The sequence below is a fragment of the Arachis hypogaea genome, chromosome 18 (genome assembly GCF_003086295.3).
Source record: "Arachis hypogaea cultivar Tifrunner chromosome 18, arahy.Tifrunner.gnm2.J5K5, whole genome shotgun sequence".
Lineage (NCBI taxonomy): Eukaryota > Viridiplantae > Streptophyta > Magnoliopsida > Fabales > Fabaceae > Arachis > Arachis hypogaea.
In genome coordinates, this window is record NC_092053.1 from 127,046,024 (window position 1) to 127,118,112 (window position 72,089).

The 72,089-nt window shown below is 30.7% G+C and overlaps 4 protein-coding genes and 1 pseudogene across 10 annotated transcripts; 2 read left to right on the plus strand and 3 right to left on the minus strand.

Moving 5' to 3' along the window:
• The first annotated feature begins 9,861 nt into the window (after window positions 1–9,861).
• LOC112769090 (uncharacterized) lies at window positions 9,862–14,807 on the plus strand. 3 transcript variants are annotated; one of them, XM_025813503.3, is made up of 6 exons: window positions 9,862–10,136; window positions 11,475–12,674; window positions 12,757–12,807; window positions 12,882–12,980; window positions 13,361–13,531; window positions 14,394–14,807. In XM_025813503.3, exons 2-6 carry the CDS (start codon window positions 11,499–11,501, stop codon window positions 14,571–14,573), a joined length of 1,677 nt encoding a protein of 558 aa, XP_025669288.1. In that variant the 5' UTR covers window positions 9,862–10,136; window positions 11,475–11,498; the 3' UTR covers window positions 14,574–14,807. The 3 variants fall into 3 exon arrangements, with proteins under 3 accessions (XP_025669288.1, XP_025669289.1, XP_025669290.1); XM_025813504.3 differs by having other exon boundaries at window positions 9,874–10,236; XM_025813505.2 differs by having other exon boundaries at window positions 9,881–10,877.
• Window positions 14,808–30,961: 16,154 nt separating this feature from the next.
• On the minus strand, window positions 30,962–34,286 carry LOC112770846 (uncharacterized). Of its 5 annotated transcripts, none has more exons than XM_025815282.3 (4): window positions 34,098–34,286; window positions 33,944–34,012; window positions 33,081–33,295; window positions 30,962–31,273 (listed from the first exon to the last, which is right to left on the minus strand). In XM_025815282.3, exons 1-3 carry the CDS (start codon window positions 34,284–34,286, stop codon window positions 33,092–33,094), a joined length of 462 nt encoding a protein of 153 aa, XP_025671067.1. In that variant the 3' UTR covers window positions 30,962–31,273; window positions 33,081–33,091. The 5 variants fall into 5 exon arrangements, with proteins under 5 accessions (XP_025671067.1, XP_072080509.1, XP_025671066.1 ...); XM_072224408.1 differs by having other exon boundaries at window positions 30,962–31,286; XM_025815281.3 differs by lacking the exon at window positions 30,962–31,273 and adding an exon at window positions 31,751–32,125.
• Window positions 34,287–34,330: 44 nt separating this feature from the next.
• Window positions 34,331–42,712, plus strand: LOC112770845 (uncharacterized). Its single transcript, XM_025815278.3, has 12 exons — window positions 34,331–34,649; window positions 37,047–37,095; window positions 37,178–37,226; window positions 37,493–37,563; window positions 38,270–38,328; window positions 38,470–38,562; window positions 39,463–39,520; window positions 39,701–39,837; window positions 39,938–39,994; window positions 40,784–40,881; window positions 41,606–41,811; window positions 42,254–42,712. The coding sequence occupies exons 1-12, from the start codon at window positions 34,572–34,574 to the stop codon at window positions 42,322–42,324; spliced, it is 1,026 nt and encodes a 341-aa protein (XP_025671063.1). The 5' UTR covers window positions 34,331–34,571; the 3' UTR covers window positions 42,325–42,712.
• Window positions 42,713–45,974: 3,262 nt separating this feature from the next.
• LOC112768969 (plasma membrane ATPase 4) lies at window positions 45,975–52,893 on the minus strand. The gene is made up of 16 exons (XM_025813352.3): window positions 52,605–52,893; window positions 51,089–51,208; window positions 50,758–50,994; window positions 49,834–50,595; window positions 49,620–49,742; window positions 49,437–49,541; window positions 49,195–49,339; window positions 48,938–49,102; window positions 48,466–48,704; window positions 48,329–48,361; window positions 48,152–48,233; window positions 47,897–48,057; window positions 47,555–47,728; window positions 47,273–47,455; window positions 46,987–47,168; window positions 45,975–46,369 (listed from the first exon to the last, which is right to left on the minus strand). Exons 1-16 carry the CDS (start codon window positions 52,650–52,652, stop codon window positions 46,273–46,275), a joined length of 2,856 nt encoding a protein of 951 aa, XP_025669137.1. The 5' UTR covers window positions 52,653–52,893; the 3' UTR covers window positions 45,975–46,272.
• A 15,010-nt stretch (window positions 52,894–67,903) lies between these two features.
• The window catches only part of LOC112771936 (COP9 signalosome complex subunit 5a-like), a 4,340-nt pseudogene continuing 154 nt past the window's right edge, over window positions 67,904–72,089 (minus strand).

Here is a 72,089-nt window from a genome sequence, read left to right on the forward strand (position 1 = left end):
TATTCACCTACAAAATTATAAACTACTAACGAAAACATTAACTAGAATCAAACTACATCTCAGCCACTTGATTGGATTCAAAACAATAATAAACTTTGTTCTGGTTCAATTGACAATTTGAACTTGAATTATTCATTATCTTTAACGAGATAACTGTTTAAAACTGGTTTTAGAGCTTGATTTAAAAAACGTAGAAAACGAACGAAGAGAAAACGCAGAGAATGCAGAGATGAAAGAGAACATAGATCGAAAATGTTGAGAAAATTTAAAAATGAAAACGAAATTCTTTCAAAAAAGGTAGATATATATTCATGCGCATATTAAAAAGTTGGTTAGATAATAACGCGTGAAGTGAATTAAGTTAAAGAGATTTGTATGGACTTGTATGGAATAATGATTTGTAGTGGAGAATATTTGTACAAAATCATTATAACCAATTTAAAATAGGGGATGCTCCCATAAAGATGGAGAAAACGTCATTTTTTAAAGATATTTTTTAATAATTAAAATTTAACACATATAATCACTTAAATTATGTTATTTTTATTAAAATTAAGTCAGACAAATTAATTTGACCGAAAAATAGTGAATCAAATTTTGAATCCGTCTAGATTAATATTATTTTTATAAAAAATGACTACAATACCCCTATTATATAAAATGACTAAAATACTCTTATTATATATATTAATTTTGAGAATTCTAAATTCTAGCCATTTTCTTCCCTATCGTTATAGGATTAGAATTTAAAGTTTTCAATAAATATATATATATATATATATATATATATATATATATATATATATATATAATAGAGATATTTTAGTTGTGTTTTATAATAAGGATATTGTAGTAATTTTTTATAAAAAATATTAATTTATACCAATTTAAAATTTAATTTATTAATTTTTTTGCTAAAGTGATTTGTCCAGTCTAATTTTAATAAAAATAATTTAATTTAATTGATTATATATGTTAAATTTTAATTTTTAAACAATATTTTTAAAAAAAGACGTTTTTGACATCTTTATCTAAATGGCTCTCTTTAAAATATTGATTACATATGTATTTTCTCTGGTATCTTTTTTTTTTCTTCTTCTGCAAGATTTTATTTATTTATTTTTTTTATTTTTTTAACACATATTTTCTTTATTTTTTTATTTCCTGTTGTTTATAAAGAATTACGTGCTTTTATAGTTTTATAAAAGAAAGTTACGATAGAACCCAATAGGGTCGGTGTCATTCGAAATTATATTAACATATTTGATTACACATGTATTTGATTTTATTAAATCTGAAAAAAGAAAAGGTTCATGCATCAACAATAAAATGGTGGAGCTTGGAGCCAAATCCAAGTGTGTGTGGTCTCTATCGTATGCCAAAGTGAAACCAGTACATTTCTGTTGTCATTTTGGTCCACAATATTTTTTCCCTTGTTGTTATTAGAATTAAAATCTTTGAAAATAATAATAATAATCCAGCAGTGAGTAACAAACTTTAACATTTAGGGAAACAGAAAAAGATTGAAACTGAAACTGAGACTCATTGACTTACCCAGTTTCGAATGTGAATCCAATAATGTTATTATTGGCTTATTGCTTGTATGTGTTTGTTAAAGTTAAAAGTATAAGCAAAAGCATCTAATATTCCAAAGCTTGCATCAATAAAAATAGGTTCAAAGTAAATACAATAAGGTAGTATTTGTTTCTAAAAATTTAAACTGAAATTGAGAGATTTAGAATTAATATTGTGTTTAATAGTAAAAGATTAGAATTAAAATTTTAATTCTTTTACTATTTTCAAAAAAATAAGACATAAAGAACTAAAATTTTTACAAATAAAGACAAATTTTAACTTTGTTTTAATAATTAAAGATATTTTAATAAATATTCTCATTTCGTATTCATTAAGTTTAATAAATTTTATTTAATATAAAAATTTTAAAATTTTTATAGCGCCTTCACTTCAAAGTTCAAATCAATTTAATATTTTAGTTTAGTACAATTTATTATTATTGTTCATTTTAGGGATTTAAATTAAATCACTAAGCTAATTCAATCTAAATCAAAAACTGACTAAAAGCATATTAATTTGAATTTTATTGGATTCTATTTTTGACAAATTGCATGAATTGAATAGGATTTTGACTTCTCAAAATTGATCCAATTTAATCTAAATCGCATAAGGTATTATAATATTATTATTTTATTATTATATGTACAATTTTATTTATAATATGTTTATTTTGTTATATATTTTTATATTACTCATGAATTATTATTATTTAGTGAATATTTTATATTTAAAATAAGATTTATTTATTTATTTATTTTAACTAATTTATAATTTTATTTCTATTATTATGCTATTGTTAATTTTTAAATGAGTCACCGCTATACATTCAAGCAATTTTACATCCAAGTTCATCAAAGTCATTTAATTTTCGCTGCGGGACTTTGTATTCTTCTTTCTCCTCCTCCTGTTGCTTCTTCTTCTTCTCTTCTTTTTTCTTCATATTTTTTTCATTATCGTCATCGTCAGCACCACTATACTACCACATCTATCTCCCCTTCCCCCTTCTTCTCCTTTTTCTGTTTTTTTTTTATTTGAAATTTTTTATTACTTCCTTCTTTTTATTCTTCCTCCTCCATCATCATTTTCGTCATCATCAACAACACCAATATTTTGCTAGCATCTTTATTGATTTTGATTCTTTGTGGTGATCGAATGAACTGAAAATATTATCAAAACGAAACTATTGTATAATACCAAATGAACCGAAAATGGTCCATTATATAAATTCGAATTCAAAAACACTTGCGTCTCAAATGAACCGAAAATATTATCAAAACGAAATTATTGTATAATACCAAATGAACCGAAAATTGTCCATTATATAAATTCAAATTCAAAAACACTTGCATCTCGAATGAACCGAAAATTAGCTCAAAACGAAACTATGGTATAATACCAAATGAACCGAAAGTTGTCCATTATATAAATTCGAATTCGATGATAACGATAACGACAATACATATTAGAAGAAGACAATGACGTTAACGAAGATGATTATGATGATGGAGGAGAAGATAAAAAAGAAGGAGGAGACGAAATTTCAATAGGAGGAAGAGGAAGGAAGAAGTGTTGTTGGTGACGATAGTAACGAAATTGAAAAATAATAAAAAAAGAGGAGAAGAAGAAGAAGATGTAGCATCAGGAGAGACCAAGAAGAAGCGTGAATTTGAAACAAAAAGAAAAAGAAAAAACACAAGGAGAGAAAAAAAAAAGAAACGTGTAACTCAAATTATTTGGATGAACTTAAATATAAAATTACTTGAATATAGAGAATTAACTGTTGAAACTTTTATGTTATTGTTAGTTACTTAAAGTTTAATGTTAAAATTTATTATATATATTTAATTTATAAACAATTTCAAATTTGATCCAATTCAAATTATTTAAAATTGAATCGAATTTTTTAAAAAAATTATAATTTAAATTATACTATAAGTAAAATTAATATTTGATTCAAATAAATTTTTAACTCAAAATTAATTCAAATTGTATCGAATTCATTTTAACAGAGACGTAAGACGTTATTTCTTCTGAATTAAGAAGTCAATTTCTTCATATTAACTAAAAAATATTGATCGCCAAAAGTGAACAATTGTGACAAGAATAGTCAACTTATGGCCTCTTCATTTTTAAAGACGGGGTGATTGAAAATATTAATTTTTAACCAAAGCGACAATGAAATAAATTGTATAAACTAAAATATTAAATTGTCTTTTCTTGTTTTGGATAAAATATTAATCGTAGAAATGTTTAGTCAACGCAGTTAAAATTCCGCGTAGTCAGAGAAGACAACTATTTTATATAGTTCAGAGCTTAAGTATTTTGTTTGGAACTTCCACCAAAAAAGGTGTGTGTTTTTTTATTTAAAAAAAAAGGGACTTGAATATTAGATAATGTCCAATTTCAAGTGTTAGAATTACAATATAAAATGTTTAGGATATAAAAATATTATATATAATCTGAGATGCATCCGATGATACTGCTAATTAAATATTATTAATATATTAGGTTAATTGAGTAAAGATATTTTAAAATTCAGATTTCACTTCTTTAATTTGGTTAACAATAATGAAAGAAATTTCTATTTTTACTTTTATTAATTAAGTAGTATTGTTTTACCTTTTCAAGTGAAAATTTCATTCTTATCCAAATTTAAGATATTTTTTTTCTTAAATAAATTAAACAAAAAAATAAAATAAATAAAATAAATAATTATTTAAATAGAAGGACAATTCTATTTAAGACTACTCTTAAACTTCTCTCAAGGTGAAGAAAACTTCACATGAGAAAGTTGAACTTCATCGTCATCTTTGCCATAGTGTCTGCCATTGTGTTTGTATCTCTCATAATCAAACGAAAGTCAACACGTCAATTGCAATGTATGATATCTCATATGTTGAGCACCAATGGATCAATAAACCCAAAATCATATTGGTGATTAGTAACAAGACTAAACGCTTCCACACAATCCGTCTCACAAATAACATCTCGTTGACCCACATCACAGTCTAAAAGATATCCTCTCCAAATAGCAAACAATTCCCGTTGAAGTTGAAGAATATCATTACTCTCAATCATTCCTAAACACCCAATTTGCCAACTCCCATTACAATCTCTAATAACACAAGAAAAACCAACATTATGACCCGAATCAAGATAACTAGCATCACAATTAATCTTGAAACTACTAATGGATGAGGAATTCCAAAAACCATTTAGAGTAGAGGGAAGGGACATACGTTGTAATTAAAAAATATTCCTAAACTCCTTTTCTGAAGTTAATGCCAGACAAATCACTTTTTTCGGAGGCCAGGTTTCATGAGAGTTAAAGATGTCATTATTCCTTACTTACCATATCCACCAAAGTCCCGAAAAGAACTTGAACGGATGGTCTCTGTTATGATACATGAACCAGTTCTTCAAATCCAAAGGATGACAAGAAATATCTAACCTATGCCATACAAGCTGAGTTTTTGGACAATCCCGAATACAATGTAAAACTGATTCTTAGCTAGAAAGACATCTTGGGCACCTATCTGATGACGACATTCTTCTTCTGAAGCGAAAACTTGCAGTAGGAAGAGCCTCCTTAATTAAGACACAGCCAAGCAAAAAACTTGTGCTTTTCTGAAACAAGCTGACGCCAAAGCCAAAGTCAATTCTCCTGCTCCTCCCAACCAAACAGCTGCTTACACAATCACAAGTAACCATTGCGTGGGTCATAGACTTTGGCAGCAGAGTCAAACTAATACCAACCCACTTCCGAACCTGCTTGCACCTTTGGATTGTAAGAGAGAATATTACCTTTCAGATTTTGAGATAAAGAAGAATAAAGAGTATCCAAATACCACATACCAACCGACCAAATATCCTGTATCCAGAGATTCGAATAAAACATGTGAACATAATCCATCTCATTAGATAACCGTCCTTCTCTCCTCCAACTAAAAAACTAAAAATTCTGGTTCAAATCCCCAATACACCAAACAAACCCATCCTTCAACACTTCCCAAGTCTTGCAAAGACTCCTCCAAATGGGAGAGTCCTTGTTCTTAGGACAACTAGAACAGCCATATAGAGATGATCGGTACTTGGCATCCAACAATTGGACCCATAACTTGTTTGGCTGCTGGAAAAAAGTCCAAACTAGCTTCCTAAGAAGAGCAATATTCACACAATAAGGATCTCTAAACCCCAAACCTCCATATTTTTTGGAGTAACCAGTACCTTCCAACTAACAAGATTTAGTCCTCTTCCATCAACTTGTCATTTCCAAAGAAAATTTCTCATCATAGACTCCAATTTACTAATGATTCCTTTGGGAAAAATAGAGACCTGCATTTAGGACGTGGGAATAGCGGTTGCAACAGAATTAACCAAGCAGAGTCTACCAACCCGATTGAGTAAACTCCCTTTCTAGCTTGCTAGTCTACTCCGAATCTTATCCAGGACACCATTGAAAGTTGAATGGGTCACCTTAGAATGGCTAAGGGTAACTTCAAGAAATTTGCCCAAGTCCTAGACAAATCTGATAAAGGATACCCCAGTGAAAACCTCTTTTCTTATTGCAGAGACATTCTTGGAGTAAAGCACTTTAGACTTCTCCACATTAATCTTCATCCCAAATGTTTTGCAAAAAGTTTCTAAAACCAACATCACATTTTGCACTTGTCTCTTTGTAGCTTTACATAATAGAAGCAAGTTATCCACAAACATTAAACGAGATATTATTGGTCCTCCTCTAAAAAACAGCAACCGGCTCTCACAAACCCAAATTAACCTGATGACTAATAAAGCATGCTAATCTCTCCATACATAACACAAAAAGATAGGGTGACATATGGTTTCCTTGTCTAAGACCCCGGCTAGGAGCAAAGATATTCAGACGATTCTCATTCCAAAGAATAGATAAAGAAGAAGCAGTGACACAATTCATAATCAAATTAATTGTAGAGTTGGAAAAATCAAAGCTCTTAAGGGTATGAGTTAAAAATCTCTAGTCAACTCTGTCATAAGCTTTTTCCATATCAATCTTAAAGGCCAGTGTGCCTTTCTTTGATTTAGTCTTTTTCATAAAGTAAAGAACTTCTTGAGTAATAATGATGTTGTTAAAAATTTCTCATCCCAAAATAAATTCTCTTTAAAGCATAGCATATCTTCAAAGATCTAAAATAATAAAATAGTGTATAGTTTTATTTTTAATAAGAGGATATACTTATTATTATTTCTACTAAAACAAACACTATACACTACATAAAAAAAATAAAAATATAGTGGTCCATTAAGTTGTTATTTACAGAATCCGAATTTTAACATTTTGACTAAGAAATTTCAAATCACTTAAAATCAAATGTGGTTACTTTTTTTTAGTTTAATTATTCTATTAGTTTTTATAGTTTTATAAAATTTTTAATTATATTTCTATATCTTTTATTTTTAATTAAATCTTTACATAATTTTTAATTTTATCATTAAATTTTTTTAATGTAAAAAATATTAGAGTTAATTGAATATTTATTTATAAATTAAAAATATTTATAATTAAAAATTTAATTAAATTTTTAACTATATATAATTTAAAAAAATATTTTATTAATTTTAATATTTTTAATATAAAAAATATTTAATATAAAATTAAAATTAATATAAAAATATAATTAAAATTTTGATAACACTATAATTAACATTTTTTTTAAGATCGTTGATAATTTTGTAGTAAGGAAGATTAGTTTGTCTTTTTTGGTTTACCTTTGAAAAAATAAAGCAAGCAGAGGCAGGCCAGGGTATGAGTGATTGCCGTTTGCCATTCTTTTCTTTGTTTTATTTATTTATTTTATTATTTAGTAACAAGCTTCTTAATCCATTTTTTATTTATGGTACTGTTGATGTGTGAAATAACAAAGATTAATCAAAAAATAATTTTTTTTTTAATTTCATACTTAATAATATTCTATTTTTAAAGATCAAAAGCAAAATACTAAGAAAAATAGAAACATAAGTGAGGATTCAATCCAACTATATAAATCCTTTTTATATATAGAGGAGATAACCTATTGCTCATTATTTGATAAAATTGCAATGCCTTTCTTCCTTTTTAGTAAAAAAAAAAACCTAAAATAATAAATTTGTCTTATTTTTAACTATTTTAATTTAGTCGAGTAATTAACTCATTTTTTCTCTTATCAATAATTTAAATTTTGTGTTGTGTATACAGTAATGTATTAAATAACAACAAACAATTAAATAGAAGTCGAATATCAACTAATTAATTATTGATCTGTCAAATTATGGGATTCCATGAAAAATAAAAAAAAATGCATTTATTTTCCTCTAAAGTTTTTTTTTTTTTTTTGGACGTGATTTTCCTCTAAAGTTGAAATTCCTAACTTTGCAAATAAAATTGGTCTAGCCTTAAGCCACCTCAAAAAGCAACTGCTTTTGGGTCATTTGCCATAATGGCATTCTTTTCTTGTACCCACAAAATGAGCCTCACCTTATTATAAGGTTCCTAGAGTGTGACATAACAGTCAATCCTAGCCCTTAATCTTTTCTCGTCCCCACATACTCAAAAATCAACGGTCCATAAATCTCTTTCATCTCGCTTTTCTATTTGGACGGCACCACTATCGCCACCCTTTCTATTATTTCTTCTTGCCTTTTTTGTTAGGCTTTCCTACTTAATAATATAAACTTTTGCTAATCATTAAAAAAGCAAAATTAACAGGTCATCAATTATTTAATATATATTATATATATATTACGTAGTAATTGAATATGGTGATAATTATACTTTATTATCACCACTATTGATAATCATATCAAAAAGCTTCCTCAAATTAAAAAATAATTTCCACAAGCTTCCTAATCCGATTCTATATAAAAAAAAAATATCATATCATCAAGCTTTCGCTATATACTTTAATAGTTGCTTTTTTTTTTTATTTAAGTTTAAGATATCTACTCCTGAAATATTTTTCTAAAATTAATTCTTAACTTTAATAAATTGGTTAAAAATGTTTTTTTTTTGTCTTACAAAAATTCAATTCAAAATTAATAAAATTCTTTTTTTTTTAAAAACAAACTATCGAATCAAATATAAATCTTATTAATACAATATCGAAGAAATTTGTTGTTTTTTAGAAGATCTTATTATTAATTCGTTTAATATTTACCCTACAAAATACAAATACTTTCACGAATTTTCTTTTATCGAACACAAAAAAATATTCTACCATCGTAAAAGTTCAATTTTTTTCAAAAAATATTTATTTAATTATTATGTTAAAAAAATAATCTTATAAAAATAAAAGTTAATTTATGCATAGGAGCACATAAATATACAGTATAAATTTTGAAAAATAAAATAAAACATTTTATAACACATAATAAAGTTACTAGAAATAGCCAAATTATAAAAAGTTAGACATTGAATACGAATTTATAAGTTCAAATTTTATTAATATCAATAAAAAAAATAAATTCAGATATTTTTGGTCTATGATTACATTATATATATATATTGAGTTATTGACCATAATGGCTGATTTTTTTCTAACTTTCAAAGGGATGAGAACATTATTCAAATTCGTAGATATTTATCTCATTTTTATCTATTTAGATAATTATTTGTTATGGTGTGATGCGAATTTTTAGCAGAGTAAAATCGAATTTAAATAATATCCGTTTATATTCATCTCAATATATATAATATGTAATATATATAATTAATAAAATAATTAATAATATTATATTATATTTAAATTTTTATTTTAATTTATATTATATATATAATAATAATTATACAAATTTTAAAATTTAATTTTATTTATTAAATTTTAATAGTTATAAGAGCGGATACTACAATTACAAAAACGAATTAGAGTATAATTTTTTATTATTCACAAATAAAAACAAAACTTAATTTATGCGAATAATTATAAAGTAGGACAAATTCGCCCCTATCTATTTTATTGCTACTTCTAACTTTTATCTAAATATATACGACCAGACTTTAAAAATTGGAATTATGATAACATCTTAAAATAAAATAAATTAAAAACTAAATCAGTTATTATATATTATTTTACGTATGTTATAATTAAATAAATAATTAATAATATAATTACATTCATTATAAAAAATAGTTAAATTTATAGTAGACAAAAAATTAAATTTATTTACAGTAGTATAATAAATAAATATATAAAATACGAAATATATATTTTTACCAGTGATTACTTATTTTTTTACACATTTAATATAAATTATATAAAACAAATAAGAAAAGAAAAGAAGAAAGTAGGTTAATATATTATTGTAATATTGTTATATATCTCTCTGCTTCTCTACTTCTCTTTTCTTTCTCTCTATCTGTCAACTCTCCAAAAAGCTTCGTTCCCTTCTCAGCCCCTCTTTCTCTTTCTCTTTCTCTTCTCTCAAAACCTTTTTCTCTTTCTCTCTTAATATTACCAAAGCTTCAAAACGAAAACCAAAACGACGCCGCAGAACGAGAAGAAGAAAATTAAAAAAAAAAAAAAAAAACACGCACACATACATTAAAGGTAGCTACCAAACTTTCAAAATTCTCGTCTTCTCTCACGTTAATCGAATTCACTTCATGTTTTTCATCAACTACGCTTTATATTCGGAGCCGAATTGAGAGTAAGGAATTTTTTTTTTCGATCAAAAACTTGTGAATACGGTTTTCCTTAGCTTCGGCTCATACTAATAATAAAATATATTTAAATAATTTTACGGAAACTTATTACCGTGTTGAATTTTTAATTTGGATGATAATTAAGAATTTAATTAAATTTAGGGTGTGTTTGGTACTGGTTTGTTTGTGTTTTGCGGATTACATGTGATTATTATAATTATTTTTGTTTCTTTTTGCTATTTATTTTGTGATTGGTTTTTTGTGAATTTGTGTTGTTTCGTTTGTTTGAGTGATGAGTGCTGAAATTGCGGAGAACAAGTCTTTTGTGTGCGTGTTATGTGTTTTGTGTGGAGAGTATTTGAAGCAAAGTTGCGTCCTTTAATAACGAAGGAACCCCTCACTTTTTTTCTGGAACAAACCCTCCCTCTTATCATTCAACTCTTTTTTCCCCCTTAATCTAAAAAAATAAAAAAAAATAAAAAAGATTTGATATATATGTTTTTGGTTTCTGTTCTTCAGAATATAATTTGGTTTCTGAGGAATTAGGTTTTTATTTTCTCCCTCTGTTTAAGTCATAAGATGATGCTGGTTTGTGGTTTTGGTGGTCATTGCAGCTTTGGGATTGAATTGGTCATCACATAATCATGTATTGATTCTGCTGTTATTTCTTTCTTTTATCAATGTGTTGTATTTCCTTTTTTGATGTTATTGTTTTTTTGTGAAGATTTGTGGTCCTGGTTTGTTTGTTTAACATGGATAAATCCAGGCGGAATCATCCATATATATTATGTATATCATCTTGATGGTCCATATGAAGCTACAAAGAGTACTGTTTTGGTTCATCAAAATTCAAAATAGGTGCCTTTGTTATATGATATGTAAATATTGATAGATTATAGTAACTTGTCTTATATATGTGTAATTTTTGTTTTTATTTATTTTATTTTAAAAAGAAAGAAAAAAGGTGTTGTTATTTGGTAGCAAGGCATGTCTATGTATATCCATTTGTTTCATCTAACCTTAGAAGCTTTCTGCATGATTTCATCTAGCTATGGTTTGTGTTGACTGTTAACTGAACTCTTGTCTGTTTGCAGATTTTTGGAAAAAATATGATTTACCGATTGGAATTTCATGTTTATCGTGTGAATTAGATTGATTATTTGAAAATATGAGTGAATGTTTTATCCTAATCAGCATTATCATTTTTTTTCTTCATTTACTGATGCAAAATAACATGTTGCAGATTTTGAAGGGATTAAAAAAATTGATGGATGACTATTCTGGAAAAAGAGCAATTGATGGGGTGGTAGTCCCTAAAAAGGGGATGGGCCATTTGTTTAGAGATTCTGCTAATACTAGAGATAGAAATGGTCAAGTGTGCAGCCGTCTTGGTTGCAGTAGTAAAGTCAACTCTCCTAAAGGTTCTCAAATTGGTTCTTCTGAAAAGGGTAAATCTTTGAAAACTTCTTTTCGAACTACATCCAGTGGTAAGGAAGCAATTGGGAGTTCTTCTAGAACTTTCACAGGGAATAATAACTCAGGAAAATCCCTTATAAAACCTCGGAAGACATTATCCTCTCAATTAGAGGCTGATTCTTCAGAAACTAGTAGTGTACATGATGAGACAGATATTTCAAATCTTGTCCCTCCATCTGAAAACTTTCGGAGAGTACTTCAAGCTGAAGTAGAAAATGTAGGATCCAGTAGTGTTGTGCAGATGGAAGTAGGGAGCTCTAGTGTAGCATCATCTAATACAGGATCACGGAGGAATTTCCATCCAAAGCCTGGTTTGCGTGGTCAAGAAACTAAAAGCACTGGCGCAGCAACACGAGCCGGGACCAGTAGGTACGGATTAAGAAACCTCAGATGCAACTCCATATCTGATGTCGTCCCTGCTGGCATTCAACCACCAGACTCGGCCAATAATAGAAGAAAGGATACAGTAAAAAAGAGAAATTGTGAAGGGGAAAGTAGTTCAACAGCTAGAGGGAAGAAGATCAATGGTTCTTCATTAGAAGGACGGAATTCTGGTCCTAGAAATGGTATATCTATCTCTGATTCAAGAAGACCCAGAAATATGCCTTCTAATAATAGGGACAGGCCAGACAGCAATGTAATGTCAGTCAGAACGCGGAGGCCGACTAATGGTAATGCGAGGGGACGACTTTCTAACCAAAGTAATCCTAATCCCGTGGCATCGAATGAGCCTGTTGTCATGATACCTACTTTGCCTCATTCAGGTGATCATAATGCTCCTGGTGTATTGCATCTCACTTCTCTGGAGGCTCCTTTAAGCCGTCCTGTCTCTTACAATAGACCTGGTAGTAGCAGTGATGAACTGTATGGTATTATGCCTATGTCTCCCACAGAATATGGCATCACTCATTCTCTTATAAATCGGGACAACTTTCGACGACGCTATAACATGGATGGTATTGCAGAGGTAACTTCTATTCTAACCATGAGAATGCATTTTCCCCCCTTTTTAATCATGGTAGTTAATTATATTCTGTAATTATATGCAGGTATTGTTGGCACTTGAGAGAATTGAGCAAGATGTTGAGCTAACACACGAGGTAATTCTTCATCAATCTAAACATCTTTGACTTCAGCCATGGGTTATCTGACGCATTCATTTTGTGTATTTCAGCAAATTCTTTTACTCGAGTCGAACTTGCTCCTCACTGGACTAAACTTCTATGATCAACATAGAGACATGCGGTTGGACATTGATAACATGTCATATGAGGTTTGTTAATGTCATAAGGTGCCACAATTCAGTTTTTTAGTTACTTGCGTAGGTTATTGCCATATTTTTCGTAATGGTTTTGAGAGCATTTGTATTAGAACATATTCCGATGAATATATTCTTAATAATGCATATTAAAATTTAAAAGCGATGTTGAAGATTATATAACCTAGGTCTTATTGCTGCTTAATGACAGTATGTTTGATCTTCTGTTTCTAAGGGAGAGATTTGATTTTTTTTTTTTAAATTTTATTTTGTGAGATGTTTCACGATGGGATCATTATTATCCTTGATATTGCAAACAGTTATTTTGGAATTGCAAGGTTGTTCAGTTACTTTAGCTATTCTCACCTCCCCCTTTTTTTTTTTACATATAATAGGAACTATTAGCTTTGGAAGAGAGGATGGGTTCTGTGAGCACAGCTCTAACAGAGGAAGCATTATCAGAGTGCCTAAAGAGAAGTTTCTTCAAATCCTTACCTTCAGATGATGTAACTGAGACTTTCAATGGGAATAAGAATAAGGACGATACCAAATGTAGCATCTGTCAGGTTTTTCTTCTTTCCCCCTCATTTGATATTTGATAATTGCATCTTTTTATGTTTCTCATGGAGTTAGTGTGTGTTCGAGTTAGAAATGTTAATATGGATTTTAGTTTGTGGTGAATCATACGTGGGCCAATACATAAGCTGCAGTTTGTGTTATTAGAGAGTCCAATTTTAATGCACTGACGATTTAAAATAACTGACGTAATGCCAAAGCTTTTTAATTCCATGACAATTTAAGTACATTATTATTGTGGCACTACATTATCTGATTTATAATTATAGTGTAAAACTTCTACATGAGTATAGTAAAATCAAATTCACATCTAGACATTATTGGATACATTATTAATGTGACAATACATTATTTGATAATAGTGTCAACTTCTCTTACACTATGAGTGTATCAAAGTTAAATTCATATCTACATATTTATAAGGATTTACCGATTTAGGTTGCATGTAGTGTTAATATAGAGAAGTTTTATGCTGACCTAACTAACTATATGTTGCTAAATTGGCATAGATGTTGATTTACTCGTTCGCCATTTTAGAAGTTTTAAAATACACACACAAGCATCTAATTAGATGAGTGTGCAAACAATGTATAGCAATATCACTCTGAGAAATGTTAGGGGACCAACACTTTTAACATTTTATTTTTATACTATTGGGATTTAGGTTTTGTGATTTAGAATTTAGTATAAGCATATCTTTGTTGGCCAAGTGTTCTTATTAGTAATGATATCTTTGCTGAATGGTTATTTATGATGTTGCTATATATTATATATTATATATTATATAGGGTTTACAATTGAACTCTGAGATTACACTAACAAACAACATAACTGATTTACTTGGGAATGTAGGAGGAATATGTGGTTGGAGATGAGGTGGGGAATTTGCAATGTCAACATATGTTCCATGTGGTTTGCATCCAACAATGGCTGAGGCTCAAGAACTGGTGCCCTATTTGCAAAGCATCAGTGGCAAAGTCATCAACTCCGCCGTCACCGCCGCCGTCGTCATCATCACCTTCATCCTATTGATGATTCCATGGTGTTAGGTCACACAGATGGAGGAAGACTCATTTTCTCTTTATCCGCCGTCTCTTCATTTTTTCTCACTCCCCTTTTTCTTGTCACATTTGTACAAAATACAGTTTCTCCTCTCACCTCTTTCTTATTATTGGTCATTTTGTACATAGCCAATATTTTCGCACCAATTATATTACCTACTAATAATAATACAAGCTACTGGCTTGATAATAGACATTTGAACTACTGTGGAATAGTGCCATGCAAATGTGTTCTTCCTCTTATAGGCTTATGTTCTTTTGGATATGCTAGATCACAACAACAATCTCAACATTATGTTTGTGATGAGCGATTTTAGAAGGATCAAGTTCTTCGAACAAAAGAATGAATGATAGTTTATGTACTTATCATTAATAAGTAAGGTTGTCAAACTCGACTTGTATGAGTTTACCTAATTTTTTTAAATATATATACTCAAATCTAGGCTTTTAAAATTAACAATTTCAACTTCAACACATAATAAATTAAAATAGTACTACAATTATAACAAGTATTTTAGAACACACATTTAAATTCTTTACAAATATGTATCTAGTTCAACATATAACAAACAATCAAAGTTTCATATAACATAATACAAATTGAAATTCTCCAATATCTTCATCTTCACCATTTTCATCGGAAACATCATTTTCTTAAAGTTCAGGTTCGACATGACGAACAAGATCATCATCATTCACATTAATAAGGTTGTCCCTAAATCAAATAATCAACTACAAAATTTAGTCATTAATAATAGTAAGTTAAAATGTAGTTAAAAGAGGATGTGAGAAAACATCACAAGAAGGGAGCTCAAGCATAAATTCGCATGTACAAGAAGCAATAGAATTGAAAATGCAGGGGGAAGAGCAAGTGATTTGGCGATGGTAAAGGAAACATAAATTGAAGATAAAAGATTTTGGAAGCGAAGACGAACAATTTAGAATAATTTTTAATTTACGATGATGATGATGACGGGGCAACGTTGTATGGGAACGTGAGAATGGTGGGCACAAGTAGGACTCATCCTTTAAATTGCTAGTTATGGAATGCCTAGTCCTAATACAATTGAAAATTACAAATTATAAAAAGTTTAATTTATTTGTATTTTTTCTTTCACACAAAATCTAAAAAAAATTAAAATATTAAAAAATATAATTATAAAAAATTAATAATGACAATTAAAAAATTATATTTCTGTATTTTTTTGTCAAAAAAATATAAAATATACTAATTTAATATTTTTAAGATATAATATTTCTATTCATATCTCATTTTATCTGATAAATATAATTTTATCTCTATGTCTATGTTTCACTGTAAATACTAATTAAATTGTCTTAAAAGGATGAAAGAAAAGGAAAAAATGATATGGGCTTGGCAGGAAGATGAAAGCTATAACAAACACAGATAGGGTATGGAAAGATGCTGATGGAGAAGTCAACATGGGAAAGCTAATTCAGATGTTGGACATATGAAAATGCTACGGAAAAAACGGAGTAAGAAGTTGAGGAGTTAGATGGACGGCCTGAAAAAGTAGGAGGGAGGAAACTGAAGGTGGCCTTAGTATGAGAAGGGACTCGAATCCAACACGGACAATTTTTCTTATAACAAGTGAACTACTTAAAATGATCTTTGAAATTTCATCCGTAACTCAATTTAAATTTCAAACTTTTAATTGATTATAATTATATCTTAAAATTTTGACCTTCTCTCAATTTGACCCTTTCGTTATTTTTTATTACCGAAAAGTTCACTTGACAATTTAATTGACACCTAGTACGGTAACGATTAGATGATGCGACCAAATTTTTCGTGACATCAAATTAACCCCTCACAATTTGAACATAAAATTTAGTAGTTTCAATTCCTTCAAATCATAGTAGTTTCTTTAAGAGTTGGGAAGAATGTTGGGGAGCAACAACCAAGACTCCAGTAGTTTTAGTAGAGCTCGTTCGCATGGTGGTTGAGTGAAGAATGCACACCATGAAAGAGGTGGGAAGGTTTCACATTCGTGCGGTTGTGGGTTGCGACCTGTTCTTCGATGGTCTGTGATGGATTCCGATCCATAGAGATCATTTTATGGATACCCTAAATATAATGTAAGTTGGTTGAATTGTTGTAAATTGATTCTGTGTCTTATTTCTAAAATTCTTCTTGGTTTTGTAGTTGTTCTTCCTCCCAATTTTTTCTTGGTTTTTGGTGTTGTAGACTGTCAGTAAGAGATGGTGCGACTTTTTTAAATGGGTAAATATTGAAGAAGAAGAAGCCATAGTTAGGAGAAATGAAACTCCAGTTAGTGAAAATCATTGAAAAATATCTGTAGGATGAAAAATTAGTGTAGTTGAAACTGAAATTAGAATATCATGTTGTCTGTGTTTGTCATTATTTTGTGATTGTAGCTTATAGATTAGGTGGGATGAAATATATGTAAATGCGATATCAATTGTGTGAATGAAATATTATTATGTATTTGATTTTTTTTTCATAGAGCTAAAAGTTGATAACAAAATAGAAATAAAATTTTATGTTCTTTTGGATAATGATATATTCTGTGAAAGTTGTTTAAAACTGAGATTATATAAAAGAGGTATAAAATTTTACAAAATAAGTTATAAAAAAACAAAAGATAACCATTCATTTAGTAATTTATAGTGATTAATCATTGTCATCAGTGATAAACAACATTAGCAATAGCAGTATATGTAACATCCACAATATTCCATATAACACAGTTTCAAAATATCCTAGCTAAAACAGAATATTCTACAATAACAAAGTCTCAAAATATCAAAAAAGTATAATTTGAAAAGACTCTCTACAAAATATGTCCTACACAACTTCTTCCAGTCAACATTGCAAATCATATTTTATTTTATTGTTGGTGGTGTGAAGTTTGCGGTGAGAACGAATTTTATAAACTCTGCCAAGCGTGCAGCCAGAACTTGTTCTTTGCATTGGGTCCATCTTAAAAGTTGTTTTTCTCTTAGATTGTAGCTTCTCAGTGTCACTTATTGTGGAGGTGGAGGTGGGTCTGATGGAGAGACTTAGTAAAATTTTTATAAAAACCAATACAAACCAATAAAAACTAATCAATATATAATCAAATAGTATCAATCAATTGGATCCAACCAATTGGGTGTGGGCTTTGATGTATTAGTGTGTGTTTGGATTACAGTTTGCAAACTGTAGTTTGTATAAACTTGATTTTACAAACTTGATTTTGATGAAAAGTAAGTTTGTGTTAACGTGATTTATGTTTGACAATCTTTATATCAAAATGGATTATAGTAAAATAAATGTTGTTTGGATTATACTACTCAAAATCACTTTTAGATGAAAAATTATTAAAAGAGATATCAATTTAAATAATTTTTTATATTATTCTATTATTTTATTTTAGATGTTTGAATAGATCTTATTAAGAAACATGATAAAACACTAATAAAATACATAAAAAATAATAAGAAATATCATAAAAAAATTCATATGAACTAGAAAATAATAAAAAATAATAATATACATAAAAAAGCAGAACACTAAAAAAATAATATAAAAATATTTATTATATAAATAAAATAAATACAATAAAAAATAAAAATATAAAAGATAGTATTATACATTTTATAATGTCAAAGAAAAAGAAAATGTTCTATAATATTTTTAGTACCGTTAGTACTCTTTAATTTAGTATCATTTTGGACTATAAATTTTTATTATTTTATGACTCTTTTGTTACTTATAATTAGTATATAATAAAGACGAAAATAAAGTACAATCAGAAATACAATAAAAACGAAAAAAAAAAATCATGGAAACATAGTATATAATAATTACGATCAACAACATATATTATATAAAAAAAATTACAATAAGAAGTAAATAAAATTCATATGAATAAAACTAAATAAAAAAATAAAAAATTTATGCACAACATAAATATAGTACAATAAAAAATAAAAAAAAATTTATATAAACAAAAAATAATAAATTTTTTACCTGGGCCATGATTGAAATAAATTTGTATGAAAAAAATTGGAACGAAAAACATATACAAATAACTATTGTAAAAGTTATATGGTTACTTGCATCTTTTTTATAGAAGAAAATGAAAGGTAAGGTTGGTAGAAAAGGAAAAAAATTCTCATCTAATTTCTCAATGGTAACCAAACTTCCCAATGTGAACTTCAGGTAAACGTACGTTTAGAGGTGTAAGCATTTCTGGGTTGAGAGTTTCAAAAGGTTGCCAAACATAAAAATAGAACGTTCAAGACGCTCAAACGGGCTTCTCTCTTCCCTAACGTGAACCCTAAACACACCCTTAGATGTAGACTTGGACTTAGGTTCTGGTTTGGATGTGGACTTGTGTTTAGGTGCTGTTTTGGGTGTGGGCTTAGGTGTCTCCTTAGGCGCTGGTTTGGACTTAGGTGTGGGTTTAGGTGCTGGTTTTGGTTGGGCTATCTCCTTCAATGGGGGTTGAAAACAGATTGAGGTGGGGAATTGGATGCTGCATTAGAAATGCCTTTAGTTGTGGAGTTGACGGGGATTTCCCTGGCTAGGATGCTAAAGATTGGATGCTTCCTCTTTTAAGGAAGGTGCCTAGCCTCGCTAAAGGACATGCTACCACCCCCTTCTCTTCACCCGCCCCTGATTGGCGAGTTCTAAATAGATCGATCTGGTTTAGCCAGTGAATGTTGTCGACGCTAAAAAAAACACGTTCAGCTACCTTGGGGATTGGGGGATTAGGGCTCTCCTTTATCTCCTCCACCCATCCCCTTCTTCTATGTGGGGGGGCTTACTTAGTGCTTGTGCTAAGGCGCGGGTTGATCTCTCGGCCCTTCCCTCGCTTCTTGACTGGCTTGAAGAACTTGGACCCTTGATTCATTCAAGCCTTCAATCTCAAGCAAGCTTTGTTGAATCCCGGTCTCCGCCTGTTGAATCCTTCTCTCAACTTCTGATAGCTCATACGTGATTTGCTATGAGTTGTAGTAAATTCAGGTGGTTTAAGGTTGGTTTCTTTAGAAGGAATAGTTGGTGTATCATTTTTTGGGCTAGATATGGTCTCTTTGACATTTCTGTCTACACTAGTGGCATTGGGTGTTAACTCTATCAATTCAGGTGCTTCATCTATCATGGATTGAAAAACTACATACTCATGGTATATGTGTACTATTTTCTCATTATTCTTTGCATAGAAGCACATCTCTAGCAACTCCTTGTTATGACTTAGTGCTCGGAGTCCACTCTTTATAGGTCTACCAGGAACAAGCCACCAACACTCAACCATGTTATCATAACCTAAGACTTTGTAATAATAATTTCTCGGTGAAAATACATCTAATAAATCCTCATCCAGTCCAGTCAACTCATCAGTGTGATCATTTTCATAAACCAAACTAAATGTGACAAAACTACCTCCATGATGATACACAATCATTATACCATCATCCATCTATAAATAAAATTAAAAAAGACACGATGATTAAAAATAATACTAAGTTCAATATATTAAAAACACAATTCAATTGGGGTCTAGTTCTAATATATTGAATAAGTTAATCAATCAAAAGTGTTTTGACAAATATTAAAAAAAAAAGGTGTTAAAATTTGAATTTTAGAGTAGAGTATTTTATTAAAGGTGTCTAGTTTAAATCCAATGTCTCTCATACAATCCTTTCTCATTCTAATACAAATTAATTTTACCAAGACCAAGTTTCTACAATATTAAGAACTCTCACTACTGATTTCACCAAATTTTTGTGATGTACAGTAATTATAATCCTTCTACATTGCTCTAATAATTTAAAATGATAAACTTATACGAGAATCATAGTTGCTACAGTAATATAATTGTCTAAATATATGTAATTGTATTCTTTTTGTGATGTACAGTAATTGTATTAGAGAACCATGAAAGAATAAAATTGTCATTTTAAATTGATCAAGGAGTAATACAATTGCTCTAACAATGGTTGCACTAGTAATCAATATATATAATTTGAACCGAAAAATAATGGACAAAGAATTAAAATGGGATATGAAAGAATAAGATTGTCATTTTAAAATGGAATATGAGGGATCAATGACTATTCAAACGGACAAAGAATTAAAAAATTCAGTTGATCACAGCCACATACATAAAAAAAAAAAAACTAAATTCTAGCATACAAGAATCCTACCATCACCAACAACCATAATCAACCAAAGTCTCCCAAAGATTTACTGATGAAGTAGAGCGAAAAAAACGAAAAACAAACCTCAACCAACATTTTGCAAAAAACAAAGCATTGTATATTGAGAGCAACGATTTTGTTACTAACCTTTTTTTGAAGAAATGGCTATGAAGGGGCGAAACAAATGAGAAAAGTTTTAAACTTCAGTTACAGCGACAACAATGATTCTTCATTGATTGGACCTATACAAGAGGAGGAAGAGGAAGAAGAAGAAGAATGGTCATTGGAGTTTCACTTTTAAAGTGGTTAACGTTTGGGTTTTTGTTTAACCCCCTTCTCATGTCACACGACGTTGTTTCTCAATATTTTCGGCGCCAAGAGTTAAACAACGTCGTTTAAACAGTGACAAAAAACGATGGAAGGGTCAAATTGAGGAACAGGTCAAAATTTCAAACTACAATGAGAGTCAATTGAAAATTTAAGGGCTAAATTGAGTCGGGATCATTTTGAAACTCCCATATATCAAATCATTGAATTTGTATGCACCAGGATATGTAAGCATCTAGTTCAATAGACTCTTTTGTTAAATATCTAAGACAACTTAGATAATGATGAAATTTTATGATCAAAATAAAGTTGTTTTAGACATCTTCTTAAGATGCTTCAAATTATAAAGTAGTTTTTTAAAGCCTTTGAAAAACTTGAAGATATATAATGAGCATAAAATTTAAAAAGTCGAGAGATCAAAATACATTGATATATACTGACTTGACTAAAATGCTTGCATTTAATTTTAAATATAAAAAAATTATTATTAGAATAAATGTACAAAAAATATTATTTGTATTTATCTTTTTTAGAATATAATTTTGACTCAAACTAAATAACACAATTTAAAGACTTTAGATATTATTTTTTCAAGCATTTTTTAGATTACGAAATGACACTTGAATGCAAAGGCTTCCGGCTAATTTTTTTTATATTGATTAAATATACGTATAATATATTGTTATTGGAAGATTTGGTATTTTTTTTATATGGTATTTTATTCAAATCGGACGGTCCGATTTGTTCGAAGAAAAAAATAAACTACAAATCAGAGGGTCCGATTTATATTTTTTATTTTTTTTTATTTTTTAAAATAAAAATCGGACGGTTCGATTTCAACATTAAATTTTTTTATTTTCGAAATCACAAATCAGACCGCCCGATTTGTGATTGTTGGTTTAAAAAATAAAACAAATCGGAGGCACCGAGTTGTTTAAGCCATACGAGCGTAAAACTATCTCTTCTCACATCATTGTGAGATACACTCCTCTCTCTCTCACATGAAAAAGAAAAAGCGTCCAAATGTTGCATTTGCTGTAATATGCTGCATGAATTTCCTGAACATAGGTACAATTTTGTTTTTTATCAGTTGATGGTGTCATAAATGACTTTTATGTGCACAAGTAACCTCTTTAGCTGCGTCTTTGCTAGCAAGTATCATAATGCGTAGAGAAATGCTAGTATGCGTTTAGAGCACATTTGATGCATGTTGTAAAAGTAACTCTAACCCATTCAATCTTAATTTTTTTAATAACTCTTAATTATTATTGTTGGTTGCTTTTAGAGCACTCTAGGATCATGCGAGAATTTCTCTAATTCATAACTTTCTTTTAGCTGATATAAGAAATGTTGTAAATTACTTGTTAGCAAAGTTGTGAGTGTTGTAATCAAGTTAGATTGGTTTAATAGTTAATTCACTAGTCCACTTAAGTAAGTGTCGAGAATTTGAATTTTGCTTTATACATATATGATCATGTACCTGTGTGACAAACTTAACAATAGTATTTGAAACCCTCCATTACTAAAGTTATATTGGACATTTTTGGCTTTGATTGCTTCAACTCTATGCTAGTGGTGCAGCAACCGGACACTTTCCCATCATTGGACATAAAGTCAACGGTCCAACTGTATTTCATAAGCTCCATACTTGCTATTTTTTAGTTTGTGTCTCAAAACAAGGGGTTACAACATGGTCATCAATGATCGCTTGATTGTCAAATTAACATATGATTCTTTGGTTAGGCATATTGCTACATTAGTTTGTTTGGTTCAACTAAGAATGTGTTCTTTATGTATGGAGTTATGCACGTACATATTGATATTGTTGAGTTAGAATTGATTTTGTTAAGTTAATGTAATGATAAACGTTTATTATTGGATTAAAAGTCTAAAATATGGTTCATGTGGGTATTAGTGTTACAAGTCCAATATATTCATCTCAACCCAGCTTATCTTGATTCAGCTAAATTAAGACATCAGCCCATTACATTTGAAGAACAAGCTTTAGTCCACATGTAATGGTGAGCAACAAATACGAAGGATTACCATGTGTTCATAACACGCAGCGGAAGTGATAAAGTAATCCTAAAGATCTATTTTGTGCTTAAACTTTATTCCAATAATAAATAATATATATATATATAGATCATATCTAAATACCTTTAAACATTTTAGTAAAAACTTTATTCTTTGATTGTACGAAGACTCTATACGTATCCACACCGAGACCAACCTTTGCTGTCAACTCCTTGACCAATGGACATCTGATCTAAATTGATAAACCTCTTGCAACTCTTTGCACGCCATAAAATTCTTCTCCAAAAATCAGGCTCACATACGTTTATGTGTGTAGAGGTAAAGGAATAAAACTCTTATGTTTTATTCTCACTTCATTCTCATTTTTCCTTTACTCTTGGCATACATATATATAGTATGAGATTTGTTACTGCTTTTAAATTTGATTCTCAATTCAAATTTAAATCATATCTTGTTATTTTAAATTTGAATCTTTCAAATTTATGAATCATATCATAACTCAATTTGAAATAAGATCAGTTAGGATCTCATCCAAATTTAGAATTCAAGTTTAGAAATAGAATAACTAATTATTCTCAAATCTCATATAATATTCTCAATTATCATACTATTATTATATTCTTGGTGCTAACAAAGAATATAATAATATTCTATTTGAATTAATATAATTATTTATTTGATCAAATCAAAATAATAATTAAATAATTCTACAGTAAAGATTAGAACACTCGTTAGTGTGTGACCCCATAGGTTCAATACTAAGCGGGTAGTAAATTAGTCATACTAAATTTACTAATCAAGGTTGGCGTCTAGCAACACTCCTCAACGACCCGATAGTATGAAGTAATATATTTTTACTAAGAACCTTAGAAGAACAAAATATAATTCCTTCCATCTTTCCAACTCTTGGTTAACCCTTAGAGTATGGTTTAATTGTCAAACTCTAACTTGTTATCATTATTATAATGAACTGTGAATGACCTAAGAAACTCATTTCTTCGTTCATTCAATCCCTTTGCCAAGGTTTTATTCATCTTAGTCATTATAATCATAGAGCTCAAACTCTTTACCGAGAGTTAACAGATTTCTTATTGACTAATCATTAATTCTACAAGTATTTAAATCATATCCAATATCCATTCAACTAGCACCCTAAAGTATTAGGTGTCCGGAATCAAAGTATAATAAATACATTGTTAATTACTATGACAGTCGCAGGTCAAAGGAAACTCTATTACTATGTTCATCTTGAGAATATCCTATTGACAAATATACGGTAATTATAACCATTAGGAATTCTCAAAGTGAGTCAGTTCAATGGTCATATCTCTATATGCACCATCTATATATATAATTTAATAAATGAGATCTATTAATCTTCATCCAATGAAGACCGTTATATATATATTGATCTTTCCAGATTATTAATGTCCTTTTTAATAATCCTATGACCAAGAACAATTTAGATTAAAATATAAAAGATTTATCTCTCAATATTATGATCACTATCACAATGATAAATCTCTAAATTTAATCAAGGACCTTATTATATTAACATTTTAATATAATAACAATAACAAATTATTTGTCACATGATTGATTGGATTGTGGTCATACTACTTATTCCCAACAATCTCCCACTTGCACGAGAGCCAATCATGATAGATTGGATCTTGGGCATACTATTATCACAATAATCTCCCACTTGCACTAGAGCCAATCAATCATGTGTATAATTTTTCATTGGACATTTGTATTTATCAAAACTCTTTGACCTTAAACACCTTTGCTCTTGAGCATGTTTGCTTGACCTTTTGTAAAATACACTTAGTGCATAATAAATATCACGTTTTCTCAAAACATGAAATCTCCTACTACAATAGTGCATAATTTTATTTTAAGAACAATCTTTATTGAACATGATTATAAAAAATCTAAGTAACAATTAGATCTATCTTTATAGAATTGTATCATTATACAAATAGGTTACTTTTTCGAAAAGTTAGTTTGACGATCAAACTTTTTATACTTTCAGGAAAAAGTATATCCTCTATTGAGTGGTATATAATTCTAATAAAAGTAATTGTACTCCCACTCTTTCTTTAAGATGGAATCCCTTTTTCTAAAAAAGAGTTTAATCTCTTATTACAAACACTTTGTCATAAGAAGAGTAATAAAAATAATCTCATTATTTCTTTAGGGTAACCAATAAATCTCATTTATTGGACCTAATATCAATTCTATTGTTGTGCAATTTTTTAACACATATAAGACATCTCTAAACTCTAATGTTCTTGAGTTTCAGCTTATGCCTTTTTCATATCTCATATGGATAAAAAAATTGATTTAGTGGGAAATTTGTTAATTTAGTCACATTTCTAAAATGTAATCTAAATATTTAACAAATAGTGATCCTCAACTAAATTCCTTGTTTCTTAAACATGATGAAGTACATAGAGAATTAGTATTTGTGCATTGAAAGAATCTCATTCTCTATTCAATAGAATATCAATTAATATCAATTAGAGAATCTCATTCTCTATTCAAAATATATTACCCAATACTCCCACTAGTTTAAATAAAATTTTTGATAGTCATACTATCTTACTTTGGGCACCATACATCTTCTCAAGATGTTCAGTAATAAATAGTGGGTATATGCTTTTGAAATTAGAACTCATGGTTGTCAAAACAACCCATATTGTAGTAAAATAATATTACAAATACTTCAAAAGTTCTTACCATTCCAAAACTAATTTTATTAGACAATATTATTTCAATAGGATTATTATGTCCATGATAACCCTTTTATACAAAAGAACAATTCTCAATGTATAGCCAATTTATTACTTTCAAGTATGCCATACGAAAGATGGACATATTTAAAAATTTAAAATATGAAAGTAAATCAAAAAATCTATATTTCTGACAAAATTATTTAGAATCGTGAATGAGTACCTTGGTTGTCAAGTTATTACTCATACCTATTCTAAATAAACATGATTAAGTTATATCCCATATAATTATAATCTCAAAGAATTATTTGGTTGTCAGACAATTATTTAACTGAATTATATTTTATACCCTTAGGTTGTCTAGGTTCAAGTATAAAATTAGTTCTCCTTATACATCATCATATGCATAAATAAATTCCATCTTTGAGTACAAGTCTCCTGGTTGTTAGGTTGTTCCTTGTAAACAAGAGATAAATTTATTTTTTTGACAATCTCCTAACTTTTAGGATTTATCTCTATTGTTAGAAAATTTTTACCAGTATTCATGGATTAAATTTTATACTCCTAGGTTGTCTAGGTAAAAATATAAAATTAAATCCTTAATACATCAAATATATATACTGATTATTATCTTGAAAATAAAACTCCTGGTTGTCAGACCGCTCTTTATAATCAAGAACATTAGAAAAACTAATTTCTAAAATTATAGTGTTCAAAACACATTAATCAAATCAAAATTTGATTTTTCATGTACTAACGTTTAGCCTTAAAAATTATTAAATCAAATTTGACCTTTATATATACACTTATATATATAAAAAACAAACAAAAGATATTTTACATCTTATTCTTTTTATTGTGATCAAAATCACAATAAAATTTAATAAATAAAAAAAATCAAACAAAATATTTGATTATAAATATAACTTTTATATTAAAAGAATGATAATTTAATCATAATTAAATAATTAAAATAAATTAACTATTAATTTATTAGAAAACTATCTCAATGGAAATAAATATATCACATGCTTAAAAACAATTTGAATTAATCCTATTAATTCACAAACTTTTAAGAAAATAGGAATAAAGATTTAAACACAAAAAGCCAAAGCTCTAATACTACTAAAGAATTACCATGTGTTCATAACACGCAGCGAAAGTGATAAAGTAATCCTAAAGATCTATTTTGTGCTTAAACTTTATTCCAATAATATATATATATATCAGATCTAAATACCTTTAAACATTTTAGTAAAAACTTTATTTTTTGATTGTACGAAGACTCTATACATATCCACACCGAGACCAACCTTTGCTGTCAACTCCTTGACCAATGGACATCTGATCTAAATTGATAAACCTCTTGCAACTCTTTGCACGCCATAAAATTCTTCTCCAAAAATCAGGCTCACATACGTTTATGTGTGTAGAGGTAAAGGAATAAAACTCTTCTCACTTCATTCTCATTTTTCCTTTACTCTTGGCATACATATATATAGTATGAGATTTGTTACTGCTTTTAAATTTGATTCTCAATTCAAATTTAAATCATATCTTGTTATTTTAAATTTGAATCTTTCAAATTTATGAATCATATCATAACTCAATTTGAAATAAGATCAGTTAGGATCTCATCCAAATTTAGAATTCAAGTTTAGAAATAGAATAACTAATTATTCTCAAATCTCATATAATATTCTCAATTATCATACTATTATTATATTCTTGGTGCTAGCAAATAATATAATAATATTTCATTTGAATTAATATAATTATTTATTTGATCAAATCAAAATAATAATTAAATAATTCTATAGCAAAGATTAGAACACTCGTTAGTGTGTGACCCCATAGGTTCAATACTAAGCGGGTAGTAAATTAGTCATACTAAATTTACTAATCAAGGTTGGCGTCTAGCAACACTCCTCAACGACCCGATAGTATGAAGTAATATATTTTTACTAAGAACCTTAGAAGAACGAAGTATAATTCCTTCCATCTTTCCAAGTTAACCCTTAGAGTATGGTTTAATTGTCAAACTCTAACTTGTTACCATTATTATAATGAATTGTGAATGACCTAAGAAACTCATTTCTTCATTCATTCAATCCCCTTGACCAAGGTTTTATTCATCTCAGTCATTATAATCATAGAGCTCAAACTCTTTATCGAGAGTTGACGGATTCCTTATTGACTAATCATTAATTCTACAAGTATTTAAATCATACCCAATATCCATTCAACTAGCACCCTAGGGTATTAGGTGTCCAGAATCAAAGTATAATAAATACATTGTTAATTACTATGACAGTCACAAGTCAAAGGAAACTCTATTACTATGTTCATCTTGAGAATATCCTATTGACAAATATACGGTAATTATAACCATTAGAAATTTTCAAAGTGAGTCAGTTCAATGGTCATATCTCTATATGCACCATATATATATATATATATATATATATATATATATATATATATATATATATATATATATATATATATATATATATATATATATTAATAAATAAGATCTATTAATCTTCATCAAATGAAGACCGTTATATATCTTTCCGGATTATTAATGTCCTTTTTAATAATCCTATGACCAAGAACAATTTAGATTAAAATATAAAAGATTTATCTCTCAATATTATGATTACTATCACAATGATAAATCTCTAAATTTAATTAAGGACCTTATTATATTAACATTTTAATATAATAACAATAACAAATTATTTGTCACATGATTGATTGGATTGTGGTCATATTACTTATTCCCAACAACATCAGTTTCATGAAGCTAAAACAAAAGACTCGGCAATTCATAGATGACCAAAAAAAAAGCAAATGGGACAGTTGGCAACATTAGAAAAGAAGTAAGAGATGGCAAAAACACAAAAACATCGTAAGATCAAAATACAGAAGATCACTAGCTGAATTTGGAAGAGCAAAACAAAAACGCAATGCATTGGGCAACAGCTGTATTGACACAAAATGGAAAAAGCTTTACATGTTAAGGAAGACAACAGCTCTAGGAGGATCAAAATTTCAAAGGTTGGTAGGACAAAAACAAAATATTCGGACACCGAGGTAGTGGAGCAAAGTGAAAAAGTATTGCATGCTAAAGAAGACATCTGTAATAGAAAGAAGGTACCAGAAATTGGAAGAGGCAATGAAGCAATTTGAAAGAAGGGACTCACCCTATAAAACTGGCCTCACTTCAACATTTGAAGACAAGAAAAAGAGAATGCTATTAGGTAGCGTTTGTTTTGAGGTACTGAGACAGAGACTGAGACTCAATATCATGTTTGTTGGTTCAGAGACTGGTACTAAAATTTCTGTCTCCGTCCCTAAAATTTCAGTATTTCAGTACCTCCAAAAAGTAGGAACACAGGAGACTAAAATTTGAAAATGGATCCTCTCCATTTTTTTTAACACTTGAGAGAATAAAGTGTGATCTCTCACCTTTAATTTTTTAAGTAGGACCAAAATTAAATAGGAGAGAGAGAATAATGATAGGTGAGATTCTACACTGGATACTATCCATTTTTTTCACTGGAGATGATCCACTTCCCTAAAATTTTTAGAGATGGAGACTAAAACTTTAATAACATTTTATACCTAAAATATCCTCATTTCAATTAATTAATTCCAATTTTACCCTTTGTACAAATTAAATTAGAGTTTCATTCTTGTTTCAATTTCTGTCTCCCACTTTGCACCAAATAGAATGCTGAGATTTATTTCAATATCTGTCTCTTAGTCTCTATCTCTTAGTCTCAGTCTTTCCATCTCTGTCTCTCCACCAAACGCTACCTTAGAGAAGAGGCAAGAGAGATACATGAAAAAACTAATTCAGTTTCTGTGTAATTTGGTTTTGTTGAACTAAGGTTTAGTTTCCCTTGCTAAGTTAGAATAGCACTTGGTGGCCGATTGAATTAGTGGGTTCTCTTTTGCCAAGTTAAGACACTAGATAAATTAGGATTGTAATTCATTAGTATTTCTCCGATTGAATTAGTGGGTTCTCTTTTGCCAAGTTAAGACACTAGATAAATTAGGATTGTAATTCATTAGTATTTCTGTATGTAATCTAGTTGATTATAGTAAAAATTTTACTATATAGTAGAGATTGGATATAAATTTTATAGTACTAAGAAACCGAACCAAGATATACTGGTCTCATTCTCTTCTTTCTTTTTCTGTTTCTATCTGGATTTAGAGACAAATTTTTTTTTTTTTTTTTTTTGAATAATCAGCTTCCGCAAAAAACAGAATAAAAAATACCTCGTTTCTAAATTCAACTTGATTCAGCCTTTCATTCTCAAATTTTAGCAGTTCCATCAGATATATAGAAAAATTCTGTGGTGACCTTTATAAGCATGCTATGTTGTCCAGACGCATCATCATAAGAGCTCGACGCATGGAGGGGGAGGGAACGTGGTTGTTTATGGTCTAATGTCTCCCGTTTTTGTGTCCCATTTTTTTTTTTTTTTTGGTAAATGATTTGGCTAACGAAGTTTCTTAGGTGGGTGGGTCACTGGGCCTTTTTTGCGGTGGGCTTATTGGCTTCTACTTATTTATAAGAAAGGCCGTGAATTGAGGCCCCGGATGGCAGGCAATTATTGGTGCCAAAGTAATTCTTTAAAAGAAAATAGGAGTGGTATGGGTCGCTGTTCTTTTGTGAACAATCACTACCCATAACTTTACTGTTGGACCAAAGGAACCATTTGAGTAGTGATGACCCAACAAAAGAATAAAAAAAGGAAAACAAACCCTCATGGTAAGAGTGCAAGCTTAGGATTCAGGGTTTGAATATATCCAGTTCAGTGCGATGGAAATGAGTTTATATTGCAAATGGAATTTGTCAGTAATTTCTATGTTATGCTAAGGAGGAGTTCGTGGTGTATTTATTGATAGAATTCACTAGGTAGTAAAGCAGTCAGTGAATTGCGACAAGCGTCTCGGCTCCTCTACTGCATATCGCCAGCCATTAGATCTCCCTTTCTGCTCGTCCGGTCGTAGCTTCAACGACAACAGAGGGTTGTTGTATGAATATTAAATCATCCAAAAGAGGAGTGAATATTCTTAATAATATTCAATTCTATTTCTTTAATATTTTTTGGGTCAACCGTTGGGGATTTTTGGTGGCGTTTTTTAATTTTCTTCATTCCCCTTTAATTAAATTGTCGTCCCATCAACTACTACTACCCATGACCAAACCTTCATTAATAGCATATTAGCGATTAATTCTCTACTCTCACAGGAAGGTATAACGGGAATCAACCTCCCCTTCATAAACTCAACGCTAAGCCCTCACACGCGCCGTCTTCTTCCCAGGACACGCATGAACAACACAGCATGTTGACAAAGGGGGTCAGCACCGCAGAACTTCCTGTAATTTTTTGCTTCAAAAGTAACTCCGAGTTACATTTCATAAGATTAATACAATAGAAAGAAAGTATGAACGATTAACTGAATTATTTATCTATATTTATTATTGAATAAGAGGAGAGAGTATTAGAGCAGAAAAGCTAAAGCAGAAAAGAATTTAATTAGGAAACCAACTATTTTTCAACAAATATCAATCATTTTTTTTCTTTATCTCAAACCCTAAATTCTAAACTTTAAATCCTAAACCCTCTAAAAAATGAGAGTTGAAAAAATAATTTCAGAGTATACTCTCAAATGGTTTACTAACAATATATGTATGAAATATACTCACATCCTTGTAGTTTATCAATATTATACTTACATCAGCTTTTAGTTGACAATTACCACTTTTCTTAACGAACTTTTCACAATTTAAAATCATCCTTAACAGAAATCTAACATATAAAACATGGTAAGTGGAAACATGTGAAAAATGCCATAACCAAAACAGCTACCTAATTGGAAATTTGGAACAAGGTATTCAAAGATTATTAAGTCTTCTCTAACACATGCTCCATTGTATCTTTGGGACCAGCTCCAGAACATTGAAATGTAAACAAAGGATAAGAATTCCCCTCTACTATAGCAAAAAATCGACAGCAGCAATAAAAATAGAAGAGATATCAATGAAGAAAAGCTTTTCGATCCGTAAAGATCATGGGCTTTACACCATATTGATGCCAAACATTGAATTGTATCCCATAAAGCTTGCTTGTCCAAAAATTTGTAGTTGAATGTAAGCAGAGTGCCCTCCAACCAAATACTCCACATAGTGGTGTAAACTACACATTGCCACAAAGACTCTGCCTTTTTCCTACTTCCAAAACGAATAAACCTAATCAATAGGAATTGGTCTAAGGTATAAACAGGAATATTATTATTCCCATTGAATTCATATATCCCCTTAAATTTAGCAGAGTTACTGCATTTGAAGCAAGAGGTATAAACAGGAGCATATGCCAACTGCCAAGATACAAATACAAAGACAATGAGACAGCAAAGATAGAGAGATACAGAGGAAACCCGTCCTAGGATGATAAAGGCAATTTGCTTGACTTTGTACCTATATATTCTCCTAACAATTTTGTGTCCCTCAAGGTTTCAGTATTTCTATCCTGGAAGGTCGCTAAATGCAGGTTTAGAACTCCCATCAAGTATCAAGTACCTTGCCTATAACCTAACTTTTAACTGAATGAGTATCACAAAAAACTTGAATTGATCAATCTAAATTACTGGGATAAATGCATTACTCAGTAAATCTTATTTGCAGTTCTTCAACCACTCTGAATACCTTCTAAGTTCTCTTAGGATGTCTATGACTCATTCAATTGTGAATATGCATTTCTCAGTAAATCTTATTTACAACTATTGTTCTTAATAAGATTCACAATGATGATGTGCTAAACCACTGAAGTTTGCAGACCTCCAAAGCACTCTTCGTAGTGCTAAAACCAGTGTTTTCTGAGTCTGAGATTAATAACCACAAATTTATTTAATACCCTGTCAATAGTCTTTTTCATTCTTTTCCTATATAAAACACTAAATATCTTTGTATTATGTTAAGAAGTATTGTATATATTTTCCTCAGCCAAAATCCAGGATCAAACAGCCAACTAAAGGACATGAAATAAAACTGCTACTAAAAAACTCACTATGTTACATCAGTTTCTTTTGAAATACATCATCCCACACCAGCATGGAGCATCCATTAACATCAACAAAGCAATAAAACATCATGTATTCATGGATAATGTTAGTATGTTACTAACCTTGTCTTAATTCAAGCCCTGGAAGTTGTACTACTTGAACCTCCCATTGTACCATTGTTATTATCCATGACAGCATGAACTTCCCTTGCTGCAGCTATGGCAGAATCCGCCCTCTTAACAATTTTCTGAAGCTCCCCAACTTTCTCAGATAACGATGTAACATTTGTGCTGGTTGATTGAACCAAATGATTCGCAGTCTCTAGAGCAGTGCACAGCTAAATAAACCCCACAAAAATTATTAATGAAAAAGAGCAAGATCCATCAATCACACCATAAAAATAATATTACCAACAATATTTAACTTGGTTATTTGAATTCTAGAACTGCAACATAATTTTTTAATTACCATCACAATTTTACATTTTTATATCATTAGGATTTATCTTAAAAATCACCTAGCTAATAAGTGATAACAAATAACCAAATAGATAGATTAGATTCTGACAAGGACACTATTAGTTAGAGTTAATCACTTATCAGAAGTCGGTGACTCTTGTATATACTTTATTGATAGTTTTATTTTAGCTCTACATACCAAAAATCATGCATCTTGTAACACTAAATTCAAATTGTTCAATTTTCTCCAAATCCACTGATTCTCTTGATTCTATGAAGATTTTTTAATGTTCATGTATCTAATTATGTAACGAGATATTAACAAAAATAACCACCTTTTATGTTGACACCTAAATGATAATCTAAAAGAATAGTAAATCAAAATTAAACTCTAATTTCGTAACCTCTAATAACTTTTTTTTTTTTTTTTTATAATATATTGCATCCAAATTACACTTTTTATAATGTATTGAATCAAAATTACACTCTTATACTAACTTATATTATATATATTTCAATTTACTTACCTTTAAGGTTAGAGAAGTCCAAGAATGATCGGTCCCAGCAAGTGCCGAAACCAAGTGATCATAGTTTTCCTGAAAGCGAATGAGAAATTAGAGCAATGGAATAGAGATGGATGGTGAATTAGTGCGAAACGACGAAAAGTGTAAGGTGCTGAACCTGGAAGAGTTTGGTAAGGTCAGGGACATGAGAATCGCCTTCTAGATCTAAACGGCAAGTGGAAGCGGGGGGCTTTTCGTGGCGGCGATATTCTGCCACCGGTGACACCACCACGGCGGCGTCTCCTTCTTCTCCGACGTCGCTGAGGAGATCTCCGATGCATAGGAGGGGCCCACCAATTCCTCTCATTTTTTCTCTTCGTTATGAGGAGCGAAAGTTCCGGAAACGTTTATTTTTTTTTTCCAGAAAACGTTTTTTCTGAGAATATTATCAACAGGGCCCAATAAAGACATTTCGGCCCATTATGTTGGGCCGAGCCCAATTTGTAAATTGTTTCCAATTTTCTTCAGTGGGAAGACTGAGAGCTTGTCCACCTGAACTGTCCCCTGTTGTGTTTGTGTTCATCGCTGCTACCACCGCGGCATTCATCACTACGAAGAAGAAGAAGAAGAAGAAGAAAAAGAAAACAAGCACATGGATAGCGACATCGACGAATCCCTTCGAAAGAGGCCTCGAAAATATCCATTCTCTACCGATTCGTCTTCTCGCAAGGTCTCTTATCCATTCTTTCTTTCATCTTCTCTCTTTGTTTTGTTGTTAATTAGTTTCTTGTTACGGTAGTGAATTCCGGGGCCCTTCTATGTATTCCTTTCAATTTTTTGCTGTTATCATTGCAATAAGAAACCCTAATGCGGTGTTTCTTCATGTGAGTTTCACTGTTGTTAGTTAGAATTCTATAGTAGAACATCTTCTTTAAGTTTATTTATTTACTATTTGGTTTGTTTTGTATAGTTATAGATATCCGAGTAATTTAGTCGCCATGAATTTATGGTGGTCTTGTAGATGTTGACATATGGTACTTCATTGCTCCACAATTAGTCCTTTTTTTGGTGACTGAGATCCCTAAGAAGGAATAATTTGACCTAACTTTTACAGTTTTACACAATGTCTAATTAAGGATTACGCAATAGATAGGAGTGCAATTTTCAATTTTAAAGTAAGAAGGTTTTTAGTTACACCAATTTGGAGGGTTTATCAACTTTCTTTTGTCAAGGACCACTTTGAAGCTTTACTGTTTCTTCCTTTCTTTACCTCCTCTTTCTACTGAGATGATTGTACAACCATGCAGCAAATTGAACTATATGCTGGGCAGCAATATGTATTATGCAGTTAAAGGGGGTAGTGGTAATGGTTCTCAGTTCTCACCTCAATAAGTCTGGTTGGTTTGGATGACTATTTGTTGTTGCTTTTCTCGTTTATTATAATTGCTCTCCTCATCGTTAATTTGGGATTGATGAGCATGAATAAGGGGGAAAAAGAGCTTTGTGTATTGCATTATTGCAATGTTTCCTGCAGTTTTAATATCTTTGTATTTATTTAACTTTTGTTTGGTGGCTGTCGGGGTAGTCAACATGCTGGGAAGATTGATAGGCTTAGGATTTTCAGCATCCAGCTGCTGCATTAGTGCTGTCATGTGGGAGAGAGTAGGTTGAGGTTGAGGTGGCTACCCATAAAACTGCATCATTTTGATTTGGTGAGGTAATCAGGCCATTCATTGAAGTGATGATGGGTATATTTGGAAAGAAGTATTAAAAACTTTTTCATATAACGGCAAAACATGGCCAAAATCAGATAAATACAAATTAAACCATGATAATACTTTAAAACATAATGTTATCCGAATTAATGATTCTAGAAACATAATGATGTAAGTGCACGATGAACCAAATGCTAGTTGAAGATAGTAAATATGAGAATAAAAGAGATAAATGGTGTAAATCAATAGCTTCAGTCCAGAATAGATAATTAGGCTGTGAATATGAGCATGGAATCAGATGTAAAAGCTTCAGCTCTAGACTGTATAGTCCAGATCTTCTTTCAGTGATTTTCATTTTGGGTTGCTAGGTGATAATCAAGTTCATACAGGTTTAGGAACAAGGTACCCGTTAGATTAATTACCCATTGGCTTAAAATGCTTGACGTAGTAGCATTGTGGAATTTACTTTGCCTTATGATCTGATGTGGTGGAGCTGTTTCTATTATACCTGAGTATGTAGGGAGCTTTACCATCAATCGGCTTTCATACCTTTAATTATGATTTATAGCCATATGGTTGACCTTCATGATACATGATAATTTGATGGTGTATGCCATGTTTAATGCAGATAAACTTAGAATCCCCTGTAGGCTTGTTACATAACAAAGAAAGTGAAGTCTAAAGAATTAGATGACGGCGACAGCCTGATGTTATTGCATAGGTGTTATTTGAAATGAGAAAAATATATGTCTTCTTGACTCCTGTCAATATGGCACTACTAGTTGGTTACATGTAATTATTAGGGATGGTTATAGATAGGTATAAGTTTCCATTTTGCTTCTATATTGCTGGATAAATACTCGTTTGAGGCATGGGCTGATGCGCATGGAGTTTTAGAAAAGGAACTAAAATGTTTAATGTCCAAATTATTTAATAAGATGATAATGCATTATTTCTGTGCACAGCTATGGGGATGGAGATTTGAAATTTTGAATTGTTCATGTTTTGGAAGCCTGAAAATTCCAATAGTAGAACAAGATATTAATCCATTCTTTACATGAATAAGTTATTTAATGAAGATTCGAATTTCGAATTGTTTATAAACAGACAGGAATAGAATTTTAACTTTTAAGCTTTTGTAATCGAAATTAGTGTCACAAGCTAAAGCTGCCTCTTAGAATTCTACAATCACAGTTGTCAATCTATATGACTATATATTACACTCGTGTGAAAACAAAATATACTGTGATTGCTTTGTAAAGTTAAACTTTGTATGATGTTAGTGTGTCTTTTACCATGTACAGTGTTTTCAACTTGATTTGAATATTTTTTTAGTTACATATTTCCCTCGTTATATGCAATATTAATTTTCTTTCTTAGCTGAAACTGTTTTTGGGTTCTCTTTTTTCCAGAGTTTTATGCATGATGATGATAATCGACTGGAGATTACTAAGGCTAAATGTAAGTCTCTAATCTGGTTTTCATTTGCATTTCTTCCTTTTCCTACATGATTTAGAAGTTATACCATTCGTTTTTATGCCAGTTGGAAGCTTGCTTAAAAGACACGGAGATTTGACAGAGCGTCTTTCTAGGTAAAAATGCTTTGAAGATAAGGACTGTTTTGTAGTTCAATACTTCACTTCATTTTTGAAAAAACACAATTGCACCTAATTGAACTGCCAATTAATATTAATATTTGTAGAACTGATTGAAGTTGTTCATGATCCATGGTGATGCCAAAGAATGTGAAGGACATTTGTTACTGGATATGATTTAGAATATTCTTTCAACACGTTTATCTCTGTCAGATGCTGTATGCTGTGTATCAAATTTTTACATGAATTTGCTGGGTTTGCAGGGATTCTGACAAGATAATATTTGAACGCTTACAGAAAGAATTTGAAGCTGCAAGAGCTTCTCAAACTGAAGGTAGCTTTGATTTTGATATTTGCAAATTCTTTAACAAATAGTGGATAGTGATCTGGCTCCGCCTTTGTTCAAGTTTCATGTCCATTGATTAAGCTGCTTTTCTTGGTGTGTGTTTGCATATATCCCTCTCACGGTCTTTGGGGGAGCATGGGATGAGGTGCTAATTGAGATAGAACAACTGATAAGGCATCATATTATACAAATGGCAGAATAATATTTTTCTATACTGTGTATCTTAGCTCAGCTTAAATAGAGGCTGATCTTTTGGTGCTTGGCTATTGGTTGGTTGAAGTAATACTGTTCACAAATCAAAAATCAAAATATTTGCATTTCATGTTTTGGACTAGCGAGTATTTAACAGGACCAAAACAAAAGAATTAAATCATGATCCTGTTATTGTTAACTAATTATATAGAATCATTATCAGGGTCATTTTTGCATGGACAACCTAAGGGAACTGAACAGAGGATGAGATATAGCATAGTTTAAAGCATTTTTTTAAAGCTTAACGAGGGAAAACTGGGAAAGTCTTAATATTTAAATCCTGGTTCACTTGATGAGATTCACTTTTATTATATTTCTTCAAATACTTATTCTCTTCATTTATATCTTCAATTGCTATCTTGTTTATTGGAAATTATATATTCAGGAAAAATTATGTCTTTACTCCTTCTTTCCCTTCCATCCCTTATTTTTCTTTTGGCAGAGATATGTTTGGACAAGGAACAGTGGAATGATGGTCTACTAGCTACAATAAGAGAGCGGGTATGGATTTGTGATATTTACCTTTTTCTTCTCATTTGTATTCTGATATTTGACTTTGATGACCTCCATTATCAATTGTGTTTTCAGTTTCATTGTTGACATTAGTAATAATGTGAAACAGTAAAATGTGTTCCCTATCAGGTGCATATGGAGGCAGACAGAAAAGCAATGTCTGGGGATGCTAACCTTTTGCCTTCTCCTCAGGAAAAGATTACTTACAAAATTGGAAACAAGGTAAGTAGTATATGAATGCTGCATCCTGAATCACATTTCACTCGTGAGACTAGTTAATTTTCAGTAACTGCACCTAAAAGTTGAATGTTTGTAAGCTTATAGACACAGAAGCTTTAGAGCAATGGTAGGCCGATGATATGAGCTTGGAGGTTAGAAGTTGGAGTCATAGATATTCTCATTCATTAGCATGCATAAATAAGTTTATAAACATGGGTTGCATTACTTAATGTGGATTTTGATCCATAATATAATTGATTCTTCATGATACTAAAATTACTCATGCTTGCTCAAGCATTCTAGGGGATATATATGCATTGGAACTTAATGGGGGGATTCTATTATTGGGTTGGGTTGTTGGTTTTCAGATTTGATTTTGACAGAGGTATCAATAATCCCCTAGAAACTATTGAGTATTGAGTATTCTCTTGTTATCTTACCTGGAAAAGTGTTTGTATGTCTTCATCAGTAATGTTGGTATCATTCATAGTTGTCAAGCACACTGTATGCAGTTGTATGGTTGATTAGTGCTATGTTTATTAGTTCTCTTTGAAATTATGCTTATGGTTGTTTCATGGGAGTTGCTATCTCTGATAATATGATTGTTTCATGGTAATTGCTATCTCTGAGATAATATGCTTGTGGTTGTTTCATGGGAGTACACTGTATACTTTTCTAGTTTTCTTCATGCTTCTCAGATGTTGTCTTTCCCCTTAATTGTGCCACTTGGTGCATTTTCTCTTTTTGTTTGCTAATAATATTGTTTCTTTATCCTCTTCCTGCTTCCATGAAAAGTTGGTGATTTGCCCAGGAGTTTGCTTTGATAGCATTGTCATTGCTGTACTTAGTTGTTGCTTCACAACTAGATGGTCATTTTTCATATTGGTTGTTATTTGGAAGCAGGTAATTTGCTGTTTGGAAGGGGCAAGAATTGGCATACAGTATGAGACATCTTTTGCCGGTAATTTGAAAAAAAAAAAATTGCTCTTGACAAACTTAACACGAGTATGTTATTTAACTCGTGAGATGATAATGTTAGCAATGGCAAGATGTAGGCTGGACCTTTTTGTACCTGCCCTTTATCTTTTCCATTTTGTCTTTGTTTTTCCTTTGTCATTAATTTCTGCTCATTTATTGCCAGGTGAACCTTGTGAGTTGTACCATTGTGTATTAGAGAGCAAGTCATTTCTTGAAAAAATGACTGTCCTTGAACACACAGTTCCATTTTTCTTGCCAATACGAGAAATAGAAAATGATCTCCTTTCATCCAACGCAATGGTATGGCAAATTATCTGTGTTGACTCTGCACCAATTTTCTCTCTGTTTTCTTTTAATTTATTTTTTTATTTATAAACATTTCTTATTGGTTTGCTTTCAGAAATTCATAGATCACATTGGAGAGCTTCTGCAGGCATATGTGGATAGACGGGAACAGGTAGATGATGCATGTATGTAATAATTAAGAGGTTTAATATGCCTTTTTCTTTTTTGCAACCGATGCGTCCTAATTTGCATGATCTTACTATTATACATGTGGAGTAATAGCTTACACTTCTTCAAGTATTTATTATGGAAGAATGAATGGCCTAAGATGTTTGTAGCAAGCTCTTTCTGATTACCTGAAAACATCCATAAAACAACATATTAACATTTGGCTTTTATTATCAGTGGGATATGCTTTACGCAAGTGCAAAGTACATGTACCTTTTTTGAGGTGTGATGATCTCACATTTTATCCCCAACAATGCTTTAGTTGACGCTTACATCCCTTAATTTATTTGAAGAATTTAGGGTATGATAGCCATTTTATATAGTTTTAATAGATATAGGGCTTAGTGTGATGTCTTTAAATAGTTAAGGGAAATAAGGGTTAATTTGAAAACTAGAGGGGGTAATGTGTATAATACTTTGTTCATTGATTTGTAACTAAATTTTCCATGATGTGAGAAAATTCACTTGCATGATTTTCTTGGGCAGTCATTATTATCTTTGACTGATATGCTTTTTTTTATGTAATATTATTTACATGGAATATGAGCTGAAGCTAAGGACTCATTTGTATTCTTTATATCAGATCTAATATGGTGCAATACATCCGGTTATAGCTAATTACCTGCTAAATAAAAATTAACTATGTTGAACCTATTTACCCATAAATTATATTTTTCTGATATAATCAAACAATAATCCCCCACTTCTTTCTTCTCTTCTAAATATCATGCAGGTTAGACTTATAAAGGAAATTTATGGAAATCAAATTAGGGAGCTGTATCATAGTCTTCCTTATCACATGGTTGAATTTGTGCGGGTTGATTTTGATTGGTGAGTATCATTTAGTGATCTGTTTCTTCCTCTTTTTATTTGTTTTTTATGTTTTGCATTTAGTATTTTTTAGCCTGTTAAAGTTATCCCTCTCACTTCCCAAAACAAATGTTGATTTTGGGTGTTCTTTAACTTATTATTGAATAGTCGAATAAAATGTTAGTAAGGTGAAGTGAAAATGGTTGTGCAGCAAGTATCATACTGCAGTCGTGGTGTGGCCTTTTCTCCATTTGTTTCTTCTTTTTTTTTTTTTTTTTTTTTTTTTTTTTTGCAAATGCTACTTTATAATAAAAAAAGAAAGAAGAAATTAAGGGCATGTTTATGTGTGATATGATGCTAAAAGGTCGAAAGGGGGAAGTTAGCAGTGATTTTGCTTCCAATGCTAAAACAAGAATATGTATTTTACAATGCGCTTAGTACATTTTGTCTGAACTTGAGATTAGGGTTTGTCTGGAATTAAGTTACTAGTACGTTCTTCAGCAATTCATCTTTCCTTCAGTTAAGTTATGCAGAAAATTGAGAACCAGAGTTTACAGGCTTGTTCAAAATCAAGATTCAAACTTTTGGAGTCTTGTACTTTTGTAACTATTATGAGTAGTCACTTTTGTATGTTACAAAATGATCATGTATATGGTTTTTCCTGTGGCAATCAACTTGATGCAAAAAGCCGAAAAAAAAAAAAACTGAATGTATTATGCACTGAAGAATTCGTTTTCTTTTGCAGCAAGATAACAGTCAGTCTTCGATATGCGGATCTCACTTCACTTCTTCCAACTCGAATCACGGTGTTAGCTTGGCCAATGTTCAAGAAAAACTCTGCTAGTTCTGCATCACTGAACAGGAAGGAAGATGGAGTCTCAAGAACTCAAGCTCCTCCAGTTCGGCTAACCTACGCAGAAGATGCCTTACGAAGCATGAGTTTACCAGAAGGTAAAAACTACACAACTAATTTCTCTTGTCGTTTATTTCTCGTCTCGAGTAAAACCTTCTCCTAATTGGATATTTGGAACTGCATGACAGTTTGACAGCTACTATAATGTACTACCTCTGGTTATAAATCATTGTCCATTTTGAATTATACACAGAAATTAAGAAAATCATTAAGAAGCATCACAATGTAAGAGTAGTTTTGGTACATTTTACAAAACTAGCCTCATGGCATAACTTCTCCTTTTTAATTATTTCTTTCCATTATACTCTCCCCTTAGAAAAGGAAAATAAGGTTACCCACAATTTTGTATTAAACAATTATTTGTGGGAAAAAAAAGAAAACTTCAAATTGGGCAGTTATTTTCAACCAGAACTAGTAATGAACATGTGTTCCTCTCACCTTTCTTACTTGTGATGTTATGTTATTTGTTTCCCATTCCAGCATATGCAGAAATTGTATTAAATCTACCTCAAGAGCTTCAACAGGTGAATCAGCAAAGAGGCCTCACCTAGGGCTTTGGCTTTTCTGCATTCCAGATTTATCTGTACAAATTCTTAGTAGAGTATGTTAAGATATGTTAGAAAAACAACCGAGAAATTTTTACCCACCATTTGTATTTTGTCCCCTCATTGTTCCATGAATACTGGTGTCTTGTATCATTAGTACCACTAGACAGTCAAAACTTAGTTATAGTTCATCTTTCCTTCACAATTGAACTCTTATGTATGCAATTTAGTTTCATTTAATTAGTTCTCAATCATTACAGTCCAATACATTAGGAATTCAGGAGTAATACACGAGACAAGGTATTGGCACACGTGTTACACGTATGGTTGCAGGAATTGTGATTAAACTCAATCAAATATTTAAGAGTATAAACAATTATTGCCTCACCATAAATTAACTTGACTTTCTTTTTTTCTTTCTCTAATGCTTTTTATTAACTGTTGGCAAAACATAAAAGATATTACGCAAAGACTAAACTGTTGTAGTTTTGTATATACAAAATATTTTACTAATTATATCTTTTCCGGAAATGAAAATATTCTTAAAGATTTGAGAATAAAGTGGCGAGATGGTATCCTTAATAACTCGTTTTTTTCGGTATTACTATCCTTAATAACTTTATCAGCGCAATGTCTGAGTGCCAAAAAAAGAGAATGCGCAAAAAAAAAAAAAAAAAAAGAATGGTGGTTAAAGCACGGAACATATTCTGATCATTTTGTTTTTGGTGGGGTGTTATCATGAGCTTTGAACATATTCCGAACACATCCTCGTTACGTTACCTGTCTTTCGACTAGAATTGCTTTGTAAGAAGTCTTGAGGGTGGAGTAACAACTAAAATGTTTATACTGATGTAATTTCTTAATATTTATTCCATCTATAAAGGAAGAGGTTAATCTGATAAGTGATTACGACAGGGATACTTTGGATAATTGACTTGAGAGTGCTGAGATGATATATAATAAAGGTCTTTAAGTTGTGTTTATTTGTTGAGATATAGATACTAATTGTTAGATATGGTGGTACATATTTATCGTTTGTTTGTTTAGACACAGATTTGGATAGACACAGTGGTACATAGATACACAATTAATAAATGCTAAATAAGACAAGTTATGTCTGTTTTTGACTAATTTTCTTTAGTTACCAAACATTTTCGTTTTTTTAAAGTTAAGACACAGAGACATAATACATAGGACACAAAATTTAACCTTTCTATCTCTAATTATTTTTAAAATTATCAAGGGATAAAACACAAAAAAATAAAAAATAGAATAAAATTAATATTTAATTTTTAAATATGTGTGTTTTGTACATTATTACTAAACACATTACAAAATTTATGTATCTTTATATTTATGTATCTTTATCTTTATATTTATGTATTTTTGTGTATATATGTATGTGTCTCAAAAATACTAAGCAAACGAGCTTTAGTATACATGTAGGGTGTGTTTGTTTGAGGTGAAATTGGGAGGAAGGAAAATGGAGGGAAAAAAATAGGAAGAAAAATAGTTGTTTTTCCTTGTTTGGTTGAGAAGAGAAATGGGAGAGAAATGGGAGAGGAAGGAAAATAGATGGAAAAATATTGGTGGGGCCCACTAATTTTTTTTCTTCCAACAATGGAAAAAAAGGAGAGAAAATTAAATCTCTCTCTACTTCCAATATTATCCTTTTACTTTTTTTATATATAATTTATAATATAAGAGTAAAATTGTCTTTTTATAACATTTCTTTTCTTCTTATTTTTCTTTCATCCAAACACATCTAAAAAAAATAAAAATCCACTCAATTTTTTTCTTTTCTATTTCCTTCTTCTCTATTTCTTTCCTTTCAACCAAACATAGTCGTAAAGACTCCAGTATTTTAATATTAAGGAAATAAATCTGAATAAAATATCAAATAACGTATACTTGAAAGTATTACTATTTAATATTTATAGAACATCAGAGGACAGAGGCAGTGCGTGTGCATCTTAGAGCAATTTCGGTGCGGAGAATTACCTAAAATATCTATTTATGATTTACTTGTCATAAAAAATAATTTTATATAAATTTTTATGTCGTAAACAATAAATAAGAACTAAAAGTATTTCTCTCTTTTTTTAACTTTGATTTTTATTATAGTCTCATGGATTGAATTAAAATAAAAATAAATTAATATAGTTATTAAATTAATTTTTATAATAATATTATTTAAATTTATAAATTAAAAAATAATTCATTATTATAAATTAATAGGAGAAAAAAATTAAATAACTTCATAAATAATAGTAATAATAAACCATATATAATTTGAGTTTCAACTAATTAGCAACATTATATAATTTAAAGGAATATATAATTAAACCCTATGGACTAAATTCTTCATAAGAGCCGTAGATCCAAGTTCAAAATGTTTCACTTTTTGGTCTGTACTAACTATAAGGCCAATTAAAATATTTAACCACGCACTTTTTAACATCTCATCTTCTTTTCATTATTAGTGTTAAATGCTATCTTATATGTGATTTTTAATTTTATTATTATTGAGATCAATAATATCTAATCCATAATGGTTAATAAAATTTGAATATTGTAAATTTGGACTAAAACATATCGAACTTTGATTTGATAGATTAAAAGAGTCACAAATATCGATTGAGACAATGAAACATGTCTCAATAATAACGTTGACTGAGTGTATTGTAACAGAAGTTAAGTATGTTGCAACAGAAACAAAATTTCTTGTTACGGTGTCTAAGTTCATTGCAATGGTGATAAGGTGCGTTGTAACGATAGGATTAAAGATTTTGTGATAGATTATAAAGATTTTGTGAGTTAGCGTAGAAATGTATTTAATAATACAAAGTTTTGATTTGAAAAAAAAAATAGTAGAGTAGATAGAAAATTTTGTTAAAAAAATCGTAAAAGATTAGAAGTTATAATAATAAAAGTTGTATAAGTAGTATTTATAGAGTAGATGAGTATAAAAATGGTAACATTGTAATGATAACATTTTAATATAATTATTGTAAAAAAAATCTCATACTTTTAATTTTTTTTAAATAACTTATCACATGACAAATTATAATTAGTTACTCTAAATCCCTCTAAAGCTGAGATTCATTATTCTCGATCCACGTGCAATGACTCTTTTTCTTTAGTTTCTACTTTCTAATAGGGAAAAGTATAGGTATAGATAGACAATGAAAATATTAAACAATGTAAATAATAAATATATTGAATGTTTATTTTATTAGGTATGCGAATAGTTATTTTAATATTAAAATTTAGGTGAATAATTTAGAGATATAATGTGTTTTGATTTGATTGATGGTTGTTCATATTGTTTAAAAAAATCATTGGCCTAGCATTACCCTTCTAAGTTCTAACAGTTGGTCTTCAGCTTTTATCGAAAAAAAGGAAATAGGGCCTTTAATTCTTTGCCGTTGGAGATGGTCTTAAGTCGTCAAAATAACGTTTTAGATAGTTAATCCTACACCCTAAACCCTAAATTCAGAAACAAAGCCCAAAGTGATAAAGTGACAAACAAACATGTAATAACCAACTAATTACGTAAAAGAGTTATTTTAATTTGTTAAATGTTAGAAGGATTGTTCAGGTTGAGAAGAAGAGAGTAAAGATTGAATTCAAGTATAAAGAAGAAGCAACATTAATGAAGATCCAAAAAGTATTGAGCTTTAATATGAACTTATGAGATGAACGTTCTTAACAAAAGAAAAGCAAGACGTAAGTGAACCCTATCAACGATATTATTTGGTACCTAAAGAGAATAGCATCTCCTCCTGCTGCTATCATAAACATGTGGGTGGTGAGATAGGGGAGTGTAACCATTCAATTTTTTTTTTTCACAAAATAAAGGACCGAAATGAAATCTAAAGATGGATTAACTTAGGTCTTTCATCATCATATTATGTTGTCGCCTTGGACAAAAGAACTGACAAGGTTTCTTCCTCAAACAGTGTAATGCTGCTGGATTGTGTCAATGTCAAGTCCCTTCAGCTTCACAACTGACTCAACATGACCCTTTAGAGTGTGAAGCTCCCTCAGCCTGTTAATCAATTCAAACAAAATCTCTAATTTAGTATATGATCCGTTAGTTGGCTATAATTCGACTCAGGTAAAACTAAAACTATAAATCGGAATATGATTAAAACTAAATAAACACGTGCTATATCAGGATGGAGAGTACGTATTTTGGTCTTCTAAGAGACTTATCCTATCAAATCAAACAACTACGTGGCACAGGAATCTTTCCGTAAATCTCTCTAAACAAGCTCACTAAAGAGCAGTTATCACATAATTAGACCCACTAAGTAACAGCTCCACAATATTAGAGTAATCGTACCACAACAATTCTATAAATACATCCACCCCCAATCTTAGGTACACAACACTATTCATTCTAAGTCATTTGATATTCATCTTCTACTCATACTAACTTGAGCGTTGGAGTCTCTTTGCAGATCCCAACCTCCTCCGGTGTTCCTTGACGGCTGAAGTATAGCTCAACATCTGTGCTCTTAGGATAGAAAACTCCGTACACACAGAAAAATGAGTTATACCTCGGCACCAGAAGAAGTTATACCTCCTTAGTAAATTATCCTTTATTCAATCGTTAATCAATGTTATATAATACAAGTGCGGTGAACTAAAGTGAAAGCTTACCTTGCAACCTCAGCACGTCTTTTTGCTTGCTCAGCAATCTCTGAAAGTTCCCTGTAGCTATTCTTGTCATTGAAAAGATTGGTTGTTTCTGGTGGCTGAAGACCATGAAGAGTTCTCTGTGCAGCAGCCCATTGTGCCTCTCTCTCTTCTTTGCCATAGTCTTTCTTTGTGGTGAATGCAGTCTATTTTAATTGAACAAGTTTAATTAAGAATGTTGAGGTTTATGCATCAATTAAGATCAACCGTGTAGATAGATATATAATCACAAAGAAGGAACTAAACTTACCTTGTTTTCCAAAAGATTATCCCAGGCCTTGCCACTAAGAGCATAGCGGATTGCGAATTTAAGCAAATCAAGAGGCACATAAGTCACTAAACTGTAGAGCCAGATTACACCAGCCCAACCCCATCCCATTCCCTTGATTCTTGCAAAGCTCCAGTTAGCATATACTGCAAGAGCAGTTGCCACCTTCCAATTACAGAAAAAATTTCAGTTACAACTTACAACAGAAGAAAACCAAGCCAACACATAGGTTGCTGAGAGGAGAACAAAGAGAATTAAGATTACCAGCTGAGCAATCATGAAAGCACCCAGTAGAAGAAGACCAGGTCTTTCAACATAGGACCAGCTGCGCGACCTAGTGACAAAAATCAGTGCCTGGCTAATAATACTGACTTGTAGGTAAAGGGCTGCCATCATTTCTGCAGGGCTGTGTCTCAGAGACCTTACACCAAACTTGTCCTGCAACAACAGAAAGTGTTCATAACTGTCACAATTTCCACTAGTAGGTGATATCATGCAAACTTTTAATAGATGAATCTAATGTATAAATTTATAATAGAGCTCATCCCTGCTAGTTTCTACCTACAACCAAATATACTGAAAGAAACGTGAAATTTAATTGATTACCGAGAAAAAGTCAGTGTCCTTCATAAGCCAGAAAAATACTACTGTCATTAGTGCCAGGTAACTTCCAAGCACAACACCAGTAGCAAATATCTCCTTCAGTTTCCAGCTATCAGGTTGTGGGGATGGTTTCACTCTATCCTTGGATATAGTCATAATGGTACCTAAATGGATAATGGTGAAGGAAAATTAAGTTGAAAAATCACACAACAGTCCAAGCAAACTACATGAAGGTCATTCAGCACAATATTATCTTACCATCATTAAGTATGGCAATGATCAATACCATAAAGGGTGCAAAATCAAACTTCCAAATCAATGCAATAAACATGAAACCAAACTGCAAAATAAAAAGTAGATTAAATAAAATTATATGAACTATTTAATTAGGTATGTAAAAGAAATTTTTTTTGTTCGCCAATTTGCTACACTTACCACAATACGAATGGTGATTGACACTGCATATATCTGCCATAAGCAAAAATGGAAAATTTTGCAATGTTAGAACACTAAAATATCAAAAAAGAAAAAGAAGAGTGAAGAGATTAAATTCTGTATGCAAGGAAACTAACGGTATAGTTCTTCATCCTTTGGAAAATTGCCCTGCTGGTGAGGACTGCACTAATAATGACACTAAGACCAGGTTCAGTGAGGACAATATCAGAAGCACTTCTAGCAGCATCTGTAGCATCAGCAACAGCAATTCCAATATCTGCTCTCTTTAATGCAGGGGCGTCGTTGACACCATCACCTGTCATTCCACATATATGCTTCCTGTCTTGCAGCCTCTTAACAATTTCATATTTGTGTTCTACAATGTCACAGGAAAAAACAAAAGAAAGGGTTAAAATGTCGGCTAGTGTGCAATTTGCAACATAGTTATAGTATTGTTGTAAGTTGCAGCCCATTTTGTTTTAGTACCAAAACAAAATGGATGATGCTACCATCAGTATTATTATTTTACCAGGCTATTTTGTTGGTAACTATTTTAAACATTTGACATAAGACAATATGCATATTCAAATATATATATATTATCCCTACCGGGAAACACTCCAGCAAATCCATCAGCTTTCTCAATCAACTCATCAACTGGAAGAGCTGAAACTGCAGCATCCTTGCTTTGACCAAGCAATGAGGATGAAGGGTACATGTTTGTTCCCATGCCAAGCCTTCTTCCAGTTTCCTTGGCAATAGCAAGCTGATCACCTGGAGAAAAAGAAACCCACAAGAAATTTCTAAGCAACATGATTTGAGTTAATGGTATGAACAAAAAAGAAAAATAACACCACAAATCTTACCAGTAATCATTTTTACATTAACACCAAGGTTCAGGGCTCTTGTGATGGTTTCAGCGCTATCATGCCTGGGAGGATCAAACAGTGGTAGCAGCGCAACAAATTGCCATGGTGCACCAGGAGCATCTTTTGATTTCTCAGGTACTTCCTGTTATATAAAGATATTCAAGCAGCAATTATGAATAGAAACTCATTCAACCAAGTTGTAAACTATAAATGTTAATATCCTTTTTTTTTTGTCAAACCTGTCTAGCAACCCCCAAAGATCGGAGCCCACGCTCGGCAAACTTATCAATAGTTGCATGAGCCTTTCTCCTCACATCCTCTTTGCAGTTGCAGAGGTTCAATATCTAAACCGGGAGAAAAGAACATTGATAAGTCCCCTGCACAAACATAATCAGCTGGTGCCAATAGCAGAATATTTTTACCTGCTCAGGAGCACCTTTGCTGGATCTATGCCAATTTCCATCAGAATCAATGTAAGTTAGAGCAGTTCTCTTGTCTACAGGATTGAAAGGGAAAAAATGGACCTCTCGGATTCCAGCTCTTGCCTGCAAAATTTACATTAAGATTTAGAAATTCTTACCATTAAATTCAACATATATTCTTGCCTGCAAAACATCAATTTGGGAATATATTTACCTCCTTTGGATCAGCAAGCATACCAACAATTGCGGCATCTATAGCATCTTGATTCTCAGTCCTAGAAGCCCTTGCAGCAAGAAGGATAACATGATCCTTCTCAACACCCTTTGCAAAAACCTCAATCAGGTTTTTATCAACAGTCAGCTTGTTCAGTGTCAGAGTCCCGGTTTTGTCACTGCAGAGAACATCCATACCCGCCATTTCCTCGATAGCTGTCATTCTCTTTGTGATTGCACCTTGCTGGGAAAGCCTGTGAGAACCAATAGCCATAGTGACAGACAACACAGTTGGCATGGCAATAGGGATCCCTCCAATCAAGAGAACCAACAGGTTGTCAATCCCATCCCTGTACTTTCTGTGCTGAATTGGATACATGACTATGAGCTCAATGGCTATCCCAACAGCAATTGAGCAAATGCAGAAGTTACCAATGGCTGTAAGAACTTTCTGGAAGTGACCAACTTGATTGGTGCTGTCAACAAGATGAGCTGCTTTACCAAAGAAGGTGTGGACACCAGTGGCAATCACAACTGCTTCAATCTCACCCTTCTTAACAGTTGACCCGGAAAACACTTCATCATGAGGATTCTTTGTCACCGGAAGAGATTCTCCGGTTAAAGCAGACTGATCAACACTCAGAGCATCACCCTCCAGAAGACGCGCATCGGCCGGGATGATATCTCCCAATTTGATGCTGATTATGTCTCCTGGGACCAAAATAGCGGCATCTTGTTCAGTCCATCTGCCATCTCTCAGAACCTACAATTTGTGCCAACGGAAAATGATCAAACATTAACAACATATAACAAATTTTCAGGAAAAAAAGGAAAAGAAAAAAACAGAAATGTTAAGTTTAGTTTAATTATTATGATGATATAACAAAAGAAAACAATGAATTAATTGAACTGAAGTGAAGTAGACCTTGGTTTTGGGGGCTAAACCAGCCATGAGTGCAGCAGCTGCATTCCCAGCATTGTTTTCCTCAATGAAACTGATTGTAGAGTTAATGAACAAGAGAGCAATGATACCAACAAAATCCTGCCAATCCGGTGGCCTTCCACCACCATTTGCAAGAGCAATGGCCATAATGGCAGCAGCTTCCATGACCCATGATAATGGATTCCACATAAAACCCAAGAACTTAAGAAACTTGCTTTCCTGCTCTCATGAACCAACACAACAATCATGTTAATTACATTGCAAAATTTCCAACAAGACATATATAAGAAATTTTCTGGAAAAAAGAGAAGACCTTTTTCTCTTCCAATTTGTTTGGTCCAAAGACTTGAAGCCTGCTGGCTCCTTCGTCCTGTGATAAACCTTCTCTGGAACATTTCAGCTGCTCAAACACTTCGTCTACTGGAATATGTTCCTGGGAGGAGACAAGGTTTTAAGCCTTTGTTATTTTCTCCAAATTCATTAACAGCAATCAACAAACTCTATCTTATTCATTTTCTACTCTTTATGTCATATATAGCCATATTTCACTCAATGCTTCTCAAGATTTTGGTTCATCTTTGGACTCTGGGACATGGTCATTTAACCGTTTTAGGCACCAAACAGGGGAAGAAAATTATATAAAAATAATGTTTGTATTATTTTTATGTAAATAAATAAATAAATAAATAAATAAATAAATAAATAAATAAATATATATGGTATAAAAAACAAATTTTTTATTTTCTTTTATTTCTTATGAAATTTTTTTAATATAAAAAATGAAATGTGTACGGAGTATTGCATATAATATTACTAAAAAATTTAAGAGCACAAAACTTGGCTTTACAATATCTGACCAAAATAAAGAATAAAAATGGCTTTATAATATACAAGATAGATACAAAATGGACTATAAGACTATGAATAAGAAAATAATTTTAATGACCGAATAAAAATAATGATTTAATGATTGATTTTCCTCTTTTGAAGATTAAACAATTTGGTAACGATTTTTACTTATTTAAAATAAAGTCTATTATACTACAAGTAATTAAGTAAATAAAAAATAAATGTAACACTTATTATTATTGATGAAAATAAGAGTAAGATTACTTAATACAAGATTATTCATACTTTATTTTAATTTTAACATAGAATATCATATGTAACCTTTTTTTTTTGTGTGTGAACATATGAAAATTTCTTTTAATGAATTCTATTTTATAATTTTATAGAGAAATACATAAACTATATCTCAATAAAAGTAATAAATTCTGTACCGAAAATTTATATTAACAATGAACAGTACTACTAGCTGCATGGAAGCATGCCAAAGACCCAAACTCAATAATTAAAGAAAGAAAAATGAATTGAAACGTTAATTTCAAAATGGCTGAATCAGTGTAAGTGGCGTGTGATAGAGACGCGATAAAGGCGCGTGAAAGAAAGAGACAAACAAAGAAAGCATAGCATGCAAAGATGGAGGGAAAAAATAAAGTCGGTATTCGTTTCCGTGTGAATTTTAAGCTGCAGATTTCACGCACTCCACCCGAGAAAAACCGTTATGCTATGTATCATTGCAACTTTGACGCACTTGAACAATAATTTAGGTTTTTTTTTTTAAAAAAGAGAAGAACTAAACGTTGATTCGCTTCAAGCTAATAAGAAAAAGCTTAATTGTTATCTTGAAAGAACAAAAATGAAGCTGAATCAAGTAGATTCCTGAGAAATGAAGTTCGTAAATGATTGTTAAACTTAAAACCTAGCTAAGTAGCTGGTTCAATTCAATTTCCATGGTTGCATGTGAAAAAAGAAAGAAAGAGAGCTACCAGATCGACGTTCTCGTTCTTGATCTCCTCAAGGCTGATTCCGCCCATGTTGGAGCACTAACGGCGACGACGACCACCGCAACTCCCGAAGAAGACAACGACGATCAACGATTACAAATAGAGAGGATTAATATAATTAGGTCTTGAAGATCAGAGGTTAACAACTTACTATAAAGTCATAGAAGAAGAAGAAGAAGAAGAAGAGTTATTGGTTGTGAAAACATGGAAGAAAGGTTGCAGTAGTGATGGAGCTATATATATATTCTCATTCTCATTCTCTCATCGTAGTGGTTAATGGGTTCCACAACGGAACACTTTTTTTTTTGCGCTCTCACTGCTCAGTAACAGTAACTGTAACTGTAACTGTAACTTTGTCTTGTTACTGCCACGCGGGCTTTTTTACTTTATTCTTAATAATTTAATATAAATAATTAAATATTTTTTGTTACTGGATTCAGCTACTGCCTTATGCAGTTATGCTGCCGTGAGAATATTAAAGAGACAAGTAGGTCATATTTTCCTTTATCTTCTTTCTTAAATAATATGTTACACATTGACATGAATATGGGATATTATATGATACAAGACACATATATATATATAATTTTTTTTAGATAAATTATAATGATGTTTTAGTATTTTATTAATATTAAAATATAAATTAATTTTTTAATTATTTTTAATATTTTTTTTAATTATATAAAATATTATTTTAATAATTAATAATATATACTATTTCTAAACTCATTTCAATAATACATATTAAGAATAAGACTGGACATACTGATAAATAATGATATTTAGGTGTATTTAATTATGTCAAAAAAAATTTATTTTTTATTAAAATACGGTTGAACATAGAAGACACGTAACAGAGAAGTATTTTGTACTTTATAGATTATTAATATTTAGACTAAATTTTAGTCTCTTCTAAAACATTTCAAATTTTATATTTTATTTGTTTTATAATAATAATTGTCATTGTAGAATAATTAAGCTTTTGTGAGCATAAAATATCAGTTATGATTATACTTTAATATTTTTATTTGGATTTTGATTATAAATAAAATTGATTTAATTATATTATTTTTCAAGTATGATTATAAATGCGAATATATTTTATCATATTGTTTATGAAATTTGATTATAAATACGACTACGAGAATATTATGTATTTCTAATAGATATCTGATTAGTGGCTCATTTCTAATGTGGTATATATAACATAATTGTATCAAATTTGTATAAAAAAATATTTTTTTTTTATTTGACATGAAAACTTTTTAATAAGAGTTATATGCTAATTTGAAAACTACACATATCTTCAACAATCAACAATAACTAGTGTATTTTATTTTTGAGATAATTGTACAAATACAAAAACTATCTTTCCAAAATTACACCTAATTGTTGGTTCTTATTAGAGGTGTTATAGTTCTCAACTTTTAAAATAGGATATTATAATCGTTATTATCTAATAATTAGTAATATAATTAGTCATATTCCTTTTTGGTGTTAGTGCAAGTTTGGTTTTACCTACTTCTTTGATGCGCTCTCTGTTTTTGCTATTTCTTTTTTCATATAAACATGTTCCATTCTTTGGTGAGTACCAAATTTTGATACCTAATCTTTTTTTTTTTTTTTGACTTGCTTTTTTACCTATTAGGCATTTTTGTTAAATAGTACCTGGCAACCATATCAAAAGGTAAATTCTATTTGACCCAACTGAACCAAGTTGTTTTTTTCATTATTATTTAAATATATGAATCAAGTTGTTCTTAAACATACAACTATTTTTGAGTTGAAGTTATATATGTTTGATCTTTATGAAAATATTATATAGTATCGAATTAATAATGCTCGGAAGACAATAAAAAAATTAGCTCAAACGGTTTAGAATCGCTTAATTTAACATTCATTAATTATTGTTAGAATAATTATGTAATTTTAGATATAATAAATATATAATTACAAATATTATATTATATCAAGTAACTTTAGATATTATCTCTCTAATAGAATAATTTCATTGTCTTGCTTTTAATTTTTCTTTTCTTTCATTTATATATTTCTTTTGCGTCAAAATATTCCCATGCATTTAGCAAAAAATGAGAAGAAAAAACAATACATAAATTGTTTATTTTGGCAGTGTAACCTTTTATTTTCAACATTAAAAGAATGATTAGGGTATTAAATTATATATTATATTTTGCCGAATTTCTATTTAGCCCAGCATAGATTCTCTAGCAGATGGAAGCTGCAATTTTTTTTCATATATTTTAATAAAATATCAGTTTGCAAACAAGTTCCTTTGTTCTGTTCGTATATATGTGTCATATTTATTGATTCTTTAAATTTGTGTAAATCACTACTTTCTTAGTTGTTTTTTTACGTACATTTTTAATTAGTATTTATTGAGTCTCCAGCAAAATTTAGACTTTTAATAAATATAAAATAATATAAAATTAAATACTATTCACAATAATGCACTAATTATAACAAAGTCAATATAAAAAAAATATGATATGATTACTTTATATAATATGATATGAATTAATTTTTTTTTAATTTTTTATGATGTTTTAATTATAATGCTACAGAAATATATATAGTATCATCTATGCTATAATTTCAATAAAAAAGAATAAAATTCTCTTATGAAAACTTCCTATAAATTCTCTCCTATTAAAACTTCTTGCAAATTTTATTTTACTCCCTAAGTTTGCTCTTAACCTTCCTGTATTCTTACAATTTCCCACCTCGATCACAATTTAAAAAATTGACTCAAATTTTGAATGAACAAATTTTAGTAGTCATATCCAGTTGCATCATCTTAACAATGACTGCCTACATACCCTTTACCAGGATCAAACAAAACGTAGTTCTTTTATTCGCCATGTAATACTTAACATGGAATAATGTTGAGCAAATTCAAGCAATGCTGGAATTTGTTTTCCAACACTACTTTAGTCAATATGTCTGCTGGGTTTTTGTTTGTGTGTATTTTCACGAGAGAAATGTCACCTTTTTTTATAACATCACGCACAACGTGATACCTAACATTAATATGCTTGGTACGAGCATGATGAACCTAATTTTTAGCCAAATAAATCGCACTTTGACTATCACAACTAAGATTCACACAATCTTGCTTAAAACTCAAATCATCTAGAAGACCCCTTAACCACAATGCCTCCTTCACCCCTTCTGCTACTGTCATGTACTCAGCCTCTGTAGTAGATAGTGCCACTATAGCTTATAACATCGATCGCCAACTAACCGGAGCACCATATATTTTATATACATAACTAGTTGTAGATCGTCGTCTGTCTAGATCACCAGCATAATCAAAATCAACAAAATCACTAATTTGACATGATGATTTACTACCAAAGCATAAACATATGTCAATGGTACCCTTCAAGTATCTTAATATCCACTTGACTGCTTCTCAGTGTGTCTTTTCCGGATTTGCTATAAACTTGCTAACAACACTGACTGCTTCTGAAATGTCTAGGCATGTGCATACCATAGCGTGCATTAGGCTGTCTACAACACTTGCATAAGGTACATTGTCTATGTAAGAGATTGTCTACCTGAGAGCTTGAAATGTGGAACCAATGGAGTTACCACCGGCTTAGTATTTTTCATCCCAAATTTTTCGATAACCCGTTTAATGTAGCTTTTTTGGCTCAAGAACAATTTTCGACTTGATCTCTCTCTTCTAATCTCCATGCCTAAAATTTTTCTCGCAGCACCCAAATCTTTTGTTTCAAACTCTTCACCAAGTTAAAACTTTAACCTATTTATCTCCACCTTACTCTTGGAAGCAATGAGCATGTCATCCACATACAATAAAAGATAGATATAATCACCTTCAAGAAGCTTACAAATGTATACACAACAATCACAGTTACTTCTAAAGAAACCTTGTTTTAAAATAAAGAAATCAAATCGCTTGTACCACTGTCGAGGAGATTGTTTCAATCCATAAAGTGATTTTCTCAAGCGACAAACATGGCCTTCTTTACCCTCAACCTTGAAACCCTTAGGTTGATATATGTAAATTTCTTACTCTAAATCACTGTGTAAGAACGTTGTCTTCACATTTAGTTGTTCTAGCTCAAGATCGCTATGATCTACAAGACTTAAAAATATCCGAATGGAAGTGTGTTTCACCACAGGAGAAAATATCTCATTATAATTAATTCCTTTCTGTGCGAATCCCTTAGCCACTAACCTAGCCTTGAATCTTGTACCATCCGATTTAGTAGAATCTTCTTTTCTTTTATACACCCACTTACAATCAATAGTAGTCTTTTCCACGGACAATGGGACTACTTCCCATGTCTTGTTTTTATGAAGAGACTGCATCTCTTCTTCTATAGCAACCAACCAGGTCTCACTATCCTTGTCTTTGATAGCTTGTTTGAAGGTGATTGACTCATCATCCTCCACCGAGAGTGTATACTCTACCAAATTTAACTGCCCATAATATCTCAGAGGCTCGTCTGACCCAAGCTTCTGTACGAGTTTGTAATTCCTCTTTGGCCTAGTGGATGCCAAAGAATCTTGTTGTTGCTGTTGTAATAATACATGTGTATTTTTTCGTTGAATCTCCTCATGATCAAGTTCATCGTCCTCCTCATCTTCGTGAGTAGCATTAAAATGCTCCACCTGAACATGATTATAGTCTATTGGTTGATTTTTAGACTTTATCTCCACCACTTGAGTGTTTATAGTTTTTCCAATATCACTATCATCTGGTGTCATAATTTTAGACAAAGCTACCATGAATCTTTCATTAAAGGTCACATCCCTGTTGATTATAAACTTAGAATCACTTACGCTCCAAAGACGATAGCCTTGAACCCTTCTTGGATACCCTAAAAAGATTATCTTCTTGGCTCTTTCATCAAGTTTATTGTTTTTGACATGATAAGAAGCTGTGCATCCAAAGACTCTGAGTTTCTCATAATTTGCATGTTCCCACCTTATAAGGTGTGTCTCCATCTAAAGAAGAATGTGGAGATCGATTCACTATGTAGCATGCTGTAGCAACTGACTCAGCCCACCATTCTCTGCCTAACCCAGAATTAGAGCGCATACACATTGCCTTCTCAAGTAGTGTACGATTCAGTCTTTTTGGGACTCCATTTTGTTGTGGTGTGTCTCTAACTGTCCAGTGTCTCACAATCCCTTCCTGATCACAGAACTTCTTGAAAGCTTTATCCATATACTCTGTGCCATTATCAGATCGCAAAGTTTTTAGCTTCCCACCTGTTCTGTTTTCAACCATTGCTCTCCACTGCTCAAAAGTGTCGAATACCTCATTCTTATGCTTGAGAAAGTAAACCCAAGCATACTTTGAATAATCATCAACAAATGTAACAAAGTACCTAGAATCATCCCTGAAAGTGACTTTAGCCGGACCCCAAACATCAGTATACACGTAGTCTAACAACCGTCTGCTTTTGTGTTTGCTTGTAGAAAATTTCACCATGTGTGCCTTTCCGTATACACAGTGTTCACAAAACTCAATTTGTGGTTTCTTCATATTTTTTAGCAAACTTTTTTCACTAAGCAATGATAGATCCTTTTCTGACATATGCCCAAGCCGCATGTGCCAAATTCTTGTGCAGTCTGTTTAGTCTTTACTTCCGTTGATTCCAACTGCTAGCTCACCTGTAACAATTGTCCCCAAAAGAGGATAAATATTACCATGACGAACCCCTTCATCATTACCAAAGAACCACGAACAACTTTTAAAATCCCATTTTCAGCAACAATTTTGTAACCATTTTTCTCTAACAAACCTATAGAGATCAAATTTTTTTGCAAGTTAGGAATATGTTTCACATCCTTCAAGGTTCTTACAACTCCATCATGCATCTTGATTCTTATAGTACCTACTTTTACAGTTTTGCAAGCATGATTGTTGCCCATCAAAATTGTGCTGCCATTAGTGCTTTGATAGGTAGTAAATCACTTTCTATTTAGACACATATGGTGAGAAGCTCCAGAATCAAGCATCCATTTACCGGATATCTCGTAAGAATCATCTATTACATAGTAACAATCTTCATCATCATTTGAGATGTAACTTGTTTCTTGTTTTTCTTTTGAGTTGGTATTGTTCTATTTCTTGAAATTTATCTTCTTATTTGGACAATTTGCTTTAAAATGTCTAGGCTCACCATATTTAAAGTATGTTCTCTTCGCATGAGGTCTAGATTTTAGCCTAGACTTTCCACGCTTACCTTTTTCTCTTTCATTACTCCTCCCTCTAGCTACAAACAATCCTTGTGCTTGATCATTATACTCTCTTCCATTTGAAGACAACATTACACTCGTAGCAACCTTACGTAAATCATTCTCTAAAAGTGATGCCCTTATCTCATCCATGGTCAGAGGGCCAGATCCTCATCATCAATCTTCACATCTATATCCTTTAAGTTTGATATAATCCTATCAAACTTATTGATATATTCTCAGATTGAGGTGCCTTCCTTTATCTTGTATGTATATAAATTTGGATTTTAAGTAGATCCTATTAGTTAGAGTTTTTGTCATGAAGTTACTCTCTAACTTTAACCAGACGCCTGCTGCAGTTGCTTCTTCATTCACCAAGAAAGCAACATCTCTCTCAAGGCATAAGATTATCGCAGTCCGCGTTTCAAGATCTAATTTTTCCCGATCCTCATCCTCATATCCTCTGACTTTTTCTCTTTTTCCGCTAGTGTCTTGTGCAATTTCTATGATATAAGCAAATTTTTCATCTGCATCCTCTAATAGGAAAAATCATTTTCTCCATTAAACTTTTCAATTTCATATTTGTCTACTTTGACATTTCCACTAGTAGAAGCCATTGTATTTAAACTTGAATTTTACCACTCAAATAATGAATAATATAATATTGGCTCTTGATACCAATTGTTGAGTCTGCAGCGGAATTTAGACTTCTAATAAATACAAAGTAATATGAAATTAAACACTATCCACAATAATGCACTAACTATAACAAAGCCAATATGAAAAAATATGATGTGATTACTCTATATAATATGATGTGAATTAATTTTCTTTTTTATTTTTTATGATGTTTCAATTACAATGCTACAGAAATATATATAATATCATCTATGCTATAATTTCAATAAAGAAGAATAAAACCGTCCTATGAAAACTCTCTACAAGTTCTCTCCTATTAAAACTCTTTGCAAACCTTATTTTATTCCCTAAGTTTATTCTTAGTCTTCCTGTATTCTCATAGTATTTATTAATTTTTATTTAATTAAATTTTATAAATTTTTTTTGAACATATTAATCATAATTCAAAAATAAAAAATGTTAGAAAGCTAATATTTTTTTATCAATATTAGTCAATATTTTAGACTAAAAACATTTTTTATACTATTAAAAGTTAGAGTTTATGATTTAGAATTTAATCTTCATTATTGTTTAGACTTTAAAGTTAACTAAGTATTACTAAAAAATAATAAATTTTGTTAGTCATGTAGCATTTTTCAATGATACTTTTAAAAGTACAAGAGACTTAGTTAGTTGGTCATTTTAAAAAAATAAAAATTTAATTTAATTAAAAATAAATTAAAAAAAAAGAACATTACCTCACTTTTCAGGTATTTTAATTCTCATATCTAAAATTTTGGTTACATTGATTTAAAATTGAATTGTTAAAGCTCCAATTTGATTCTTCTTTTGCCATTGAAGCAAATAAATAACAAACTTCTCCATTATTATACTTTTCTTCTACTATTCAATTTCTCCATCTCAAAAAATATAAACAAAAAAACAGACATACGTACACACAGGTTCATTTTATTTAGATTAATTCTATGGTACTTATGAGTTAGTGTCTAAATTTTACCTAACTTATCTTTTGTAGTAAGTTTTAATTTTTTAAAAATTATTTATTGTTATATCTTTTAAATTAAATATTACTTTTTAATCTTTTTTAATAAATAAACACCACTTTTTAGGCACCATAACATTCACCTTCTATTTATATGCATTCATTATTTTGCTTCATTCACTGGCACTAGAATAAAGAGCTACAATTGATTCAGACTCTTTGTATTTCTTTTCAATCATGCTAGATGCTAGGTATATAGTGTATATTAAAACTAGTTATCAAAATTAATTATTAATAAAAAATATATATTTATACATAAATATATGATATGATTTTAGTAATTGATTTTTTAACTGTACAAAAATATTTTGTTTTTCCTATACCAAAAGAAATCATACCAAGAAATTCAGAAGCGTATATGTATATATACGCGAATATGTCTATGTATATTTATGTGTGTAATTTATATGAATGGGTTAATAGTTAAATTAGTCTATAAAAAATAAGACATTTTTTAAATTTGTCTTTAAAAAATTGTTTCAATCAAATTGGTCCTTTAAAGATTACGAATTAATCATATCTATTCTTCAGTTATTCCATTCACAATTTTTGTCAACGATTGATGATGTAAAATGTTAACTGATAGCATACATAATACATAACATGTTCAATTAGACGTTGATTAAATATGTTTACGAAAATCTATCAATTTAGTCACTCGGTCATATTAGGAATAGAATTTTTGTAATTAAAGAAAATGAGTAAATTAATAAATTTTCATAAGTCAATATCCAATTAGACATATCAGGTATTATATATGTTATCAATTAACATTTTACAACATCAATCTTTAAAGAAATTGTTAATGGATAGACCGGAGGATAAATATGATTAATTTGCAATCTTTGAAAGATCAATTTAATTAAAAAAATCTTTTAAAGATGAGTTTGATAAATGTCTTATCTTTCAGGACTAATTTAACTATTATTTGTGTAAAGCTTTTAATATGAAGTTATGAACACAGAATAATTGGAAACAAATTTTTTGTTCAACCATCAATTAATATTTTTCTTAATTTGTTTATAATAATAATAATTAAAACTCTTAGTCTTGTTCATTTATTATTTTATTGGCTAATTGATGGTTAAAAATTTAATTTAATTAGTTGTTTTCACTTTTCACATATATAAAAATAGTAGGAATAATTCCGGTGAAATATATAGTGAGAATGAGAATAAGGAACAAAAAATAGCTGAAACAAAAATTCTATTAAAAATGTTATTTATATATTAAAATTAATTATTAATATATTTATATATAAATATATATATAACTTAATTTATTTTTAGTATATATTTTATATTTTTAATATATATTTTATATTAATAATTAATGTTAATAGTTAATTATAATGTACACTTAACATGTTAAAACTTTATAACCAATTTTCTCTCTTCATAATTACACATTGATCTCTACATTATCCGCAATATATTTAATTATTTATTTAGTTTTGTTAGGAAATCAACATTTACGGATCAACAACCAATCAATAAAATAGTGAATATTTCCATGTAGATAAATTACTTGAGATATAACTCGTCCTAGAGAAAGTTAAACGTGTTTTTTTTTTTTCAACAATTGTGGTATATTTCGGTAGCAAAGAGCCAAAGAGTACAAAATATAAATACTTACAAAAACTGTTTCAATACTCAAGTCAATAATTATTAGTTAAAATTTTTCTTTTCTATTTTCTATCGAAGAGAGGAGAGAGGGAGAGCAACGTGTTAGATTTAGGGTTATTTTATATAATTTATTTTAGGTTTTTTTTTTAAAGAGATATTTGATATTCTTCCTTGCATTCTTTCCACAACCCCACCAACTCCAGCAAACAAGGAGAGATTCTTTTGGGTTATGGTAATGTTTTCATAATTATCATCATTACTAAGATTATGTAATTGAGTTAATGCCACCTGTTTAACTACTTTAGCAAAATAAAATTTAGAATTTTAAGTTACAAACAATGCTATATGGTATATAATTTGTATTCATATTTACTGAAATTTTATATATATATAACAAGTATATAATTTATATCTATATCATTAGAATTTTATACACTTATATAAATTAATACTATTTGTATTTATATTTTTTTAGAGTTTGTATACAAAAATTAGTAAAATTTATTTATTAAAGATAATTTAAAATTTATGCTAGTCAAATAATAATAAAAAATATTAAAAATTACTCTCCCAAAAATTTTTTGGTGGAAATTGCAGTTAATTTTATAATTTAAGAAAAGTTGTAAGAGTACAAAAGTTGTACTACTACATAATTCTGAGGGAAAAATCCAAAAAAAAAAAAAAGGAAGGAGGTTTTGGGGGCATAAAACCGTGGCACGGATAAAGAACTAATTCCACACCCAAATTTATATAAAGATTAATTTTGAATTAGAAATAAAAAAAATATAGAAGCAAATTACTTAATTAGTAACAACTGGATGGGTCACTATTCACATGAAAAATATATAGTTTCATTATTAAAAACGTTTAAAACAGATGCAGTTTGATGAACAAGTAGTGGAAGATTTTAATGGACGCAATTTATTATTATTATTATTATTATTATTATTATTATTATTATTATTATTTACGTGAACATAATTCATTTTCTTTCAGCTAGGATACATAATAATTCTATCATAATTCATTATTGGAATCTAAATTAAAGTATGTAGTTGTATGGTTTGGTATACCCAAATAAAAAACTGCAAAAAAAAAAAAAAAGGTGTATGGGGAAAAATTAAATTGTGAACCTGAAGCTTTCATTTTCCATGGACTATTTTGGTATTTTTTTTCCAAGAACTTAATTTATCTTCTATTCTACATAGAAAGATAACACAAGCATTTATGCTTTTAAAGATAAAGATGTGGTACTTGTGATGAGGAATTTTTTTTTTTTTATTCTTAAATTACAAATTTAGTAATTAATATCAAGTATTAATTATTTATGAAATTATTTTAATAAATTAATTTAAAAAGGAATTGGATTATTATCTAGAATGCAGAATTATTCAAAGTACATGGACATAATTATTAACTTAAAAATTTTTTGGTCTTTTTATAAGATAAAATTCTATACTTTTTTTTTTTTTAAATAATGCACCTTTATACTTGGAAGGACTCAGACCTTTCAAAAAGACTTACATACCTTTTGGAATTTCAATGTACTAAACTTTATTTTATTACTTTTCATTTTTCAAAATAATCTGAAAATACAGAAGAGCGAAAGAATACATGAAAACTATATAAAGCAAATAAAAATGTCAAACAATGACTGATTGAGATTTAATAAAATGGGGGAACAAAAACTATATGGTAAGATAGTTTTCAATTGAATAACGATTTTGAAGGTGTCACCAAATATATTGTATATATTCTACAAATTGGTCCATGGATTTTGGTACCCTTAAATTACCCCCACAAAGTTCCTTCGGCTTTCACTTTATGATCCACTAATCAAATATGCAATGGACTCAAATGCCTCGAGAGTATAAAGTTGAACTGAAAAAAATAAATAAAGAAAGAAAAAAAAAAGAAAGGTAGAGATAAGAGATGCCATTAGAATAATTATCATTGCTGCCTAAAAGTCATTTGTTCAATTCTATAGGCACAATAAACAAAAATTTGTGTTTTTTGTCCATGGATTTTTATCACCAAGAATAGTAAAGATTCTTATTAATAGTATAAACTAATTTGAGTTGGTCGATTGGTGAGTTTATTCGTCCACTTAAACAAGTGTCGGAAATTTAAATTCCGCCTTATGCATACAGTAATTCATTCGCTAGCGACAAACTCTTAAATGAAGTTTAGATCCGTAACGAATTAGTCCTTAATCTGTCGAGTTAGGAGATACCGTAGACAAAAAAAAACCTCATATAAGGGCATGTATAGGAATTGGAAGTTGGAACTATATGTCCACTTTCTAAAATTTATATTTCTAGTTTTTTAATTTAAAAAAAAAAAACTAAATTACTTACTACTTAGATAACAGCTTATTAATTATATTGTCATTCTTATTTTGATAATATTATTTTTTATATATATAAATTGATGCAAATATATTACGTAAAAAAATTATGTGTAATCATTATATGTGAAGTGATATTATAAAAAATAGAAATAATAATATTATTTTTCTATTAATTAGTATATATATATATTTTTTATATTTTATATAAAAAGGGCATGGTCCAATTTAGCATCTCATAACAAAATTTAACTAATAGTAAAAATTAAGAAATATAATTAAATTATGTAAAATCTTAATATAAGATGAAAATCATTGCTGGCAGGTTGGATCAGGAAGAATAAAGAAGAGGCAAAGTTTTAGACAAGTGCTTCTATTTGAGGCACTAAAGAACATCACCTTATAGAGAATTAGAGATCACCACATAGTTTCTTTGTTGTTAAGTGTGAATTTCAAGCACATAACAACCAAATCACATGTGTTGAAACTAAAGTCCATCCACAATTTTTTATTTGTATATTGAGTTGATTTATTCTCTTTTATTGTGAGATGAAATTTAAAATGATATAAGTAGATTTTCACATTTTAAAAGTACTTATTTTAAAAGAAATGTGATAAAAAACTTTTATTACAAAAGAAGTCATTTTTTTTTCATTTTTCTATAAGTACTTAAATAGTTTCTTAAAAAGTTACAATTTGATTTTAAAAATTACACCAAATATTAATATTATTACTTTTCATAAGTTAAAAACTCAAAAAAATAACTTTTGAAGCTTCCCAAACGAGTGATTTTTTTTCCCTTCAAAATTTTCTCCTTTGAGATAACTTGGAATTACTTCTCCACAAACATCAATTGTGATGGGAATGGAAGGAACTTCTCTCAACCAACCAATACCATCTTCAAAGTCTAAAAAGTGAAAATTCTCTTCTTGCCCCTACCCTTTCTACAACCGGGAGAGGTGCCATCTATTTTAGTATAAGTATGTTATCATTCAAAGTAGAATAAAGTCCCAACATTTTATTTATTATTTAAATTTTTGCTTCAATTGTTGCCTATGCCTATAATATTTTTAGGATTCTTCTATAAATCAATGGCACATTTTAACTTCTTATAAATAATAAGTTAATTAAAAAGAAGCTGAGCATGAACATCATTAGTGCACTAATGTGATTTTTCTTTTTTTGGTGTCTAATGTAATGTTTACTTAATACACAATAGTGATGTGTCAAATGTTCGCTTTTTTTTTATCTCATTAAGAAAATGCAAATAACTTTTTAAATTTAATTTTGATGCATTATCATTATAAAACAGTTTTACATGTGCATTTAACTATATAACGTCACATGAGCAAAAAAATTACTTTTTATATTGATCGTGTATGACAGACTGTGTAAAACATTATTATACTTTCAGTGTATCAAAATTAATCTCTAATTTTTCTTTTTATAAATTTTTTTCCCTATTTTTGGTTAGACTAGCTAATTGAAGTTGATTAGGATTATGACATGAACGTGAATGCTGAATGTAAAGATTTGTCACATGATTGGTGTGTAGGAGTTGTCCCTAGAAAACTCAAAAGACCAAAAGAGAAAAAAGATTAGCACGAGACAAATATTAAAGTTTATATTTTATTTAAAACTTGGATGGTACATTTTTTAGGTAGCATCACCAACAACACCAAGTGTTGGATTCTTGAAAGTTGCTGATATCTCTAGAGTTAGTGTTGAATGATATGACTCCAAGAATCTAGAGAGAGGGGTTTGTTTGGTTTGCCATGTGAGGTTGTGACAGGTTGTATCAGAGGTAGGAAGTTACATAACAATAATAATGGGAGATAGAGGACCATTAAGCTTGTGAATGAAGATATCCCTTTCTGTTATCCTCTAAGAATCTTCTTGGTTTGGTGGTGAAGGAGATAGAGTCATAAGGAGCATAATTTCTATCACAATCCACTAGACCCTCAAATCCCACTAACATTAGAGAAAGAAATATTTGGTACAACATATTTTTGCCTTTCCATCATTGAATAAGTAAGTTTCACCCTCAATTTCACGTGAAGCTAATAACTAAAAGCCATTAGATGAAATTTAGTTAAATCAATCAAATCATTTAACAACTTTCAACTATCAACTTTACCTGAAGTTGATTGCACCTAAGTTTTCACCGTAACTAAGTTGAGTATACCACAAAATGTCTCTAAATGATCTCTCTTATAAAATATTACTGATTTATAGTAACGTCTTTAAAATATTTAAAAAGGTGTCAAAAGTGTTTAAATTTACAGAAAAACTCTCTTCGTTGACATAAGCATTGGTATTTGTGGCCTCAGCTTTTCTATTAATAAAGATGACCTTTTCTTCACGTCTGGATATTTTTAACGCATTTTTCAATATTGAGAATATCTTTGTTGTGATCATAAATCAAAAGTATTTTTGCTAGTATTCAGAAAGTAGGTTATTGTGGTCTAACAGCTTCATCTAGGAGTAAATTAAAGTAAGTAGATGATTTAATAAGTTCAGCTTCACTTGGTTTTGCCCTTTTGCATTTTAGTGGGGAAGCAACACCAAGAATACGTCTTCTTAGAGGCCTCTAAAATTGGGTGACCAAATGATTACAAAATAAAGTACATTACATAAGAAAATGACTGCAAAATTAAAGCCTTCTGTGCATATGTGCATGATCAAATGCAAGCGCCGACCAAATCTAGATCCTATCTTCCTCTAGAATCATACAAAGTTTTCGCATGTTTTTGGATGAAACAATCATTCTCTTATTATGCGTATCCAAATTCGACACTTCTGCAATAAGGAAACTCTTCTCATAGTAGATCAAACGATAACTGTTAAATATAGTACGTCACTTTGCAGGTTCTTAGTTGCCATCATTGCTATGTATACCTTTTATTCGTTATCCTTCTTTTATTTATTTTCTTTTTTCTGGTTAATGGCTACACAAAATTAGTTAGCCAAATTTGTGGGGGTGCCCACAATGGTAGAGACTGCCGCTGAGCAAGTGACTCTATCAAATATTCCCCTTGATTTAACAGCAATTATTGTACCCACATATTCATTCTCATTGTTCTTTTATTTATATACAAGTCACGCTGCAAACAAACCTAAGTGAATTTATTATTTTAAAATCATCAAATCATATACCATCACATTAACTACTATAACTTATAATCAATTCTCTCGTCAAGTACTTAAATAGTTATTCAGTCTTTGAATTTCAATGTATACTAATTAAACTATTAAATCTTTTTTCCCCCCACCAGATGGCAAAATAACCTATATAAGTAATTACTTCCATGAAGACATCTTCGAACCATTAGATGGTTTAGTTAAACATATTCAGTCAAACATGCCAAACCATTTAATAGTTTGCAATACCATCTTTCCATAAAAATGCCTTTATAAAAGTAGCCACCTATATATAATATATGAAATCAATGTGGAGTGGGATGGAGGAAACCATTCAGACCAACAAGTCACAGAGGTACTACCAGGACAGGGTGACTTGGTATCTGTATTATCCGTACATGAACAGTGTAAAAATCACCAACCACAAGCTTCAGTAGAATCCATTAAAGTGCAAGAATTAGATAAAATGGTATATTACGTTACTATTGCTTTGCTACGGTTCAGGTCCTGGTTGAAACTGAACATGGCTATTCTTGTTGAAAATTGGATATACTGTCCATAAGTTAGATGTAACTGGCCAGCCAAGGATGAAGATAACCCCCCCCCCCCCCCCCCAAACCAAAAAAAAAAAAAAAACAAAAAAAAAAGATTAAAAAAGAATTCATAAAAGCATGCCAAGAAAATGGCAGAATCAACTTTCAATCATGGGCTCAGGGCCAGATGTTTCTGTGCGAGACCTACTTGATTGAACAGAGTTGAATAGAATATCCTTGATTACCTACGGAGAAAAGGGATATGGTTAACAATTCAAAATGCAGGAGTAAATTTCCCAGAATATTACAGCAATATATCAGAAACAAATTAAGAAAAAAAAGAGTTCGTTATGTAAGTTACCTGTGACATTAGTCCATGCACTTGCTCCACAGTAATTTTTGCACCATCACGAGTAATCTTAGCGAGCGGAGACTCTTCCTGCAAATCAATGAGATGTCAGCATCAAACATGCAAAGAAAAAAATTGAAGGGCAGCAGAAAGAGGATGCTATCATCAAAACTGAGTAGAGATTTCATGGCTCACAAAGCAGATAATGACAAAATAGCATTAAATAAAGAATTTAAAGCAAAGCATTTGCAAAAGTCAATTCCAGGTAATCGGCATTGCATCCATCACACCAAAATCACGAAAGTGCAAGATCCATAGAAATTTTTTAGCACATTAAAAAAGGCTTACCCCACACTCTTGGAATTTCGGAAATGATATGTAGCCAAACAGCATGAGCATTGGCTAATCAAACTTTTATTTGGATTAAATAAAACTATTCCAAAAATTTAAAAACATGAGCAAACATGCTTGTAATAGATCTGTAAATTGACCTAGTAAATCTAACAAAAAATAAGAAATGCAATTGTCATTGTCACCTAAGCAAGCTAAGCTGAAATCAAAGAGAATGAATTACTTCAATCATCCGTACATTTGAGGAAGTTTTGACTCCTGACTTAGCCAAATGGATCTATTACATTTTTTTTTTAAAATAACACAACCAGAAAGAAAGCTATCTAGTATCAATCTATCATAAATACTTGGCAAATTATTCAGTATTTGGCTCTATGTTTCCTGAAATTTCTAAACTTCTCTATCCCAATGCAAACAAATAATTTATTTAAAGGTGCAAGACATGTCTAAGATAATAAGGAAAGCTATCTACGAAGCATAGCTTTCCAATCTCTCAACATGTCTAAGAGGGGAAGTCCTTTAAATAATCAAAAGCTTTACACTAAATAGAGGCCAAATGTTCAATCCCATCCAATAAAACTTGCTTGTCTAATAGTGGCGTATAATATTGCACAACGCTACAGATTTTGCCTCTTTCACTACTTCCACACCAAGAAACCTAGTCAAGAACTGCTCTAAGGTAGCAGGCACACCCAATACTCACCGATTCCAAACTGATCTAAGATGGCCTAATATTAACAAAAGATCAGCTTTGCTACCATCTTAAAATTATGGGAATAACTAAGCTGATTTTTGAGGTGGAGACAAGCCAACAATCTTTGAAGAAATGTAACAGAATAGTCAGATATGTCTATCACTTATGAGAAAGAAACCATAATGTTAGACACTGATTATGAATTCTCACCCTTAAAGCCTTAATTTGTCGCATGAACTGCATAAATAAACAATCGTCTCATCAAAAGTCATGCTGTCATTTGATGGAAAACTAACAAGAAGAAACGCTCCAATAATCCAAAGGAAACCAAGAGACAAGAAGGAACTGAATTTTAACAAATGTAAGAAAGAAATTGCTATGGGATTATAAAGCACTAGCTGCTTACTTCTTTCTTTCTCGGAGCAGGTGCTAATAATGGTCCAAAGCGTGCATGCGCCAATTGAGTCTCTGCTTGTTCTAATTTTTCAGCTGCAATATAGACATTTCAAATAGAGATACTTATGCTTTTGAATAATAAGAATAATAACAACAGGTATCTTATGCGAGAAACATGGAAATAATATAGTCTACCACCAAGATAAAGAACTAAAATCAGGAATATATCAGTACTCATTAAGTTCATCAACAGTACCTAAATCTGAGATTTGACCAGCAACATAGTCCCCATTACCCAATAGGGGGGAAGAAGAAAGCGTATTCACCCAATATTTGTTCCATAGCAGATCCAAGAGGTGTGAATCAAGAGAAGACTTAAAGTAAGTGATATCCAACGAATAATACTGCAAAAAGCACACACACAAATGGAGTTCAATCAAGAGCCAAAACACTTCCAAAAAGAAAAGAAGAATGAAGAATCACCTGTTTACAATGGACACCAAAGTCTTCAATCTTATTGAGGGGTATGGTTTGGTACTCGGAAATAGGATCATCAGGAGGCTTATACCCTTCAGGGTATGTCCTGAAGGCCCCAATCTCAACTTTCCCAGCAGAAACAGTCCTAGTGGGTCAATAACAACAGCCAGAAAGGGCTCCTGAAACTGCTGATTGAGCATCTGTGTCGACACATCTATACCAGAAAGCCAGCACCCATAACCAGGGTGAGAGTGATACCACCCAACAACATTTTCCAATCTCCCAGCCTACACCCCGACAAACACATTAAGAATGCTGTATTGAATACAAATTAAATAAAACTAACAGGGAATCCTATAGGGGTGTCTCAAATTAGAGTTACTAACTGCAAGTTTGATCCAAGTTCAAACAGAGACTAAAATAGCAGGGAATCATATTAGGGTTACAAGCTGCATATACTCCAAGTTAAGGTTATCTCCAACCATAGTTACTAACAGCATTATGTTCATTCGATCAAAAACAAGACAACCAACAGGAAACACAAGCTTAGCTCTCTTGCATCCGAATTAAAGAAAACTAACATGGTATTAAATCTATCAGGGATACCAATCTACCGAGTTCCAATACATTAGGGTATAACACCATCCATTGGCTTCCAATCAAAGTAAACTAACTTAATGGGAGAATTCAAGGAGGCTGTAACTCCAATTAGGGTTACTAACTCCCTCAATTTGCCTTTGAAAATAATAGAAATAATAAACATAACAGGAATTCAATTAGTTCATATCTCCAACTAGGGTTGCTACCTCTACTGAGTTCAAATTACAAACTCCCTCCATTGTCTTCAAGTGCATTTTTAAAATAAGTAAAAATAAAAAGATCTAAACAATCATCAACATGACAGGAAGAAAATAGGATTCTGAGTTCCTAACTGCCTCCATAGCCTTCAAATGTATATAAACATAACAGGGAATTCAATTAGGGCATATCTCCAATCAAGGTTTTGAACTGCATTGAGTTTCAGATTAACTAGGATTACTACCTCCCTTCATTACCTTCAAATACAAATAATCAGAAACATAACAGGGAACTCAATTAGGGTATATCTCCAATTAGTATCACTAACTTTACCAAGTTCAAATAAATTAGGGTTACCAAATCCCCTCCACTGCCTTCAAATAAAACACAGGAAGCATATCTGAATTAGGGTTACTAGCAAAGTATCAGCGAGAAATTAGGGTTTTAGGCATACACGCTTGTTGGTCTGATCATACTCAACACTGTACTCATACGCACCAGCTTGGGCATTGACACGCGTTTCGGTTCCCTCAACGGGCAAAGCAAAAGCATCCATGACGATGATAGAGTCACCGTCGATCTTGCCTTGCATGAGACCCATGACCTCGATGGTGCCGCCAGAACGCGCGTGAACAACCATCTTGAGTAACGCGAGAGCGGAAACCTTGACGCGCTTGAAGTAGTGAGGGTCGTTGGACCATGGCTTTTCGCGCTGGTACTCTCCTTGGAGTGACTCGTCGTAGTAGAAGATGGAGTCGTCGGCGCCGGAAGGTGGTGTGTCCATGGGTATTATGTTGTTTTCCAGCTCCCATGTTTGTTGCGCCATCGCTGCCGATGATGA

Bases quoted from the DNA above. Each gene is read 5' to 3' on its own strand.
- LOC112770846 (XM_025815282.3), bottom strand. From the start codon at position 34,286: ATGAGAGGAATTGGTGGGCCCCTCCTATGCATCGGAGATCTCCTCAGC. The intron at 34,013-34,097 runs GTTCAGCACCTT...ATTCGCTTTCAG, and splicing joins ACCTTACCAAACTCTTCCAG to GAAAACTATGATCACTTGGT. The intron at 33,296-33,943 runs GTAAGTAAATTG...GGGTTTATTTAG, and splicing joins GGACTTCTCTAACCTTAAAG to CTGTGCACTGCTCTAGAGAC.
- LOC112769090 (XM_025813503.3), top strand. From the start codon at position 11,499: ATGGATGACTATTCTGGAAAAAGAGCAATTGATGGGGTGGTAGTCCCT. The intron at 12,675-12,756 runs GTAACTTCTATT...AATTATATGCAG, and splicing joins ACATGGATGGTATTGCAGAG to GTATTGTTGGCACTTGAGAG. The intron at 13,532-14,393 runs GTTTTTCTTCTT...TTGGGAATGTAG, and splicing joins CCAAATGTAGCATCTGTCAG to GAGGAATATGTGGTTGGAGA.
- LOC112770845 (XM_025815278.3), top strand. From the start codon at position 34,572: ATGGATAGCGACATCGACGAATCCCTTCGAAAGAGGCCTCGAAAATAT. The intron at 37,096-37,177 runs GTAAGTCTCTAA...TTTTTATGCCAG, and splicing joins GGAGATTACTAAGGCTAAAT to TTGGAAGCTTGCTTAAAAGA. The intron at 39,995-40,783 runs GTAGATGATGCA...AATATCATGCAG, and splicing joins ATGTGGATAGACGGGAACAG to GTTAGACTTATAAAGGAAAT.
- LOC112768969 (XM_025813352.3), bottom strand. From the start codon at position 52,652: ATGGGCGGAATCAGCCTTGAGGAGATCAAGAACGAGAACGTCGATCTG. The intron at 50,596-50,757 runs GTCTACTTCACT...CACAAATTGTAG, and splicing joins GTTTAGCCCCCAAAACCAAG to GTTCTGAGAGATGGCAGATG. The intron at 49,340-49,436 runs GTTTGACAAAAA...TTTATATAACAG, and splicing joins CTTTGGGGGTTGCTAGACAG to GAAGTACCTGAGAAATCAAA.